The following is a 72,089-nucleotide window of genomic DNA, read 5'->3' as shown; positions in this document are numbered from 1 at the left end:
GGAGGACAACACCCCGCTGTCTGTGACGGTGACACCATGTGATGCTCCTCTGGAGTGGAAGCTCACTCTGCAGGAGCTGCCTGATGAGGCCAGCGGAGAGGGATCAGGTAAACACCAATTAGACTATATATACAAAAGTATGTCAATACCCCTTAAAATTAGTGGATTCGGCTATTTCAGCCACACCTGTCGTTGACTGGTGTATAAAATCGAGCACACAGACATGCAATCTCCATTGATGAACATTGGCAGTAGACTTTCAACATGGCACCGTCATAGGATGTCACCTTTCCAACAAGTCAGTTCTTCAAATTTCTGCCATGCTAGAGCTGCCCCGGTCAACTGTAAGTGCCGTTACTGTGAAGTGGAAACGTAAAGGAGCAAAAACGGCTCAGCCGCAAAGTGGTAGGCCGCACAAGCTCACAGAATGGGACCGCCGAGTGCTGAAGCGCGTAGTGCGTAAAAGTCGTCTGTCCTCAGGTGCAACACTCACTACCGAGTTCCAAACTGCCTCTGGAAGCAACGTCAGCATAATAACTGTTTGTCGGGAGCTTCAGGAAATGGGTTTCCATGGCTGAGCAGCCGCACACAAGACTAAGATCCCCTTGTGCAATGTCAAGCGTCAACAGGAGTGGTGTAAAGCTCACCCACCGCCATTGGACTCTGGAGCAGTGGAAACTCGTTCTCTGGACTGATTAATCATGCTTCACCATCTGGCAGTCCTGACGAACAAATCTGTGTTTGGCGGATATCAGGAGAACGCTACCTGCCCCAATGCATAGTGCCAACTAAAGTTTGGTGGAGGAGGAATAATGGTCTGGGGTTGTTTTTCATGGTTCGGGCTTGGCCCCGTAGTTCCAGTGAAGGGAAATCTTAATACTAATCTTAAGACGATTCTGTGCTTCCAACTTTGTGGCAACAGTTTGGGAAAGGGCCTTTCCTATTGCTGCATGACAATGCCCCCTTGTGCACAAAGCGAGGTCCATATACAGAAGTAGTTTGTCGAGAACGGTGTGGAAGAACTTGATTGGCCTGCACAGAGCCATGACCTCTATCCCATCGAACACCTCTAACCCATCAGTGCCCGACCTCACAAATGCTTTTGTGGCTGAATGGAAACAAGTCCCTGCAGCAATGTTCCAAGATCTAGTAGAATGCCTACCCAGAAGAGTGGAGGCTGTTTTAGCAGCACAGGGGGGGACCAACACCATATTAATGCCCATGATTTTGGAATGAGATGTTCAATGAGCAGGTGTCCACCTACCTTTGGTAATGTAGTGTATATGGGAATTCATATAAATATGATTTATGGAACTATTAGCTAATGTAAATGGGACTATTACAATGTAATTAAGCTGTAAAACGTGCAATATATGATTAAGGTACAACAAATACATAAACAATCATTTCAGAAATGTATCAGGATGAACAGTAACTAGCATTAACATTTGATTGATGTGGTTTTGAATAAAATTGGAAAGACACTCTACATTTTGTTGTGGTTGGGCAGCGTTGGTGGTCTGCTATTGTGCTGTGGTTGTGGTATGGTTATTAACTAACACAGTGTATGAACTGACCACACTTGATGTCTGGATTGACCACACCTGATGTCTGTAGCCTGTGAAAAGGGCACAGAGCCCTGAATAGGAGAGACTGCCCTTGGCTGGTTGGCTGGCTGGTTGGCTCATTAGCTGGTTGGCTGGCAGACAAATACAGTGTATAAGTAAAGAGTTTAGAATGTGATTAAGCCTTCTACATGAATCCCCCATAACATCTGTAGATAGCTAGGTACAATAATCCCCTTGTCCACTACTAACATATACTCCTTTTGCCCTTCAAATTGAATACCCCCCTCTCTCGCCTCCCCTCTCATTCACACACACTCGGACTCTCTCTCCATCTGGACAGTGTCTTTGAAACACAAAAAATCAATCAACTCCCTCAAGCCCAGTCCCATTAGAGCACAGACATGGACTGCAGCGGTGGTTTTAGAGTGTACATATGTGAGGGTGTGAAAGTACATGTATGCACGTGTATGGCTATGTGTATGCACGTGTATGACTATGTGTATGCACGTGTATGACTATGTGTATGCACGTGTATGACTATGTGTATGCACGTGTATGACTATGTGTATGCACGTGTATGACTATGTGTATGCACGTGTATGACTATGTGTATGCACGTGTATGACTATGTGTATGCACGTGTATGACTATGTGTATGCACGTGTATGACTATGTGTATGCACGTGTATGACTATGTGTATGCACGTGTATGACTATGTGTATGCACGTGTATGACTATGTGTATGCACGTGTATGACTATGTGTATGCACGTGTATGACTATGTGTATTCACGTGTATGACTATGTGTATGCACGTGTATGACTATGTGTATGCACGTGTATGACTATGTGTATGCACGTGTATGACTATGTGTATGCACGTGTATGACTATGTGTATGCACGTGTATGACTATGTGTATGCACGTGTATGACTATGTGTATGCACGTGTATGACTATGTGTATGCACGTGTATGACTATGTGTATGCACGTGTATGACTATGTGTATGCACGTGTATGACTATGTGTATGCACGTGTATGACTATGTGTATGCACGTGTATGACTATGTGTATGCACGTGTATGACTATGTGTATGCACGTGTATGACTATGTGTATGCACGTGTATGACTATGTGTATGCACGTGTATGACTATGTGTATTCACGTGTATGACTATGTGTATGCACGTGTATGACTATGCGTATGCACGTGTATGACTATGTGTATTCACGTGTATGACTATGTGTATGCACGTGTATGACTATGTGTATGCACGTGTATGACTATGCACGTGTATGACTTGTATGCACGTGTATGACTATGTGTATGCACGTGTATGACTATGTGTATGCACGTGTATGACTATGCGTATGCACGTGTATGACTATGTGTATTCACGTGTATGACTATGTGTATGCACGTGTATGACTATGTGTATGCACGTGTATGACTATGCGTATGCACGTGTATGACTGTGTATGCACGTGTATGACTATGTGTATGCACGTGTATGACTATGTGTATGCACGTGTATGACTATGTGTATGCACGTGTATGACTATGCGTATGCACGTGTATGACTATGCGTATGCACGTGTATGACTATGTGTATGCACGTGTATGACTATGTGTATGCACGTGTATGACTATGTGTATGCACGTGTATGACTATGCGTATGCACGTGTGTCTCTGCCAATTAATAAATGGGCTTTTTGCCTGATACTACCTACTTTTTTGATGTTCACTGTCCTAATATATTACAGAATAGAGACTAAATACTGTAACACAGTAATGAGCTACATATTTGCTACACATGGCATCTTACCGTAGACCAAGGAGCCATTCACATATAGGTAGAAGGCGATGTATGTGCACGAGCTTCCAGTGAACACTGTAAATACACAAATGCACAACTTCTCTATCTATTCATCTGTTTACTCCTCTGTTTGCTGAATGTCTCAGCCTCAGATTGGATCTTTTATCATTCCTTTAGAACACCGTTCAGCCCACTCTTTGGATGACAAACATAATATTATGGTTCTAAGCACAACTGAAATAAGGGCTGGGCCTCTTTGTAGCAGAACTTCCCAGGAAGGGCCAAGTGAATATTGGCCTGTGATCTTTTGGGATGTTTAGAGATGTTTAGAGTGAAAGCATGGCTGCTGACTCATAAAGGGCTAATTGTCTGGCTCGGAGATTGCCTCACCATGACCTCACCAGGATCAACACTTTAAATGGGTAATTATTTGCCACCTATGGAAATTATTTTACTTCAGGACCAAACATAAAAAACAAAAACATTAGGGGATGTTAACAAAAAAATATCTCAGGAGATGATGTGGTTGCTGTGATATTAAAATAAGTCATGTTAAGTGTTCCTGTGTCTCTGTGTGTTTTCCAGGTGAGCCGGAGCCCCTGGACCAGCAGAAGCAGCAGCAGGTGACAGTGGATGAGGGCACAGAGCTCTTCTCCTACAAGGGGAATGATGTGGAGTCTTACGTGGCCACCAGCTCTCCCTCCGGCCTCTATCAGCTGGAGATGCTCTCCACAGAGAAGGACAGCAACTTCAAGGTGTACGCCACCACCACCCCAGAGTCTGACCAGCCCTACCCCGAGTTGCCCTACGATCCCCGGGTGGACGTCACCGCCCTGGGCCGTACCACTGTCACTCTGGCCTGGAAGCCCACCCCGACGGGCGTTCTGATGGGCCAGCCCGTCCAGTACTGTGTTGTCATCAATAAGGAGCACAACTTCAAAAGTCTGTGTGCTGCCGAGGCTAAGATCAGCGCTGACGATGCCTTCATGGCCGTTCCAAAGCCAGGCCGGGACTTCAGCCCCTTTGACTTTGCCCACTTTGGCTTTGTCCGCTCAGACAATGACTTTAACAAGGACCGAGGTCTCACCAGCAACAAGATCTCCCGCTCCTACACAGCCAAACCCAAGGCCTCGGATATTCAGAAAGTCTGCATCGGGAACAAGAACATCTTCACCGTGTCGGACCTGAAGCCGGACACTCAGTACTACTTTGACGTATTCGCTGTGAACTCTGCCACCAACACCAGCACCGCCTACGTGGGCACGTTCGCCCGCACTAAGGAGGAGGCTCGGCAGAAGACGGTGGAGCTGAAGGATGGTAAGGTGTCTGATGTCTTCATCAAGAGGAAGGGCAGTAAGTTCCTACGCTTTGCCCCGGTCTCCTCTCATCAGAGGGTCACTCTGTTTGTGCACGCCTGTCTGGACTCTGTCCAGGTGCAGGTGAGGCGTGACGGCAAGTTGCTGCTCTCCCAGAATGTGGAAGGGGTACGACAGTTCCAGCTGCGGGGGAAGCCTAAGGCCAAGTACCTGATCCGTCTGCGAGGCAGCAGGAAAGGAGCGTCCACCCTGAAGGTGCTGGCCACCACAAAGCCCAGCAGCAAGCAGCCCTTCCCCTCGCTTCCCGAGGACACGCGCATCAAGGCTTTTGACAAGCTGCGTACCTGCTCCACTGCCACTGTGGCCTGGCTGGGAACGCAGGACCGCAACAAGTTCTGCGTCTACAAAAAAGAGGTGTCCGAGAGCTACGGCGAGGAGCAGCGGCGGCGTGAGCAGAACCAGTGTGCCGGGCCCGAGACGCGCAGGAAGTCAGAGAAGGTCCTCTGCAAGTACTTCCACAGCCCAAACCTGCAGAAGGCCGTTACCACGGAAACCATCACAGGGCTAGAGCCGGGCAAGACCTACCTGCTGGACGTTTATGTTGTGGGCCACAGCGGTCACTCAGTCAAATACCAGAGCAAACTGGTGAAAACAAGGAAATACTGCTAAAAGACTGCATAGAATAAATCTATTATAAATATATATATTAAAAAAGTTTTATTTAACTCTAAGTGATATTCTACTAAGGAGTGAATACAGACTGACTACTCACACAGCTGATGGGCCTGTGGCAGAGACTGAACTGTTTGTAGAGATATCAACCTGTATATTTATGTTTACATTTCATTGTTGGCACGTTTTTGGGCGATCCATAGCGAGGTGCTCTGTCGCCTTTGCTTGGGGACCTAGCATCTCGTTGCCAACAGGGAGACCTCCGAGCTTCAGAAAAGAGACTGTTTCATCTTGTGTGTTTCTTTGTTGCTGCATGACTCTTGTGTTTGTCAAAATGGTTTGTTCCTTCAGTTTTAATTCCCGTTGACCTGCAGAGATACAATAGCTACCGGCCTTGTATAGTTCTCTCATTGCTTTATTCACATTTAGGATAGATTCAAATTATTTTATATTTCTTTGCCTCTTTTGGTTTGATTGTTTGATTTATTGGTAATGATGACTATTACATTTATGAGGAAGTAATTCAAAATCTATGAGGAAATTGTGGTTGTGGAGACATTCCCTTGTGCATCTTAGCCAGGGTACACTCTAGAGCCCGTCTGTAAATGTGTTCTGTGCTGGAGGTCTGTGTTATCACTGTATCACCGTGTTTGTCACATGTACAGAGTTGTCCTGCCAATATTCATGTACATAAACACTAAATATAGAACAAGTAATCCCTGTGTCACCCTGGGTGTCATGTTCTTCTGTGGGCTAGTTAACGTCACATAGATAGATGCAGTTTGTCAGACAGCAGTGTATCAGCAGAAAGGAGGATATATAGTGTTTATAGATTTTACGTTAGTCCTGCGGTATGTCCTCGTAAGCATAACATGATCGTTGACATAAACGATTACTGACATGCAAGATCATTTTAGTTTGGACATAATGCGATCCACGAATGGGACTGACGGAGTGAATTATTTGGAGGAACGTATTTGAATGATGGTAAATGTTGTTTTATTGCCGGTGTCAAAAGTTCTCAAAGGTACAGGTGTAGGATCTTAATTTGATAAAACTGTTGCCGGAGAACTTTCCTGCAATGCAGGAACTAGAAGCACAAGCATTTCGCTACACTCGCATTAACATCTGCTAACCATGTGTATGTGACAAATAAAATTTGATTTGATTTGATTTGATTTGATTTGTGTATTTGAGGTTTAAAAAGGCTTCTGTAGTTTGTAATTTCCACTCAGAAATGTCAGACTTGATTTTCCCTAACAAAAAAATGTATCAGCCTCTACAAAAATGTCCATGAATTATAATCCACATAATGATTTTGTATTTATTTTATTTAACCTTTATTTAACCAGGTAGGCCAGTTGAGAACAAGTTCTCATTTACAACTGCGACCTGGCCAAGATAAAGCAAAGCAGTGCGACAAAAACAACAACACAGAGTTACACATGGAATAAACAAACGTACAGTCAATAACACAGTAGGAAATGTGTATACACTGTGTGCAAATGAAGTAAGGAGGTAAGGCAATAAATAGGCCATAGTTTACCTGTTGTTAAACTGTCTCAAATGAAGATCCTACATCTGTAGTGTCTACACAGGTACAAAGTACAACTTATGTCACATTAGTGTCTGCAATCATTTAGTTTTCATGTGTTTTCAGATGTAGGGTAACACAGTTTTAACCACACTTACAGTATACTTGCCACATGTACGAGACGAATAGGAGTTCAACATGCACTAACTGACACAGACCTGATCACACACATCCACACGTTTTAATTAAGAATGGTCACAAGTGAGTGGAGAAGTCGTCTCTGTTGTGGCCAAGTCAAACAGCTGTTCCTTGTGAGTCTCCATGTTTCCATCACAACCTGATCCTGAGCAGCAACGCTCCGATTCACTACCACAACTCCCTGTCAATCAAACGGCCTCATTCAGAGGAAGTGCGGGGGAGGCTCCACCTGGCTTACATTAACCTGCTGTTGCCCTGGAATAATGTGGAGGAGCTCCCAGAGAGCTGTGGGAATGTCATGGACAGGCCTGTAAACTCCTACTAATAAAGCCAGTAGGTAGGGACTGCTAGAGCTATGCTCTGGGGGTCAACAGAGTCATGAATAAGGTCTGAATGGGAGTAGATGGGTTTTTAAAGAAGCCAAGGCACTCCTTCATTCTTTCTGTACTAGTCACTCAGGAGGTATAAGCCTGAAACAAATATAAACACTCACACTTTGTTATTGATATACACACAGACACATGCACGCACAAACCACAAAGTAAGACACAGACAGATGCACGCACAAACCACAAAGACACACAGACACATGCACGCACAAACCACAAAGTAAGACACACAGAAAAGCCTCTGTTCTGGAGCTCACCCTCTGGTGGGCTGTGTGTGTTTGTTTTCTAACACGGTAATGATTGAGGAGCTTTGATCTGTGCTTTACGTATATATACAGCTGAATGAAGAGTGGAGACAGACATCCATGACCCTGCAGGAGTGGTGGAATGGCAAGACTTGTGCGCCAGAGACCCAGCTTGGATCACTGGTCAGGGTTAGCATGACTCGCCTGCCCTTCAAATTCACTACCCTGGTGTGGGAAGTTTGCTTGTCCAGTGTGAACCATCGCAAACTGCTCTGGAGCAACAGTCAGAGTAACGACCGATGGACTGATAGTTGAGCACAAATGCAGCAGGGACAGACACTATAAAATATCGTCAGAGACACAATTGCTATGGGATGTATTATGCTAGATGTACAGTGCATCCTGCTACTGACCTCAGAGCTCAGTGACACTTGCAAAGAGTTTGTGAAGAAGAAACGGTCGCTAGTGTGGCAGGCATGCATACAGGCCCAGAGAGACAGAACCCCATGCACCACACACATACATAGACACAATAACACACAGCCTCTGTTTATGACACTCTCATGAGATTTTAAACTAAAGAAGACCACAGAGAGCTTCTCAGAGATGATTATCCCTTTGGCAGAGAAAGCAGTGAAACCGTAGACACTCTGATGACTATCATACGCTTTGTGGAGCAGAATGAGGCTAAGGCACATTGGCTACTATGGGAAAAAAAGATGTGGACGGAGTGTGGATTTAGTCAGACATTTCAGCTCCACACAACCTCCATCTACAAACCCCAGCTGAAGGACTCAACCAACGCATGGCTGCTGTGATAATACACTAACACTGAATTCACTGTTTAACTGCCAGTCATTTACCATCTTGGAGTGTGTGTGTGTTTTAGTGTGTCTATGTATGTGTGCAATGTGTACTAAGTCTATGTTGGTTTTGTGTATACGTATGAATGCACATTATTTTTCCTTGTTGTGTATGATTGTGCATGTGTGTGTGTGATTGTAATACATGAACATGAAAGGCAACACGTGATTGTTTACGCTTATTACATGAATGCCCTGTCCCTAGTAGGACCCTCATAGGGGTGGTCCCTCAGTTTCTCATAAAATCACTCCTAAGTGCCTGTAATTTCTCACGCTTCATCAGTACTGTAATCCCTGTAGACTCCCTCAGAAGAACATGCTATAACAGGGTACGTTGGGGACCAGGGGTTGACAAACAAAAACATCATTAATCCAGTGACCTCGGAGCTGCAGGAAATGGTTTGCTGGCTGTTTGACGACGGACTTGAAATAGGGGGTTGGGGTGGTGGGGGGACTGGGGAGGGTTGTGAAACATGAAACAAAAGGTGGCCTGGCCCCTAAACCTACAGTATCAGGTTTGGGTTTTTCAACAAATGCACAGACATTTGGAAAATCCTGTATGGAACCATTTGTGTGTTTGCCAAACTGAGGTTTCCCTGTAGTGAAAATATTTACTTAGAAAAAAAGAAACTCTGAAAGTATTTATTTCAGTGCAATCCTTTGCCATGTCCTAAATGTGGGTTATGTGCTTTTTGGCACTCTGAGGCACCGTTGGCAGCACAGTGAGCGAATGGTTGGATCCAAAGTTCCATGGCTCAATAATCTTTGGCTTCTAAGTCCTGGTCCTGTTGTCGTGTTAGTGATCCTCTGTTTTTTTAATGAACCTTTATAATGGTCAGATACAGGGTCTGACACGGCCTTGTTTCTGATCTAACCTGAATATAACCTGAATCTAGCAGATGAATTCAACGTTGTTGCCACCTAGTGAATAAGGTACATCAACATAAGACCTAATGAAAAGCTCAAAAAAATATGTCTGATTGTGTGTGTGGTCACTGGTCAACAGTAGGAGACCAGGGTTGGTCTGGATCACCTAGAGGGTTGTCAAGCTGAGTGAAAGTGAATGGGTAGCGAGTCTATAGAGGGCATGGGGGAGAAAGAGGTCATGGCCTTTAATCGTCTCGGTCCTGACTCCAAAGACCATGGCGCTGACAGGGAGGTCAGGAGGGGACAGGAGGGGTAGGGGGGCTGGGTGCACACAACGACCGTCTCAGTCCTCTAGTCCCTCCCGTCATCCAATAGGTCCACCTAGACTTCCTACTGGCACTTCCATAGGCCTGTTCTTATATATTGTCAATGGGTCTTAGAGCACCACTGCAACATGACACAAGGCTACTGGTTAGACAACCTCTAATACAAAGGTGAACTGAGAAACAAATACACAAACAGACATGGAGAAACAGTTAAGAATTTGAAAGAATATGAAGATGAGTTACTTCAGGTCTGGTGTGATACAGAAATAAAGGACCATTTCCCGTCTATCTAGGCCTCCTACTAGAATATACTGTATAAAGTGTTATAATAAAACATGTAAAAGGTTTGGTCTCTTTAAAAAGAGAAATCTACATAAATAAGACGCAGTATTAAATGGAACATGATAAGGGAAACAAACAATCAACAGCTTTACTAGGATTTGGACGATGGAGTCCAGAGTGCTGAGTCTTAAACAACTGTTCCTACCCATGGAAACTCATTCCCTTTTCAAAGAAAGAGAGCATAGATTAATGCCAGTTCATTGACTCTTCAGAAAACAAGAACATTATGACTTTAAGGCTCTGTGGTAACCAAGCCAACCCATACTGGTCATGTGAACCAGTCAGAGTGGAACGCAGAGCCATAATGCCGTAGGAAGTCATTAAGATAAGCAAGAGTTACAAACACAGTAAACAACACTATCACAATGCGGACACAATGCTGATTAGAGAGAAAGGAGATTTGTTCAAGGTCTGCATCCAACAACATACACAGTCCTTCAGACAGACAATACACACAAACAGACACAGTGTACCTGAATACTTGATAACACTAATCTCTGTTGTGCAGGGTGAAAGTCAACCAATCGAGGTGGGTGATGTGTTTCTCCCTCATTAACGGTCAGAGATTGAGTTTGAAAAGACGCATAATGTATTTTTGTATACTCTCTCATCCAGCATTCACGTGTGAAGTTACTAAGACTGTGTGAAGTCCTCCTGCAAAGATGGTTTCTAAATACATAAAGGTATACTTTTTAGTTAATTCATCATACTCTGACCTAGATAGGAAGATCGCAAGGCTGCTGGCCCACACGGCATCCCAAGCCGCGTTCTCAGAGCATGTGCAGACCAGCTGGTTGGAGTGTTTATGGACATATTCAATCTCTCCCTATCCCAGTCTGTTGTCCCCCACTTGCTTCAATATGCCCACCAGTGTTCCTGTACCCAAGAAAGCGAAATAAATTACTATCGCACTGTAGCACTCACTTCTGTTATCATGAAGGGCTATGAGAGGCTAGTGAAGGATCATATCACCTCCACCTTACCCGACAAACTAGACCCACTACAATTTGCATACCGCCCCAACAGATAAACGGATGACCCAATCGCCATTGCACTGCACACTGCCCCATCCCATCTGGACAAGAGGTATAACTATGTAATAATGCTGTTCATCGACTACAGCTCAGCCTTCAACACCATAGTGTCCTCCAAGCACATCACTAAGCTCGGGGCCCTAGGTTTGTACACCGCCCTGTGCAACTGGGTTCTGGACTTCCTGACGGGCCGACCCATGCTGGTGAAGGTAGGCAACAACACCTCCACTATTCTGATCCTCAACACGGAGGCCCCACAAGGGTGTGTGCTCAGCCCCCTCCTGTACTCCCTGTTCACCCACGACTGCGTGGCCACACACGTCTCCAATTCAATCATCAAGTTTGCAGACGACACAACAGTGGTAGGCCAGATTACCAACAACGACGAGACGGCCTACAGGGAGGAGGTGAGGGCACTGGCAGAGAGGTGCCAGGAAAATAACCTCTCCCTCAACGTCAACAAAACAAAGGAGCTGATCGTGGACTTCAGGAGACAGCAGAAAGGGCATGCCCCCATCCACATCTACAGGGCCGCAGTGGAGAGAGTGAAAAGCTTCAAGTTCCTCTGTGTGCACATCACTGACAACAGTGCCTCTTCAATCTCAGGAGCCTGAAGAAATTTGTCTTGGGCCCCCAAGGAATGGCCTGTTCCCCCTGCTACCATCTAGTAACCAGAGACAGTACAGGTGAATCAAAGCTAGGACTGAGAGACTGGAAAACTGCTTCTATCTCCTGGCCACCAGATTGTTAAATAGTCACCACTAGCCAGCCTCTGCCTAGTACCCTGCCCTGAACTTTAAACACTGATACTAGCTGGCTACCACCTAGTACTAAACCCTACACCTTAGAGATTGCTGCCCTATGTACATAGTCATTGAATACTGTCACTTTAATAATGTTTACATCATGTTTTACCCAGTTCATATGCACATAATGTATCATAGTCAAGGCTCATCCTATTTAACTAATGCTGTACTCACCTTTACTAGTCATATACTGTCCATCATGTCTATACACACCATCATATACCTATATATATATTTACATTCCGGACTCCGACATTGCTCGTCCTGATGTTTCTAAATTCTTAATTATTTTCTTTAAATGTTGTGTATATGTGTGTATTGTTTTGTATTGTTAGGTATTACTGCACTGTTGGAGCTAGAAACACAAGCATTTCACTGTACCTGTGATAACATCTGTAAAATACGTGTACACGACCAATACAATTTGATTTGATTTGAGGTTAGGAGGTACATGAGATCTTCAACCAAAAAAGTGCAATCCCACTGGGTAAAAACTGGTTTAATCAAATTGTTTCTACATCATTTCAAAAAAATAAATAATGTGATGATGTTGAATCAATGTTGAAAACTGAATTTTGTATTTTTTTCACCCAACTTTTAACCTAAATCCAATGATATGGTGAATGTTGGGGGAATTTCACATTGAATTCACATTTTTGACAAATAAATCAAAACCAAATGTTGAACTGTTCCCAGTGGGATATGTTTATCTAAGGATAGCAAAGTCATCATATTATTGTGCACACACTTGCACATACAGAAGCAATGTAGGGAATATGGGGACAGCAATTGGATCAGAGTACCATAGTTCATAAAACTGTCATTATAACTGTCACAGAGGCATGACCCAAACCATACCCAGGTAAGCTAGTATGGTACAGTAGGTCAATCCAATTAGCCTAGCAGAAGTGTATGTGGTGCGTCAAAGGAGTGAAAAAGGGTGTCACTGCAGGTAGTCCAGGTAGCTATTTGGTTAACTATTTCGCAGTCTTATGATTTGAGGGTGGAAGCTGTTCAGGGTCCTGTTGGTTCCAGACTTGGTGCATTGGTACCGCTTGCAGTTGCAGATAGAGCAGTCTATGACATGAGTGACTGGAGTCTTTGACAATTTTGGGGCCTTCCTCTGAACCTGCCTTGTATAGAGGTCCTGGATGGCAGGGAGCTCGGCCCCAGTGATGTACTGGGCTGTACACACTACCCTCTGTAGCGCCTTACGGTTGGATGCCAGGTAGTTGCCATACCAAGCGGTGATGCAGCCAGTCAAGATGCTCTCAATGATGCAGCTGTAGAACGTTTTGAGGATCTGCTTCTTGAGGGGGAAGTGCCATTGTCATGCCTTCTTCACGACTGTGTTGATGTGTGTGGACCATGTTAATTCCTTAATGATGTTGACATCTAGGAACTTGAAGCTTTCAACCCGCTCCACTACAGCCCTGTCAATGTGGATGGGGGCGGGATTGGCCCTCCGTTTCCTGTAGTCCATGATCAGCCCCTTTGTCTTGCTGATGCTAAGGGAGAGGTTGTTGTCCTGGCACCACACTGCCAGGTCACTGACATTGTCCCAAAAGGTTGTCTCATCTGCATCTGTGATCAGGCTTACCACCGACGTGTCGTCAGCAAACGTAATAATGGTGTTGGCGTCGTGTGTGGACACGCAGTCATTCCTTTTGTCCAGGTGGGAGAAGGCAGTGTGGAGTGCAATAGAGAATGCGTCATTTGTGGATCTGTTGAGGCAGTATATGAATTAAAGAGGGTCCAGTGTGTCTGGGATGATGGTGTTGATGTGAGCCATGACCAGCTTTTCAAAGCATTTCATGGCTACATATGTGAGTGCTACGGGGCGATAGTCTTTTAGACAGGTTTACCTTGGCGTTCTTGGGCACAGGAATTATGGTGGTCTGCTTGAAACATGTAGGTATTACAGACTGGGTCAGGGAGAAGTTGAAAATGTCAGTGAAGACACTTGCCAACTGGTCAGCACATGCTCTGAATACACGTCCTGGTAATCCGTGAATCTTAACCTGTTTAAAGGTTTTACTCACATTGGCTATAGAGAGCGAGATCACGCAGTTGTCCGGAACAGCTGGTGCTCTAATGCATGGTTCAGTGTCACTGCCATCGGCTGCAGTGACTGTTTATGACAGTATGTTATTTAATTATCTGAATTAATCATAGATAAAAGCAATGTCATGGTGGAAATGTAGTAAAGCTTTCAACTAGTCCTGTCAAATAGGCATACAGTACATATATACAGTGTATATATATATATACAGTGTACTGTATGCCTATTTGACAGGACTAGTATATATCAATACACTATATCAATACACTACCTTTCAAAACTTTGGGGTCACTTAGAAATGTTCTTGTTTTTGAAAGAAAAGCACATTTGTTGTCCATTAAAATAACATCAAATTGATCAGAAATACAGTGTAGACATTGTTAAATGTTGTAAATTATTATTGTAGCTGGAAAGGGCATATTTTTTAAATGGAATATCTACATAGGCATATAGAGGCCCATTATCAGCAACCACCACTCCTGTGTTCCAATGGCACGTTGTGTTAGCTAATCCAAGTTTATCATTTTAAAAGGCTAATTGATCATTAGAAAACCCTTTCGCAATTATGTTAGCACAGCTGAAAACTGTTGTTCTGATTAAAGATCAATAAAACTGGCCTTCTTTAGACTAGTTGAGTATCTGGAGCATCAGCATTTGTGGGTTTGATTACCGACTCAAAATGGCCAGAAACAAAGAACTTTCTTCTGAAACTCGTCAGTCTATTCTTGTTCTGAGAAATTAAGGCTATTCCATGTGAGAAATTGCCAAGAAACTGAAGATCTCGTACCACGCTGTGTACTACGCTGTGCACAACTGAGCAATAGGACAAGTACATTAGAGAGTCTAGCTTGAGAAACCTCATAAGTCCTCAACTGGCAGCTTCATTAAATAGTACCCGCAAAACACCAGTCTCAACGTCAACAGTGAAGAGACCACTACCTGATGCTGGCCTTCTAGGCAGAGTTCCTCTGTCCAGTGTCTGTGTTCTTTTGCCCATCTTAATCTTTTCTTTTTATTGGCCTAGAAGGCTCTGCCTAGAAGGCCAGTAACCTGCAGTTGCATCTTCACTGTTGACCTTGACACTGGTGATTTTATTTAAAAAACAAGGACATTTCTAAGTGACACCAAACTTTTGAATGCTAGTGTATATATACATAGGCACATTGAAGATATAAATATAAAAATAAATAAATAAAAATAAAAATAATAAGAACCAATGTAAAGACCTGATCAACTTTAGATTTGCATATGTTTGTGGTTACTGCTCGTCATCCAAAGTTAGAGGACAGAGGGACTTCAAAGTGCGTGAGCATCCTTCACAAAATATGTAGCTTCTGGTAACAAATTTTGAACCAATCAGGACGCCTGCTAGTCATGCAGCAAGAGAGGACATTTAACCTGGACCGAATTACAGAGAACACCCCGCTGCAAACTCTCATGTTTGTGCGAAAACAGACAAAGTCATTACTTTCCCCGCTGGCATAGTTTCTAATGATCACATTAGTGATTCGCTCAGAGCAATGACAATGTTGGGAATGTATGTGCCAGATAGATTTTCTTTGAAATCATCTAATGTCCAGGATGGAATCGGGCTTTACACGGCGAGACAAGTGAAAAAGGTTTGGTTTTTTTGGACAGCACAATTTTGTATGTTTTGGGCATGAAGAAACGTACCAACGTTCAAAACTCATTCGGTGAATGGGAGAAAGGCAGTTTTCTGTTCGTATTTTGGGTTCTTTTTGCGAGTCGCTCCCAAAATCTCAAGCCATAGCCTACTTTAATGCTGCTCTGAGGTGCAGTGCCACGTAGATACTGTAACTAGCTCACTCCATAACAATGTTCACTTAGAACTCAACTCTCGTGTGTTACACAGTAACACGTGTTGATACATATTGAACACGTTCTAATGTACGTTTCCTATGCTGTCATTTAACTTGCATACTCAAAATGTGTCTAGTATTATAGGCTATTACACAATATTGTAACCAAGTTGACAATGTTACAAACAATGGTGGTTGAAAATGGTGCAAACAATGTTTTTTACTGAAAGTTATTAAACACTTCAAATGGCCAGGCTACCAAACGTTATTCATTACAATCTCACATTGGTCAAAACTTTGAACATGAATGCTTCATTCACGAGGAGCACATCTTGACCACACCCCCTCTTGTTGGGTGTTTGAACTAGGCTACTACAACTTGTAGGTCCAAAGTGAAACGCATAGGATGGATTCATGGACAATACTATGTATTATAATACTATAGTCCTATACTGTTTTACAATGTTTACTACTACATTATTTTTGGCATCTATTCCATCGCACAATTTATATCTGATTGCCTTCACATAGCCCCTGACAAAATGGAAAATGCCTCTTAGTAAAAAAGAAAGACAAGAAAATGAATATCTTGTATCCTCAAATTCTGACAACGTGTGTTTTCTACAAGGGGGAAAAGTTTGGCCCTTTTGCTGGAGAGAAGAAACTACCAAGTGAGCTGGATGAGAGCACAGACACCAGACTGATGTGGGAGGTGATACTAAAACAGACTACCTTCAGTCCTTTAACACTGCAGTCACAGCACAGACACCAGACTGATGTGGGAGGTGATACTAAAACAGACTACCTTCAGTCCTTTAACACTGCAGTCACAGCACAGACACCAGACTGATGTGGGAGGTGATACTAAAACAGACTACCTTCAGTCCTTTAACACTGCAGTCACAGCACAGACACCAGACTGATGTGGGAGGTGATACTAAAACAGACTACCTTCAGTCCTTTAACACTGCAGTCACAGCACAGACACCAGACTGATGTGGGAGGTGATACTAAAACAGACTACCTTCAGTCCTTTAACACTGCAGTCACAGCACAGACACCAGACTGATGTGGGAGGTGATACTAAAACAGACTACCTTCAGTCCTTTAACACTGCAGTCACAGCACAGACACTAGACTGATGTGGGAGGTGATACTAAAACAGACTACCTTCAGTCCTTTAACACTGCAGTCACAGCACAGACACCAGACTGATGTGGGAGGTGATACTAAAACAGACTACCTTCAGTCCTTTAACACTGCAGTCACAGCACAGACACTAGACTGATGTGGGAGGTGATACTAAAACAGACTACCTTCAGTCCTTTAACACTGCAGTCACAGCACAGACACCAGACTGATGTTCGAGGTGATACTAAAACAGACTACCTTACTTTTACATAATACAATAAATCATATTTATGTTCATTGTAGGCCTACTATTGAAATGAAAGGCTAAATAGATGAATTCTGTGGCAGTTCAGATACAGCACAGGCGATGCTTAATTGGAGCTTCTAGTTTGATGCACATACACTTGTTGACTGTAGAGTCTTGTTTTTGTAATGAGTCTTGGTTTGGCAAACTCCACCCGCATCGTGTGCCTTTGTTATAAATATGTTTTATCCCCATCATGAGGTTTTGAATTTATCTGAGATAAGGGACAGGTTTAATTACATTTCAGATCAGTGAGATTATGTTTATTTTCTGTGTAGTTAAAAGTACAAGTAATTGATTATATGTCAGCCATAAAGAATTCAGGTGTGGTCTGAAATTATACACTGAACAAAAATATAAATGCAGCATTTAAAGTGCTGGTTTCATGAGCTGAAATAAAAGATCCCATAAATGTTCCATATGCACAAAAAGCTTATTTCGCTCAAATTTTGTGCACAATTTTTTTACATCCTTGTTAGTGAGCATTTCTCCTTTGCTAAGAGAATCCATTCACCTTACAGGTTTGGCATATCAAGGAGCTGATTAAACAGCATGCTCATTACATAGGTGCACCTTGTGCGGGGGTCAATAAATGGCCACTCTAAAATGTGCAGTTTTGTCACACTCCACAATGCCACAGTCTCAACTTTTGAGGGAGCGTGCAATTGGCATGCTGACTGCAGGAATGTCCACCAGAGCTGTTGCCAGAGAATGTAATGTTCAATTCTCTACCATAATCTACCTCCAACGTCATTTTAGAGAATTTGGCAGTATGTCCAACCGGCCTCACAACCGCAGACCATGTGTAACTAGGCCAGTCCAGGACCTCCACATCCGGCTTTGTCACCTGCCTGATAGTCTCAGATGACAGCTGATGAAACTGTAGTTTTGCACAACCGAATCTACAAACTGTCAGTTGTCTTCACCAGGGTCATGACCTGACTGCAGTTCTGCATCGTAACCAGCTTCAGTGGGCAAATGCTCACCTTTGATGGCCACTGGCACTCTGGAGAAGTGTGCTCTTCACAGTTGAATCCCGGTTTCAACTGTACCGGGCAGATGGCGTCGTGTGGGCGAGTGTTTGCTAATGTCAATGTTGTGAACATCGTGTCCCATGGTGGTGGTGGGGTTATGGTATGGGCAGGCATAAGCTACGGAAAACGAACACAATTGCATTTTATCCATGGCAATTTGAATGCACAGAGATACCGTGATGAGATCCTGAGGCCTATTGTCGTGCCATTAATCCATCGTCATCACCTCATGTTTCAGCATGATAATGCTGGGCCCCATGTCGTAAGGATGTCGTAAGGATCTGTACACAATTCCACAATGGCCTGCATACTCACCAGACATGACACCCACCCATTGAGGATGTTTGGGATGCTCTGGATCGAAGTCTACGACAGTGTGTTCCAGTTCCCACCGATATCCAGCAACTTCGCACAGCCACTGAAGAGGAGTGGGACAACATTCCACAGGCCACTATCAACAGCCTGATCAACTCTATGTGAAGGAGATGTGTCGCACTGCATGAGGCAAATGGTGGTCACACCAGATACTGATTGTTTTTATGATCCACGCCCCTGCCCTTTTTTAAACAACAGATGCATATCTGTATTCCCAGTCATGTGAAATCCATAGACTAGTGCCTAATTAATTTTTTAAAATTGACTGATTTCCTTATATGAACTGTAACTCGTAACATCTTTGAAATTGTTGCATATTGCATTTTATATTCTTTCTCAGTGTTATATAATCATCTAGTAATCTATAACTTTCATGTTATATTGGATAGAACCACATTGTTTTATATCACAGGGTTTTTCATGGCAACTGTGATTTAGTTTGTAAAACAGCATCTCCAGATGAACACAAAGCTAGATCAAGAAGCTCGGTCTGTATGGAAGGGAGACGTTAATTCCAGCCAACAGTATTTCATGTTCTTGATAGGCATGTCTGTTTTCTGTTTCAGGTCCGAGGTAATAAAGGCGATGTGCTCTATGTTTTGGATGCCAGTAACCCTCGCCATGCCAACTGGCTGCGTTTTGTCCATCAGGCGCCATCACAAGAGGAGAAGAACCTGGCAGCAATCCAGGTACAGCCCCACGCTGAAGATAGTAACACCTTCAGACGTATCTACAGGGAGAGACACAGATAGAGCTGGATATCAGCACATATCTCTGAGTGAGAAGGGGAGAGAGAGAGAGGGAGAAGGAAAGAGAGAAATAAAGAGAGAGATGGACATCAGAGAGAAAGACTAGAAGAGAAGCGAGAGAAAGTTGGTGAGAGTGAGTTGAGATGGATAGTGAGAGTGAAATGAAGGGGAATGTGGATTTTTTTGTTTTGTCTGCCTGTGCAGACAGCTTGTAAGATTGCACCATGTGTTACTGATCAAGCCTGCCATATCAAAAGGAGATGTGATGGTGGTTCTGTCTGATGACTGTATGAGTTGAGGTGTCTTTCACAGCTGTAAGTAACTCTCTCAAAGTATCTGAACGTATTATGAAAATCTTCTCTAGTGCTTTGTGCATCCCTTACAGTGAAATGTAACAAAACATGTCAGTCTGTGATTAAGATCAGATTAATTATATCCATAAACCCACAAACACATACAACCCATACACAATCAGATCTATTGGCCAAAGTCGTGAACACACACACACACACACACACACACACACACACACACACACACACACACACACACACACACACACACACACACACACACACACACACACACACACACATGAGTCAGGGCTTGGCCTGGGATATCTCAGCTAGAGGAAAAAGAAGAAACGTGGAAGAAGGGAGAATTTAGAAGGGAAGTAGAACAGAACCTGTGATCTTCTGGCTGAGGTTCTGTCATTAATGCCACAGTGCTAAAGTGATCACTTGTTCAAAGGTCATTCATGTGTGTTAGAGCTCTGTGTTACATCAAAAGTTTAATTTATTGTGTTTCTCTTTTAAATTAATATATATGTGTATTTATAAATGCCTTATCCAAAAGAAAATGACGCTTTGATTTGATTAGACCGTGACCTTTAGGATGTGGAAGTTAATGATGACATGTTTAGGAGTTGGAGTGTTTGATCTTCGACCTTAATCAAGCCTCAGCAGACGAATGTCTAGGTTTATTGAGTTCAACCTTCAGCTACCCCTTTTTTCTGTGTGTGTGTGTGTATGTGTGTGTGTGTGGGGGGGGGTGATTGTGGTTCTGATCTCTCAGGATGGAGAGAATATCTTCTACCTGGCAGTGGACGACATTGAGACAGACACCGAGCTGCTGATAGGCTACCTGGACAGTGATATGGAGGAAGAGTCAGAGGAGGAGGAAGAGGAAATCATCAAATATGAAGATGAAAACAGCAAAGATGCCAAACATCTCATTGAAATGGGTAAATGCCTAACAAAGTTTTACCTAAACCTTCATAAACAGTGTTTTGTCAGTCCAACAGTTTATGCTTGAAGTATGTAATGCTTGCACACAGCTTATACTCACACACAGCTTATACTCACACACAGCTTACACTCACACACAGCTGATACTTGATATTCACACACAGCTGATACTCACACACAGCTGATACTCACACACAGCTGATACTCACACACAGCTGATATTTACACACAGCTGATACTCACACACAGCTGATACTCACACACAGCTGATACTCACACAAAGTTGATACTCACACACAAGCTGATACTTGATACGCACACACAGCAGATACTTGATACTCACACACAGCTGATACTCACACACAGCTAATACTCACACACAGCTGATACTCACACACAGCTGATACTCACACACAGCTGATACTCACACACAGCTGATACGGCTGCATGTGTGTGTAATTTGTAATAATGACTGTATGTGTGCAGAGCTGGTGATCAAGAAGGAGGACCACCCGTGCTTGCTGTGTGAGAGCAGCTTCCCTAGCGAGGAGATCCTAGCAGCCCACCTCCAGAGCCTGCACCAGAGACCCAGTACTGAGGAGAAGGAGTACAAGTGCAGGAACTGTGGAAAGAAGTTCCCCATCAAACAAGCCCTGCAGCGCCAGTGTGTAGCCTACATCATCTCTCTACTCTACTTACCTGACACTCTATTGAGTTACACAGAAGTATGCTACCAAGTGGATCATATAGTGGAACTGACAGATTTGCACACACTCAGTACATTTTCTTACAACTGAATCAGCCTCTTTATTCGTTTTCTGATGTAGGACACCTGGAAATGTAGTAGTATTGCTGTTCATATCTTTATAGCCTCCTCCTATCTGACTCTGTATACCTCCTTCATTTTGCCCTCAGTGTTCTGCACTGTGCGGAGACCCTGGGTCCTTCAGGAGACTCTTCCAGAGCCCACCACCAGTGTTCCCTCTGCTACATCACCTTCAGCTCAGAGTCCAGGTAGGCTTACATAACTAGATACGAACATACACATTAGCATAATATGTATACAGGGGCTGCCATCTGTTCCTGTGTATTTGAGTGACTGTGTCTGTATTTTCTGTGTGTGTAGTTATGACCAGCACAAGGAGGCGTGTAGAGGAGACGCCAGGTTCATCTGTAAGGCTGAGAGTTGTGGGAAGAGGTTCAAGAGCAAAGACTCTCTGAAGAAACACAAAGGGAACGTCCACACAGGTTGGTCTCCGTCTCACAGACATGTATACAGACATATAGTCCACACTGGTGATGAAGTAAACTTAGCAAAAAAATAAACGTCCCTTTTTCAGAACCCTGTCTTTCAAAGATAATTTGTAAAACTCCAAATAACTTCACAGATCTTCATTGTAAAGGGTTTAAACACGGTTTCCCATGCTTGTTCAATGAACCATAAACAATGAATGAACGTGCACCGGTGGAACGGTCGTTAAGACACTAACAGCTTACAGACGGTAGGCAATTAAGGTCACAGTTATGAAAACTTAGGACACTAAGGAGGCCCTTCTACTGACTCTGAAAAACACCAAAAGAAAGATGCCCAGGGTCCCTGCTCATCTGCGTGAACGTGCCTGCTCATCTGCGTGAACGTGCCTTATGCATGTTGCAAGGAGGCATGAGGACTGCAGATGTGGCCAGGGCAATAAATTGCAATGTCCGTACTGTGAGACGCCTAAGACAGTGCTACAGGGAGACAGGATGGACAGCTGATCATCCTCGCAGTGGCAGACCACGTGTAACAACACTTGCACAGGATCAGTACATCCAAACATCACACCTGCGGGACAGGTACAGGATGGCAACAACAACTGCCCGAGTTACACCAGGAACGCACAATCCCTCCATCAGTGCTCAGACTGTCCGCAATAGGTTGAGAGAGGCTGGACTGAGGGCTTGTAGGCCTGTTGTAAGGCAGGTCCTCACCAGACATCACCGGCAACAACGTCACCTATGGGCACAAATCCATCGTTGCTGGACCAGACAGGACTGGCAAAAAGGTTTGTCTCACTGGGGTGATGGTCGGATCCGCGTTTATCGTCAAAGGAATGAGCGTTACACTGAGGCCTGTACTCTGGAGTGGGATTGATTTGGAGGTGGAGGGTTCGTCATGGTCTGGGGCGGTGTGTCACAGCATCATCGGACTGAGCTTGTTGTCATTGCAGGCAATCTCAACACTGTGAGTTACAGGGAAGACATCCTCCTCCCTCATGTGGTACCCTTCCTGCAGGCTCATCCTGACATGACCCTCCAACATGACAATGCCACCAGCCATACTGCTCGTTCTGTGCATGATTTCCTGCAAGACAGGAATGTCAGTGTTCTGCCATGGCCAGCGAAGTGCCCGGATCTCAATCCCATTGAGCATGTCTGGGACCTGTTGGATCGGAGGGTGAGGACTAGGGCCATTCCCCCCAGAAATGTCAGGGAACTTGCAGGTGCCTTGGTGGAAGAGTGGGGTAACATCTCACAGCAAGAACTGGCAAATCTGGTGCAGTCCATGAAGAGGAGATGCACTGCAGTACTTAATGCAGCTGGTGGCCACACCAGATACTGACTGTTACTTTTGTTCAGGGACACATCTTTCCATTTATGTTAGTCACATGTCTGTGGAAATAGTTCAGTTTATGTCTCAGTTGTTGAATCTTTTTATGTTCATACAAATATTTACACATGTTAAGTTCTCTGAAAATAAACGCAGTTGACAGTGAGAGGACGTTTCTTTTTTGCTGAGTTTTGAAATAAGTATCTGTTTTGATCTTTTAGCAGTCTGGTCAGTATAGGAGTGTGTAGGTGAGAGGCATGTGGTGTCACATGACTCGTAAATAAATGGGTCGTTCAATCAATTCTGTGCTTTTTGAGAAGTGTAACTTGGTCTAAAGAAAAATTTGATTTCACAAAATGTTAACATTCTGTTATAAAGTGCACATTGCTATCCTAATAAAATGTTTTCCTAATTCGAGGTTAAATTAAATGAATTACAAAAGTAAGTGCCTATTAAATGCCAAATAAGGTAACAGGGTTGATCGTAACAGGGTGAACCTTAAATCAACCATGAGTCCCGTTGTGACTGGGGGAATGGAAGCTTGTTGTGTGCAACAGGCAGTGGCAATTGAATGCAAGCTTCACTAAATATATATAAACTCTTTATATTTAAAACAGTTCTAGCCTTCTTCTATCTATGTGTAACATGGTTGACGTATTATGCTCAACCTGCTCAGTTTTACTCCACAAAACACCAGCAAATGGCCGAACAGAGTAGAACCAGCTCACCTGCTTTTACATGATGATTTGACTTTTAGATTTTCAATGTTTCTTGCATGTTTTCATTTTTTAAATGAAAAGTTTTATCATATTTTAATAGAGTTCAGAGTTCAGTTCATGTAGCAGGGTTGACTTTAAAATGAGGGACAGATGTAAATGAATCACTCATCACATGAAATAAATAATCATCTTCAGAAATGAATTTGTCTCAGCAACAAAATAACTAGGGATTTACAATCATGGTGAAAACTTGGAGAAATGTTGGGGTTAAGTGGGTTAGACTCTTCCTAGAAGTCACAGAGGGTGCATGGAGGGACATAGAAATTCAAAATGATGTGGAAACAACGTTGATTTAACCAATATGTGGGCAATAGATGCAGACAGCCTTCATTAGTGACCCTGTCATGTTTATGTTACATCTTGGTTGCCCCCGACAGTCAGAAGAGAACATACATCTGGTAATTAAACTTTGACCTCAAGTGATTATCTGATAGAATGTGTGTATTTGCTTCCGATGGAATTGGCGTTGCCACAAGGTGAGTGATTATGCTGTTCACTAACATGTGGAATGCCCTAACCATTGTTGCTATTGCTAGCCACGACAGCATCACAATGTAGATTGAGGCATGAAGAGCAGGATTGGTAACTCTGCTTGTCCAATCATTGTGTTTCAGGAAGTTCCAGGCGGAAGCTCATGTGCACCATCTGCAACAGGAAATGTTCCTCCTTACTGAACCTCCAGGAACATCGCAAGGTCAGGCTCCTACCTACTACCTCACTGTCTCACCTTTTCACTGCCTCTGTTTTACATGTATTCCTAGATGCGTTTTGATCCTTCAGAGATCTGGATAGGTGTAAGGTGTATGTTGTAATGGCTCCCAGTCCACTTAGCCCTCTGGTGTCTAGAGTCAGGTGTGTGTGGTTGGTTTCACACTGGCCATGTCTGTTCCTTTAAGCTCTATTTCCTCCATATCCCTCCATCACTTTTTGTTCCATTTCTTTGTTCCTGTCCCCTAATCCCACGCTCTGTCTCCTGTCTCACTCTTCTTCTCTCTCAGAAGGAGGTTGGCTTTATGTTCAAGATGTTACATTTTCAGACCGTGTGACAGTAGGGAAAGTTTGGTTTTAATTTCACAAGCTCATCCCCACAGACTCTCATGAAACCTAAGAGGCGTGGTGAGTAGACTATAAGGCTTTAACCGTGGCGGCAGGATTCTACCTCTCAGAGATTGACCCTGAAAAATGACAGAACCACAGAACCATTATGTTACATTACTTTTAGAGATTAATGGAGGTAAGGTATTTCCATCATGAACTATTTCACAGTGAGGTATCTTTATATGCTTGAAGTGAATTATCTTGGAGAGTGTATTTGCAGTGAGTTATTTGATTGACTTGCAATTGGTTTGGCTTCCCATCCAAATGAGGATTTTATATTTGACCCGTGAACCCAGCTGGTGTTTGGGTGAGGTTTCATGTTCCCTGTCAACATTGATCCAATAGATTAATCAGAAGACATTAATCCACTCTGATGAACTGAACAGCATCATAAGATATTCATAATGAACACACTTCATCAGCAAAGGTTGTGTTACTGTTAATCACTCATGTTTAAATGATCTGTTCCAGAACTATCAGTCAATCAATCAGGTTTTTCTTATCTCCAAACTGCCACCCAATGTATTTGAAAAGAGAGAGTACATTGCCCTATTCTGACCTTTTCATGCTGCCAGTGCCAGTCCTATCCATTCTGTACGTGGCACATGTGAACTTGAAAAAGGTTTAATAAGCTTTCCTGTATTACTGATGCTCTAATCATCAGTCTTTGTCTGTGAGAGAAGTTCTTTCCTCATTGACAGTAGACACAAAAAATGTGTATTGATACAGGGAGATTTGGGTCAGTTGCCACCCGAATTCAATCAATGCTTCATTCTTCTCTTGTATGAAGTAGTTTATTTGGTCCTACTTACACAGCTCATATGTTCCAGGTTTCATTGGAACAGTCGTGTGCGGAGGTTAAAAAGACATGAAGCAAAGAAAGAGAAACATTGTTGGGCCAAAGTTCTATAGAACAGAAGACATGTCACAGCTGAGCTAGAGACAGACACTTCAGAACCCAGGATTATGATTCGCACTAGAGCACTCCAACTTAGCATAATGATACGTTTGCACAAAAGCTACTTAAACCAGTCATTATTAGAATTATCCTGGACTGCTCAATCTTTGAAGCTCTGAGCGGAGGAGCATTTCAGTCTCAGCATATTGTAGCATTAGGCAGAACAGCTATCAAATGTGCTATTATTCAAACCATGCTGAGAGCAGGAGAAGGATTCAAACTTTTCAGCTGTTTAATTATATTTCTGTGTGCTGACGTAATTGAGCAAGGAGTGAAAGAGTGTGTGTATGTGTGTCTGTGAATACTACTCTGCCTGCAAGTGTGGAAAAGGTTACACATCAAGGTCATACATTGTCATTTACAGAACACAGCGTGCAGTGAAATCCATGATCTCTGTCTCTTACATAACCCCCCTGTATCTGGTCTGTTGGCTAATTTATGTATCTCCAGGTACATGAGATATTCGACTGTGCTGCCTGCGACAAGAAATTAATCTCGACCAATCAGCTTAAGCGCCACATGATCACTCACTCAGGTAAGAGAGCACACCCACACACACAGCTACACTCAGACACCGTATACTCTCTCTCTCTCTCTCTCTCTCTCTCTCTCTCTCTCTCTCTCTGTTCCTGGTTAGAGAAACGTCCGTATACCTGTGAGATCTGCAGTCGTTCGTTCAAGCGTCTGGACCAGGTGATGGCCCATAAGATCATCCACAGTGAGGAAAAGCCCTACAAGTGTAAGCTGTGTGGGAAGGAGTTTGCCCACAGGAACGTCTACAAGAACCACAAGAAGGTGAACAGGGAGGGTCAGAAAGCTGTAGTCTCTTTTCAGAATGACAGAATGCTTCAACTACATAAAAGGTGGTGTGACAGATTTAAATGGGTGGTTTTTAATATGCAAGTTTTACTGATGGAGATAATGCTGAAACTTAACAAGCACATACATACACAAACTAACATACAAGCATACTCTCACTTCTTCAGAGCTAACATTGTTAGACGTCTCTTCAGTGTTCAGAGGAACATTGGGTTTCTGTGGCGTCTGTGGCCTGCCTCCCCCTGAAGACTTCTATATTTACTTAAGGGAATAGGGTGTCACTCAGACAGACATGTGGGGTACACATAAACAAATGTACTTTGAACCTTAGCCCCTCAAGCTACTTGTCTTCATCAAGTCAACATACCAAATCAACCATGGGGCCTAACTCTAACCCAAACCCCAATACTCACACATCTGATCCCACATCAACAAAGAGACAGGAGACAGCGCTCAGATTGAACCAAGAGAAGAGATGGAGATTTAGAGGGAGTGAGAGAATAGATGAGATGTACAGTGCATTCGGAAAGTATTCAGAGCCCTTGACTTTTTCCCCATTTTGTTATGTTACAGCTTTCTTCTAAAACAGATTCAATTATTTTTCCCCTCATCAATCTACACACAATACCCCATAATGACAAAGTGAAAACAGGTTTTTAGAAATTTGTGCAAAATGATTTACAATAAAAAACAGAAATACCTATTTAAGTATTCAGACCCTTTGCTATGAGACTCGAAATTGAGCTCAGGTGCATTCTGTTTCCATTGATCATCCTTGAGAGGTTTCTACAACTTGATTGGAGTCCACCTATGGTAAATTCAATTGATTGGACATGATTTGGAAAGGCACACACCTGTCTATATAAGGTCCCACAAAACCAAGCCAATAGGTCAAAGGAATTGTCCATAGAGCCAGATTGTGTCGAGGCACAGATCTGGGGAAGGGTACCAGAAAATGTCTGCTGCAAGAACCCGATGGTCACACTGACAGAACTCTGGAGTTCCTCTGAGGAGATGGGAGAACCTTCCAGAAAGACACCACTCTCTGCAGCACTCCACCAATCAGGCCTTTATGGTAGAGTGGCCAGACGGAAGCCATTCCTCAGTAAAAGGCACATGACAGCCAGCTTGGAGTTTGCCAAAAGGCACCTAAAGGACACTCAGACCATGAGAAACAAGATTCTTTCGATTGATGAAACCAATATTGAACTCATTGGCCTGAATGCCAAGCGTTAAGTCTGGAGGAAACCTGGCACCATCCCTATGGTGAAGCATGGTGGTGGCAGCATCATGCTGTGTGGATGTTTTTCAGTAGAAGGGACTGGGAGACTAGTCAGAATCGAGGGAAAGATGAACGGAGCAAACTACAGAGAGATCCTTGATGTTAACCTGCTCCAAAGTGCTCAGGACCTTAGACTGGGGGCGAAGATTCACCTTCCAACAGGACAAAAACCTAAGCACATAGCCAAGACAACACAGGAGTGGCTTCGGGACAAGTTTCTGAATGTCCTTGAGTGGCCCAGCCAGAGCCCAGACTTGAACCCGATCTAACATCTCTGAAGAGACCTGAAAATAACTCTCCCCATCCAACCTGACAGAGCTTGAGAGGATCTGCAGATAAGAATGGGAGAAACTTCCCAAATACAGGTGTGCCAAGCTTGTAGCGTCACACCCAAGAAGACTCGAGGCTGCAATCGCTGCCAAAGGTGCTTCAACAAAGTACTGAGTAAAGGGTCTGAATACTTATGTAAATTAGATATTTCCTTTTTTTATTTGTGTTACATTTGCAAAAACCTGTTTTTTGCTTTGCCATTATGTGGTGTTGTGTGTAGATTGATGAGGGAAAAAAACTATTTAATCAATTTTAGAATAAGGCTATAATGTACCAACATTTGGAAAAAGTCAAGGGGTCTGAATACTTTCCAAATGCAGTGTATTTAGGGGGTGTCAGGGCCACACATAAGCTCTGATAGCTGTTCTCACGAACTGACCGCATAATTAAATACTTATTTACTCTATATTAGTCAATTAAATAGAAAGGAAGGTGTAGGTTTTGATGGTCAGCTAACTGGTATGTTTATACCAAGATATGTAGAGAGGGGAAATCAGAGGTAGTTTTCAGTGATGCTGTGTACCTTAACCGTAAATGCTGTCCTGTTCTTTTGCCAGACTCACTCAGAGGAGAGGCCGTTCCAGTGTGAGGAGTGCAAGGCCCTGTTCCGCACCCCCTTCTCTTTACAGCGCCACCTGCTCATCCACAACAGTAAGTATGAGTTTGTTTGTGTATCTCTCAGAGTGTGAGACTGTAGCCACTAGTACCTACGTTCCGGGCCCCTACAACACATAGATGCTATAGCCCTTAGTTCAGACCTTGTTTTAGCATGAGATACTGAGGGCTTCCACAACCTCCTGGTCCTCTGTGTCGTGGTCCTCTTAGTCCTGAGTGTCATAGTCAGCCAGACAGCCAGACAGACACAGTGTTCCTCCTAGTCCTGAGTGTCATAGCCAGACAGACAAACAGACAGACACAGTGGTCCCCCTAGTCCTGAGTGTCATAGCCAGACACAGACAGACAGACAGACAGACAGACAGACAGACACAGTGGTCCTTCAAGTCCTGAGTGTCATAGCCAGACAGACAGACACAGTGGTCATCCTAGTCCTGAGAGTCATAGCCAGACAGACAGACACAGTGGTCCTTCTAGTCCTGAGTGTCATAGCCAGACAGACGGACACAGCGGTCCTCCTAGTCCTGATTGTCATAGTCAGACAGACAGACAGACAGACACAGTGGTCCTCCTAGTCCTGGGTATCATAGTCAGACAGACAGACAGACACAGTGGTCCTTCTAGTCCTGAGTGTCATAGCCAGACAGACAGACACAGTGGTCCTTCTAGTCCTGAGTGTCATAGTCAGACAGACAGACACAGTGGTCCTCCTAGTCCTGAGTGTTACAGACAGACAGACAGACAGACAGACAGACAGACAGACAGACAGACAGACAGACAGACAGACAGACAGACAGACAGACAGACAGACAGACAGACAGAGTGGTCCACCTAGTCCTGAGTGTCATAGCCAGACACAGACAGACAGACAGACAGACAGACATACAGACACATTGGTCCTTCAAGTCCTGAGTGTCATAGCCAGACAGACAGACACAGTGGTCATCCTAGTCCTGAGTGTCATAGCCAGACAGACAGACACAGTGGTCCTTCTAGTCCTGAGTGTCATAGCCAGACAGACGGACACAGCGGTCCTCCTAGTCCTGATTGTCATAGTCAGACAGACAGACAGACACAGTGGTCCTCCTAGTCCTGAGTGTCATAGTCAGACAGACAGACAGACACAGTGGTCCTTCTAGTCCTGAGTGTCATAGCCAGACAGACAGACACAGTGGTCCTTCTAGTCCTGAGTGTCATAGTCAGACAGACAGACACAGTGGTCCTCCTAGTCCTGAGTGTACAGACAGACAGACAGACAGACAGACAGACAGACAGACAGACAGACAGACAGACAGACAGACAGACAGAGACAGACAGACAGACAGACAGACAGACAGACAGACAGACAGACAGACAGACAGACAGACACAGTGGTCACAGACAGACAGACAGACACAGTGGTCCTTCTAGTGGTCCACCTAGTCCTGAGTGTCATAGTCAGACAGACAGACAGACAGACAGACAGACAGACAGACAGACAGACAGACAGACAGACAGACAGACAGACAGACAGACAGACAGACAGACAGACAGACAGACAGACAGACAGACAGACAGACAGACAGACAGACAGACAGACAGACAGACACAGTGGTCCTCCTAGTCCTGAGTGTCATAGCCAGACAGAGAGACACTGTGGTCCTTCTAGTCCTGAGTGTCATAGCCAGACAGATAGACAGACAGACACAGTGGTCCTCCTAGTCCTGAGTGTCATAGCCAGACAGACAGACACAGTGGTCCTTCTAGTCCTGAGTGTCATAGCCAGACAGACAGACAGACACAGTGGTCATTCTAGTCCTGAGTGTCATAGTCAGACAGACAGACACAGTGGTCCTCCTAGTCCTGAGTGTCATAGCCAGACAGATAGACAGACAGACACAGTGGTCCTCCTAGTCCTGAGTGTCATAGCCAGACAGATAGACAGACAGATACAGTGGTCCTCCTAGTCCTGAGTGTCATAGCCAGTCAGACAGACAGACACAGTGGTCCTCCTAGTCCTGAGTGTCATAGCCAGACAGACACAGTGGTCATTGAGGACTGAGGAGCCCTACAGACAGTTGGTCTTGGCAGGATGGAGTCCTGCATGGTCTCCCAGTCTAGACCGATGACACAGAGATTGTGAAGCTCAAGGCATTTCCTGCTTGTGTCTCTGGAGACAGATCACTATTCACACAAATCACTAGGATACTGGGCCATGAGGCTGAGACTGGTATTATGTATCAGGTGTGTGTGTGTGTGTGTGTGTGTGTGTGTGTGTGTGAGAGAGAGAAGAGAGCAAAGAGAATAAGAGAAACAGCATGTGGGAAGAAAGTATGGTAAAGTCTGAGGAGCCAGGCCCAGCCAATCAGAATGAGTTTTTTCAAAAGGCCTTTATTACAGACAGAAATACACCTCAATTTCATCAGCTGTCCGGGTGGCTGGTCTCAAACAATCCCGCAGGTGAAGAAGCCAGATGTGGAGGTCCTGGGCTGGCGTGGTTATGAGGCCGATAAGGCATACTGACAAATTATCTAAGACAACGTTAGAGCCGGTTTATGGTAGAGAATTGGACATTACATTATCTGGCAACATCCCTGGTGGACAGTCCTGCAGTCAGCCTGCCAATTGCACGCTATTGTGTTGTATGACAAAATTGCACATTTTAGAGTGGCCTTTTATTGTCCCCAGCACAATGTGCGCACCTGTGTAATGATCATGCTGTTTTATTAGCATATTGATATGCCACACCTGTCAGGTGGATGGATTATCTTGGAAAAGGAGAACTCTCATTTGAGAGAAATAAGCTTTTTGTGCATAAAGAACATCTCTGGGATATTTGACTTCAGCTCATAGGATAGGATCACACATAGGATCAACACTTTACATGTTGTTTAGATTTTTGTTCAGTGTATATACAGAGAGAAAGAGACTAAATCTCTGTGTGTTTATGTGATGTCTCTGTCCACTTGTGTGTTCCGCTGTGAGAAAATGAAGAACAGCTATCATATCATTTGAACTTGAAATAAATATTACACCTTTACGTGGGGTCAAATGTCACTCAGTGGTAAGCCCTCAGTGTGTGTTATGATCCTCGATGTGTGTGTGTGTTTGAGTATCTGTGTGTGTTTCTGAAGGCTTTATTGAATGAACAATAGCCCTTCATATCTTCTCATAATCAATCATGTTTCTGAATGACTTAAAACCTCAGCATTAATGAAGCCTGTCCCTGACATGAATATTCATGGTGGAAGGTTTTTATGGGACCACTAGAGCGTTAACGGACACAGGCGTCTACTTGTGTCCCACTTTATTGTGCTGACCATCATGTTCCTGCTTTGTAATGGGAGAATTAACACACGTTTGGAGCCAGTACTCACTCTGCCAAGCAAACACACACTATCCAACCCACTGATCCCCCTGTAAAGCACTTCTCAACAATAGTCTCTGTTGTATGGAGTCACTGAGTTAAGGCGTGAGGAATAACACCAGGCTGTAGTTTATATGGCTCTGGTTGGGAACAGCTGAGACTTCTGCTTTTGTTTAATGTCAGAGTGATGTCTGGTGTTTTTAATGTTTTTAAATGAATGAATCATTTAAGTGCTGGCTGCTTTTTTAAATGTAATTGCTGTTAAATAAGAGATCCATTCAAAGAGCAGGCAGCTGTGTATGTTCAGTGTCCGCCTCTTTCTGTCCTCTCCTGCAATCTGTGTTACTAGGGAAGGATTCAAAATGAGTGTCATTTTAGAAAAAGGTCAACAAATAAGTACTGTCCCGAACATTTGAAAATAACATTATAGGGAGCAACAACGTAACACACATTGTTCTTTAGCCAATACAATTATCCCGTAGAAATAGTTTTCAGTCCTACTGTGAGGGAAAGTTCTGCTTTTAGAAGCATAATAATGGATCCATCTCTTCTCCTCCTCCCTAGAAAATAAGAGGATGCAGAAAAGAGACTATTGGAAAGTGTCTTTCTTTACTGTCATCTTTTGTCACTTCTCCAGGTGAGAGGACATTTAAGTGTGACCAATGTGATGCCACCTTCAAGAGAAAAGACACGCTCAACGTGCACATCCAGGTGGTACACGACGGACACAAGAAGTACAAGTGTGACCTGTGTGAGAAGGCCTTCGTCACCCCCTCTGTTCTCAAGAGCCACAAGAAGGTGAGTTCAGCAATCACTGCCAGTCTGACACACTGTAGAGCCCAGTCCAGACATTGTCAATCTTTCCCAGAGAAAATCCTCTTTCAAATAATTATCCAGTATGTGTGTGTGCTTTTTCAAAAAATAATTATATGTATGATTGTCCTTTGAAAGTTAAAGGAAAGTATAGGAAATTGAGATTGCTGTTCTCTTGTTATCTCTCTTAGGAACTAGGCTACAGTATATAGTCATCCTCCACCATTGGTCCCCATGCAGCCCAGGAATCATCCGGTCTCTGTTTGTAAATGACATATAACATTTAGTCCATTAGCTCCACAGGGTTTCAAAGCACAGGACAGATCCCAGAGCAGATTACCAGCCTCAATATAACATTTAGTCCATTAGCTCCACAGGGTTTCAAAGCACAGAACAGATCCCAGAGCAGATTACCAGCCTCAATATAACATTTAGTCCATTAGTTCCACAGGGTTTCAAAGCTCAGAACAGATCCCAGAGCAGATTACCAGCCTCAATATAACATTTAGTCCATTAGTTCCACAGGGTTTCAAAGCACAGAACAGATCCCAGAGCAGATTACCAGCCTCAATATAACATTTTCCGCTTGGGTTATTGATCAGAGTGAGACCAAACTGTTTCTTGCCACAGAAAGACTAAAACATAACATGGCCTTAGTACAGTAGGACTGAAGACAGACAGGCACATGAGTTGTCTCTCTCCGGCCGGCCGATGTTCAGAAACTGTGGACTTCTGAGAGCTCTGCTCTGGCAGTGATTAAAGACAGGTGGCTGAGCCCAAGAGACCTGGCTGGGACTGAACACCAGGTGTCCCAAATGGCACCCTTTGTCCTATATAGTGCACTACTTTTGGCCAGGCCCTGGTCAAAAGTAGTGCACTATATAGGAAATAGGGTGCCGTTTCAGACGGGAAAGACACTGAGTACATGGTGCACTGTGTGTTGTACTACACTGTAGAGAGCACAGTCTTTATCCTCCATTTTCTATTCCGCTCATGACAGGAGAGTAAGGATCGTCTTGTTCCTGTCATCTGAGTTTCTTTTCCTCCAGGTGCTGTCTGAGTGTCCTCTCCACTGACAGGTTGATCTGAACATCAACAGTAATTATGTGTTTCTCTGGCAGCCCTAGTTTAGTCTTCCTCTCAGAACATCCTGCAATTGTCAACATTATTCTTAAAGTCAGAGTTGTGTATAGGGGAGACTGGGGACAATTGTCAAATGTTTTGTATTTTAGGCCAGTCATTTTTTGATATAAGAAACTTACATATGTCTCCTAATCATTCATACCATTTATAGGTCTATAACATGAAGCAGTCAGATAACATTATTGATTTCAATCTGAAATGTCCAGACGTTACATTTGCCCCTTGCTAAGGGCTGGGGCCAAATGTAACACCTAAAAAATTATGTACCGGCCGTTGTTGGTGGAAGAAGGTGAGGACCAATGCGCAGCGTGGAAAGTGTCCATATTGATCATTTATTATCACGACAACACTAAACAAAATAACAAAGGAGAATGAACGAAATGAAACAGGTTTTCATGGTGTAGACACAAAACAGAAAACAATCACCCACAACTCAAGGGTGAAAAACAGGCTACCTAAGTATGGTTCCCAATCACGGACAACGATTGACAGCTGCCTCTGATTGACAACCATACCAGGCCAAACACAGAAATACCAAATCATAGGAAAACTAACATAGACAACCTACGCAACACACACCCTGACCATACTAAAACAAAGACATAACAAAATAACTAAGGTCAGAACATGACAAATAAACCCAAAAAATCACTTCACTTCAAAAACATTCATGTTTATGAATTATCATAGACACATGTAATGATTTTGCAAAAAATATGATTATTTATATGTACGTAACCAGTATTTACAGTAACACCCCTGTTTGTGCATGGCCATTGTGTTCCTCTCAAAACATTTGAATAGTTTGATGGTGCTCAGTGATATCTGTTTACAACTTCTTTGGCACTCTACAGGACCCCAAGGCTAAAGTTAGTTTTTGTATAATGAATGTGTAATTCATACAATCCGAAAGTAAAAAAAAAAAAGCTTAATTTGGCTGCTTGGCTCAGGTTCATTTTAACACTGCGTTACAATTGCCCCCAACCCAGCAGCCATGACAACGCCTCATGTGCCTAGCAAGAGACAACAATAGTGACACATGTCAATCATGTCAATGTTTAGTCAACTTACAGTATAGTGATAAAAATGATGCTAGTTTGAATTCTTGAACATGAATGCTCAGGACAGTAAAATAAAAATCCAGCTGGTCTAAAACATAGTGAGAGCCGGGAGAGAACCTGAATGGAGATGTAATGATAGACTTTCATCACTCTAGTGTTTCTGTGGAGAAAGGTTTAACAATTGCCCCCCTTCTCCCCTACATGCAGCATGTGTTTTCTCTCTCTCTGCCATGCAGTGTGTGCCGTCAACACTGAACCATCAGATCCTCCTCTTCACCCTCAGGGCTGGGCGTCTCAGGCTCTGCACTTTCTTGGATTGCATCCTACCGGGCAGGTTGCTCCTACCAGGTGACATGGAGAGGACCTGTGTCTGCACCACAGTCTCCTCACTACTGGTGTCCCCCAGGTCTCTTGGTCCTTTCCTCTTCTCTCTCTACACCAAGTCCCTCGGCTCTGTCATATCCTCACATGGTCTCTCCTATCATTGCTATGTGGATGACACTCAACTACTTTTCTCTTTCCCCCTTCGGACACCCAAGAGACGACACGCATCCCTGTGTACCTGGCCAATATCTCAGCCCACCACCTCAAGCTCAACCTCGGCAAGACGGAGCTGCTCTTCCTCCTGGGGAAGGACCTGCCTGCTCAAAGACCTCTCCATCACAGTTGACAACTCCACAGTGTCGCACTTCCAGAGTGCAAAGATCCTTGGCGTGGCCCTGGACAACACCCTGTCGTTCTCTGCAAACATCAAAGCAGTGACTCGCTCCTGCAGGTACAACATCCGTAGAGTACGACCCTACCTCACACAGCAAGTGGCGCAGGTCCTAATCCAGGCACTTGTCATCTCCCTTCTGTCTGGGCTCCCCGATGGTGCCATCAAACCACTGCAATTTATCCAGAACGCTGTAACCTTCCCAAGTTCTCACATGTCACCCTGCTCCTCCCATGTCACCCTGCTCCTCCCATGTCACCCTGCTCCTCCCATGTCACCCTGCTCCTCCCATGTCACCCCGCTCCTCCCATGTCACCCTGCTCCTCCCATGTCACCCTGCTCCTCCCATGTCACCCTTCTCCTCCCATGTCACCCTGCTCCTCCCATGTCACCCTTCTCCTCCCATGTCACCCTGCTCCTGCCACGTCACCCTCCTCCCATGTCACCCCGCTCCCCCATGTCACCCCGCTCCTCCCATGTCACCCCGCTCCTCCCATGTCACCCTGCTCCTCCCATGTCACCCTGCTCCTCCCATGTCACCCTGCTCCTCCCATGTCACCCTGCTCCTCCCATGTCACCCTGCTCCTCCCATGTCACCCCGCTCCTCCCATGTCACCCTGTCACCCCGCTCCTCCCATGTCACCCTGCTCCTCCCATGTCACCCTGCTCCTCCCATGTCACCCTGCTCCTCCCATGTCACCCCGCTCCTCCCATGTCACCCTGCTCCTCCCATATCACCCTGCTCCTCCCATGTCACACCGCTCCTTCCTCACACTCCACTGGCTTCCAGTAGAAGCTCACATCCACTACAAGACCATGGTACTTACCTACAGAGCAGCAAGGGGAACTGCACCTCCCTACCATCAGGCTCTGCTCAAACCCTACACCCTAACCCGAGCACTCCGTTCTGCCACCTCTGGGCCTTTTGGCACCATGGGGAGGTAGCAGAGTCCCTGCCCATCTTCTGAAAGCACCTGAAACCCTACCTCTTCAAAGAGTATCTTAAATAATCCTCCTCCTTACCTCAACCCCCCTTCTATTATCTCTGACTTTGCTGATAGCTACTTCATTGAGAAAAAATTATCTTATTATGACTGTGATATGTGGTTGTCCCACCTAGCTATCGAAATATGAATGTACTAATTCTGGATAAGAGCGTCTGCTAAATGACTCAATTGTAAAATGGTAGAATGTACAATACCACTATATTGTTTTTGTTTTGTGTGTGAAGAAATGACAGCGGTTTTAGCCAAGTTATTCATGTCACATCCATATTACAAGGATGGTTTAATGATTACGTCTAACCCCAATACCTTGAAAAGTGTTGTTTTGGAACATAATGTTCCATAGGGAAAACTATATGAAGCTTTTTATGATGTAAGAATACCAGTGATATTTCTCCTTGTCCTTCAAACAACAAACCAAACAATTGTACATTGAGGCATCTGGAAGACATCTGTCTGTGTGAGAGAGAGGGAGAATGAAGGAAAGGGCTTATGTAACATAACGCCGGTGGCGTGGGATGCAGGGGGTGATGGGGGATGGAGAGAAGAGGAGGATAGAAAGGGGGTACTCCTGTCTATATTGTTGTACTGCTGTTTAAACTGTCACTCAGCATTTGAGCTTCTTATACTTGTGTTTATTCTGTGGAATTGACATCAGGCCAGCAGCAGAATTCTCAACATACCTACCTTTCAGCAGAGAGTAAGAAAGAGAGGGAGTGAAGGAGAATGAAGGATGAAAGAAAGAGGGTGAGACCATTTAGGCTTGCTGGGTGCAGCACACTCCTCTCTTTCTACACATTCTCCTTTGTGCATACATACAGTGGGGCAAAAAAGTATTTAGTCAGCCACCAATTGTGCAAGTTCTCCCACTTAAAAAGATGAGAGAGGCCCGTAATTTTCATCATAGGTGCACTTCAACTATGACAGACAAAATGAGAAAAAAAAATCCAGAAATTCACATTGTAGGATTTTTAATGAATTTATTTGCAAATTATGGTGGAAAAAAGTATTTGGTCAATAACAAAAGTTTATCTCAATACTTTGTTATATACCGTTTGTTGGCAATGACAGAGGTCAAACGTTTTCTGTAAGTCTTCACAAGGTTTTCACACACTGTTGCTGATATTTTGGCCCATTCCTCCATGCAGATCTCCTCTAGAGCAGTGATGTTTTGGGGCTGTTGCTGGGCAACACGGACTTTCAACTCCCTCCAAAGATTTTCTATGGGGTTCAGATCTGGAGACTGGCTAGGCCACTCCAGGACTTTGAAATGCTTCTTACGAAGCCACTCCTTCGTTGCCCGGGCAGTGTGTTTGGGATCATTGTCATGCTGAAAGCCCCAGCCACGTTTCATCTTCAATGCCCTTGCTGATGGAAGGAGGTTTTCACTCAAAATCTCACGATACATGGCCCCATTCATTCTTTCCTTTACACGGATCAGTTGTCCTGGTCCCTTTGCAGAAAAACAGCCCCACAGCATGTTGTTTCCACCCCCATGCTTCACAGTAGGTATGGTGTTCTTTGGATGCAACTAAACATTCTTTGTCCTCCAAACACGACAAGTTGAGTTTTTACCAAAAAGTTATATTTTGGTTTCATCTGACCATATGACATTCTCCCAATCTTCTTCTGGATCATCCAAATGCTATCTAGCAAACTTCAGACGGCCCTGGACATGTACTGGCTTGAGCAGGGGGACACGTCTGGCACCGCAGGATTTGAGTCCCTGGCGGCGTAGTGTGTTACTGATGGTAGGCTTTGTTACTTTGGTCCCAGCTCTCTGCAGGTCATTCACTAGGTCCCTCCGTGTGGTTCTTGTGATCATTTTGACCCCACGGGGTGAGATCTTGCATGGAGCCCCAGATCGAGGGAGATTATCAGTGGTCTTGTATGTCTTCCATTTCCTAATAATTGCTCCCACTGTTGATTTCTTCAAACCAAGCTGCTTATCTATTGCAGATTCAGTCTTCCCATCCTGGTGCAGGTCTACAATGTTGTTTCTGGTGTCCTTTGACAGCTCTATGGTCTTGGCCATAGTGGAGTTTGGAGTGTGACTGTTTGAGGTTGTGGACAGGTGTCTTTTATACTGATAACAAGTTCAAACAGGTGCCATTAATACAGGTAACGAGTGGAGGACAGAGGAGCCTCTTAAAGAATAAATTACAGGTCTGTGAGAGCCAGAAATCTTGCTTGTTTGTAGGTGACCAAATACTTATTTTCCACCATAATTTGCAAATAAAATCATTAAAAATCCTACAATGTGATTTTCTGTTTTTTTTTCTTCTCATTTTGTCTGTCATAGTTGAAGTGTACCTATGATGTACCTACCTCTCATCTTTTTAAGTGGGATAACTTGCACAATTGGTGGCTGACTAAATACTTTTTTGCCCCACTGTATAGTGCCCCCCAGTCGTGTTCAGAGAATAGACTGACCTGAGTGTGTTTGAGGAGCAAGGGGAGAAAGCGGGAGGAGGAGAGGAATGCAAGCAGAGCAGATCTATCTGGTCTCCACCCTACCCCTCACCCTCCTGGCTCTTTGTCTCTAATGAGATGCCTGCATCGTTTGTATTCTTTAATCCAGCTTCCAGGAGAAAGACTTAATTGAAACCACTAGTCAGCCTGTAGGGTTCCCATGTAGAGCCTGTAGAGTTCAGAGCCTGTATAGTTCTCATTGGAGAGCCTGTATTATTATTTGACCCTGCTGGTCATCTATGAACATTTGAACATCTTGGCCATGTTATAATCTCCACCCGACACAGCCAGAAGAGGACTGGCCACCCCTCATAGCCTGGTTCCTCTCTAGGTTTCTTAGGTTATGGCCTTTCTAGGGAGTTCTTCCTAGCCACTGTGCTTCTACACCTGCATTGCTTGCTGTTTGGGGGTTTAGGCTGGGTTTCAGTACAGCACTTTGTGACATCAGCTGATGTAAGAAGGGCTTTATAAATACATTTGATTGATTGATTAATTTATTGATTGTAGAGTTCAGAGCCTCTACAGTTCTCATTGGAGAGCCTGTATAGTTCTTATTGGAGAGCCTGTAGAGTTCAGAGCCTGTATAGTTCTTATTGGAGAGCTGTAGAGCTCAGAGCCTGTATAGTTCTCATTGGAGAGCCTCTATAGTTCTCATTGGAGAGCTGTAGAGCTCAGAGCCTGTATAGTTCTCATTGGAGAGCCTCTATAGTTCTCATTGGAGAGCCTCTATAGTTCTTATTGGAGAGCTGTAGAGCTCAGAGCCTGTATAGTTCTCATTGGAGAGCCTCTATAGTTCTCATTGGAGAGCTGTAGAGCTCAGAGCCTGTATAGTTCTCATTGGAGAGCCTCTATAGTTCTCATTGGAGAGCTGTAGAGCTCAGAGCCTGTATAGTTCTCATTGGAGAGCCTCTATAGTTCTCATTGGAGAGCTGTAGAGCTCAGAGCCTGTATAGTTCTCATTGGATAGCCTGTATAGTTCTCATTGGAGAGCCTGTAGAGTTCCCATTGGAGAGCCTGTTGAATTCAGAACCTATAGAGTTCCCATTGGAGAGCTGTAGAGTTCAGAGCCTATAGAGTTTCCATTGGAGAGCCTGTAGAGTTCAGAGCCTGTATAGTTCCCATTGGAGTGCCTGTTGAATTCAGAACATATAGAGTTCCCATTGGAAAGCCTGTAGAACTCAGAGCCTATTGACTTCCCATTGGAGAGCTGTAGAGTTCCCATTGGAGAGCCTGTTGAATTCAGAACCTATAGAGTTCCCATTGGAGAGCTGTAGAGTTCAGAGCCTATAGAGTTCCCATTGGAGAGCCTGTAGAGTTCAGAGCCTGTATAGTTCCCATTGGAGAGCTGTAGAGTTCCCATTGGAGAGCATGTTGAATTCAGAACATATAGAGTTCCCATTGGAGAACTGTAGAGTTCCCATTGGAGAGCTGTAGAGTTCCCATTGGAGAGCTGTAGAGTTTCCATTGGAGAGCTGTAGAGTTTCCATTGGAGAGCTGTAGAGTTCCCATTGGAGAGCTGTAGAGTTCCCATTGGAGAGCAGTAGAGTTCCCATTGGAGAGCTGTAGAGTTCCCATTGGAGAGCTGTAGAGTTCCCATTGGAGAGCTGTAGAGTTCCCATTGGAGAGCCTGTTGAATTCAGAACCTATAGAGTTCCCATTGGAGAGCTGTAGAGTTCAGAGCCTATAGAGTTCCCATTGGAGAGCTGTAGAGTTCAGAGCCTATAGAGTTCCCATTGGAGAGCTGTAGAGTTCAGAGCCTATAGAGTTCCCATTGGAGAGCTGTAGAGTTCCCATGAACACCAGTGTCTAGCAACAGTGTCTAGTTGCAGTGTGGTCTGGTCTTTCAGGGGGGTAGATGCTCCCAGTGCTGAACAGGGTCTCTGATTAAATGACTGACATCAAATATTTGTCAGAAGATCACCCTTGAATTCACCCTGCATGAGGTTGACTTTGAGTCTGTTTTGTTGTTGTTGACAATATACAGTATATTAAACAACTTTGATAATTTATCCAACACTTTATTAAAAATACTTTGTAAATGGTATATAACCATGGGGCATTTAACTGGACTTTAAGAGCTTCTCTCTTTAGTGTCCTCTTTAGTGCTCTGTAATGAGGCAAAGTTGTACCACTGCATGTTCCAATTGTCTTTCCTAAATACAAACAAGATGTTTTCTGATCTTTTCCAGATGCACACAGGGGAAAAGGAGAAGATCTGCCCATATTGTGGACAGAAGTTTGCCAGCAATGGAACTTTGAGGGTTCACATCCGCAGCCATACAGGTCAGTAGGCCTCCCATAACCGGTCATTTGGACAAATTCAACTATATTGTCCTAATTGTTTGGTTAAATTCATCAACTGTCATTGAACATCACAAACTGTAAAACGGTGTGAGATCGACCAATCCAATCTACCAGATCCACCCTACCAGCCCGCTAGCCTGCTCCCCAGAGCTCAGAATGGTAACAGTGTCTCAGAGTGGATGTTCATTAAACTGCCTTGAACTGGAGAGCTACACATTCCTGTGTGTTTCCTTACCAACAGACTAGTGCAGAGACCTGGCACAGTCACACTCCTTCCATCTACCCCTCCCTCCCTTTTTTTTATTTCTCTACTTCTACTTGTCTTTTTGGCTCTTGCCTCTCTCCCACTTAGACTCTCCCCTGTCTTTCCCCACCGATCTTTCCTGTTCTCCCCTGTCTTCCCCCACCGATCTTTCCTGTTCTCTCCCCTGTCTTTCCCCACCGATCTTTCCTGTTCTCTCCCCTGTCTTCCACCACCGATCTTTCCTGTTCTCCTCTTGTCTTCCCCCACCGATCTTTCCTGTTCTCCTCTTGTCTTCCCTGTATGTGAGATTGAATCCTCACTCCAGTCATGCCACATACATCCTCTCAGGCTATGTAGCTCCCAACAAACAATGGTGATTTCCATTCCCCAATCCCCTTAATCTCTAGATTGTGTTTGCAGATTTTTAGTACAAAAGATTTTCCATGGGCTTTTCTGCCATTGAGATCCAAAGTACACACATAATCACTAGTGCATCAATCACTATCACGACCATCACTACTATCACTGACCACCATCCAATTTAAATTAATTATGTCCCGTTTTCCAGTCATATATACCTAATCAGGGCTCTATGATTAAGGAATCAAATGCCTTTTGACTGTTTTTATAATGTGCTAATTTATCTATGACTAAATATCTATTAACCTAATGCCTATTCCTACTTATTTAGGTAAGGATTTAGTCTGAAACCATTTCATTGCTAGCTCAGTTCTACTCACCCTCTCTATAGGTTCCAAAGCCACTAAATAAAGAGTGAGTGTGTGTATCTGGTGTGTGTGTGTGTGTGTGGCAGTGTGGAACATGGATGAGGCTGTTTGTATTTATATAGAATAAACCAAAGAGCGGGGCTGTGGGGGAATGCAGTGTGAGGGGTGGGAGCGGAGGGGACACCTCAAAGAAAGAAAAGAGGAAGGAGAGAAGAGAGAGAAAAGACCACTCCAAGAAAGCATACAGCGGGATGACCCTTGACCCTGACTGGCTGTAAATCTGTCCTCTCATTCTATAGCCCAGAACTCACTTGACCAAGCTTTTGTTGTTTCTTGTGTAAAGAAAGTTGAGGAAAAGTGTGAGTTATTCCCATTAAAAAAAACTCAACAAGGCTACTTTTTTTCTCTTACATTGAGGAGTTATTTGTTGGGCATACATACGGTTCTTTCCAGAACAGCTTTGAAGTGTTAGTGTAGCATTATGCATGAACTATACAGGGAATGCATAGTGTGGGCTTACAAATGATGCTGTATGAACTGAACCAGTAGTGGGGGTATTTTAATTGGGGTAGAGTATCTCCCTTCTAGTGGCATTTGACCTCTCTGCAGGTAGGAAGACAGAGGTATGACTAGTGCATGTCTGTTAGGTTTTGTTAAGTACAGTTAAAAAGGAAGGACACTTATCATGTCCTGTAAAACAAACTGTGTAAAAACAAGACATTTGTGAAAGACTTGTGTTGTCTCTGTACACTACTAGGTGTCGTTTTGTTCATGTGGCTGCTAGTTCTGTAAATAAACCTTTAACGTGGCATCTCTCCCTGTCAATAATCTCCTTAAAGGAAGCCCCCAGCTGAGGTCAAAGGCCTGTATGTTGACAGCCTCTCTAGATTGTAAAAAGTTCAAGCCTGATATTCTTTGATTTACCAGTGTCCCTTCACAGGAACAGCACAGCTTCACTTATTTACCGGATAAACAATAAACACACTGGATGATTTGCAAAGTTTTGTCACAGCAGGTGTTTTCCCCCCCGGGAGCAGTTATCACTGGACACTGGTAATCACTGTATCACTGGACACTGGTAATCACTGTTTCACTGGACACTGGTAATCACTGTTTCACTGGACACTGGTAATCACTGTTTCACTGGACACTGGTAATCACTGTTTCACTGGACACTGGTAATCACTGTTTCACTGGACACTGGTAATCACTGTTTCACTGGACACTGATAATCACTGTTTCACTGGACACTGGTAATCACTGTTTCACTGGACACTGGTAATCACTGTTTCACTGGACACTGGTAATCACTGTTTCACTGGAGACTGGTAATCACTGTTTCACTGGACACTGGTAATCACTGTTTCACTGGAGACTGGTAATCACTGTTTCACTGGACACTGGTAATCACTGGACACTGGTAATCACTGTTTCACTGGACACTGGTAATCACTGTTTCACTGGACACTGGTAATCACTGTTTCACTGGACACTGGTAATCACTGTATCACTGGTACACACGGTAATCACTGTAATCACTGGGACACCGGTAATCACTGTTTCACTGGACACTGGTAATCACTGTTTCACTGGACACTGGTAATCACTGTTTCACTGGACACTGGTAATCACTGTTTCACTGGACACTGGTAATCACTGTTTCACTGGACACTGGTAATCACTGTTTCACTGGACACTGGTACTCACTGGACACTGGTAATCACCGTTTCACTGGACACTGGTAATCACTGTATCACTGGACACTGGTAATCACTGTATCACTGGACACCGGTAATCACTGTTTCACTGGACACTGGTAATCACTGGACACTGGTAATCACTGTTTCACTGGACACTGGTAATCACTGTTTCACTGGACATTGGTAATCACTGGACACTGGTAATCACCGTTTCACTGGACACTGGTAATCACTGTATCACTGGACACTGGTAATCACTGTTTCACTGGACACTGGTAATCACTGTATCACTGGACACTGGTAATCACTGTATCACTGGACACTGGTAATCACTGTTTCACTGGACACTGGTAATCACTGTATCACTGGACACTGGTAATCACTGTATCACTGGACACTGGTAATCACTGTTTCAATGGACACTGGTAATCACTGTTTCACTGGACACTGGTAATCACTGTTTCACTGGACACTCTGGTCATCACAGAATTGTAAAAACTCTTTTGGAGAGGTTATGTATTAACTCTAATAATTGAATTTATAGCACACTTTGAATTGAAAAACAATCAAAGTGCTCCATTGAATGCACTAATAGTATGGCCTGTTTATGAGGAAATTAATGGCCATCCCATTAATTTTGGATGTTGTTTGGCTAACACATAGTAACATGAAATTTAGCTGTTGATTGATTCACAAGCATTATTCCAGGCAGACAGAGCGGGTGGGACACTTCTCCCCAGAGTACTGCGGGTGATGTCATGGGCATCCAGGGGACATCCTCCACCAAACTCAATGTCTCAAAATCCCAATCAGAAATCCTTCCATTCTACATTGAAAAGTGGAAGGGGGTGGGGACATTACAGGTGATTCCAGAGAATATTAAGTATTAATTCACCAGATGATTAATCTTGGCATAAAACAGGTGTAAATGCAAATGAGCATAAATAGATAATTGGTTAGTGTGACTGAGTTTTCCACAGCGTGCAGTGATGTTATATGGTAGTCCTGGGGTTGACCAAGGTGCTTACGCCAAAGGAAATGTTTACAAAACCCAGTGGCATGAGTGTTACTGACATCATAGCTAATGTCATAGTTTAACGCTCGCAAATTGTCACTTGTGGAATTACCCAGTTCAACTATTTAGTGTCTCTAAACAGAGAAGTTCTTTGTGTGAGATTTTATATTTTGGATTACGTTTCTGGAATTGTAATATTTAGGGTTCCAAATGTATGCTTGGCTCCACCTACGTACATTAAAATGGTGAACTTTGCAGTTATTGGTTAAACATGGAGATTAATTGGTAGTTTAGTTGAAAAAATCTGTGTCTGTGCAAGATACAAGAGAAGTAAAATGTTTGAGTCATTCCACCCATGACCCATCCCTCTGCATGATGTGTGTAAAGATATGGTACTGTTTGTCATTATAAAGACAGTGAAGCAGATGTCTTGAGTTTCCATCTGAGAGTCCAGACCAGAGTGAGGAGTGGCTCTGTGTCTTCTGGACTGAAAACGATGGATAATTCTAAGGGAAATGTACTCTGCTGGAGACCAGTGTCTTGACAGTTGTTAAGTATGCACTAGTGTCTCTGGTCACAACATGCAGTTCAAATGTACATCTGGCAGACCTCTGCAAAACACTGGAGGACCACTTATTTATGGCTGTTTGTCTCTGTGTTTTTGTCAGCCTGTAGGGACATGATGTCATGTTGATATCTGAGGTCCCCTGGTTTTAATAGCACAGTTTGTCCCAGAGACAAGTTTCTCTCCTCATCTCCTCCTCTCCTCTATTAAGGCCTAAGGAGGTTAGTTTCCACTGAAAAAGGTGTATGGTGAGGGTAGTTTTAAGGTATGGATCATTGTGGTGTGTGGGTGTGTGGTAGCGCTGAGGGCAGGGCGTGAAGTTCTGTGATACAGGTACTCTCACATGGGCCAGTTTAAGAGAAATGTTTGAGGAAGTAGAGCAGTCTTTGTAGGCCCTGGCCATAATGGCAAGGCCAAGTGTAAAGTTGTTGAGTGTTTCTGGGGCTGATCAAAGGCAAATTGCTTATCGGATAAAACAGATCGATATCACATTACCTCAGTGGCCCCTGCCGGCATGCAGAGAGAGAGAGGGACCGGGGAGCGCCAGTGTCTTGCTGGACTGGAGGAAGCCAGGAATACATTTCTGATGGACAGCGATAATGTCTTTCAGACTAGGGCCTGGAGCTACAAAGCGTTCTCCGTAACACGAACGCTGTGTGGCAGACATGCGACGAGCAAGACCATCTGCTTACCAGACACACACACACACACACACACACACACACACACACACACACACACACACACACACTCTGTTAGGGGTGCCAAACGGATCGATTAGCAGACAAGGGGTGTAAGGAGCACAGTGGGGGGTGGGTGGCAGAGAGACACCCAGGGTCACAGAGAGATGGTGTCCCATTTCAGCGCATACTAAATCAGTTACCATCTCCACCACACAGAGCCCAGCCTCACCACATAATCCCCAACAATCTAGATAATAAGTGGATGGTTTCCAGTTACATTACTGTTCAACTGAAAGGACATAGCGCCTCTCATATGAACCATGTCACCCCAAGGAAATTATTCCTGAAATGATCGCTATTGGTTCTGGTCCATGTTTGTATCCTGTAAAGGATTGAGCTGATCTTTTTGGGGTATTCTGGTCGTCAGGCGTGTGTTAGAGAGAGCTGGTCTGGTTTGGTGTGAGGGGTGCCAAAGGGTTGGGGTTGTGTGTCAGTCAACTGTGGAAGGAGGATAACGTTACTGAACATTTACGTAAGTTTGATCCTAGTGACCACATTGTACCCTGCTGTTCACAATGATGAGGACTAATGCTCCGTTTGCAGAGTGTGGGTGTCTGTACAATATATCAGTTTATACTCAGCCTGCTCCTCTGCCCCTACCGAGAGGGATGCGCTGCAAGACGCAGAGCAAAGGCAGTCAAAGCACGCTACCACACTGTATCAACCATATTAGAACACACAAATGCCTTCTCTAGGGCCCCCCAAGGAAAGGACCAGCCTTACCCTGATACCCTATCATGCTACATAACAGACAGATTCTCTCTCCTCTGTGAGAGATGGCACATCTGGGACTCCGATTTTCCTGTTTGTCAACAAAGGCATCCTAGAGGCTGAAATTGAGCAGAACAGGGATTTTATCGGGGGATGTGATTTTGAGCTGTCCTCTGCTCATGTTTCTGAATGTGTGATCATTCCACACTGTACATGAGGCCTGTTGTTAACCCTTTACAAGCTATATGTTGGATGGATAAGACAGGACGGTCTGGTGCGCCCATTCTACCTCTGTGGCCACTCCTGGTTTATGGGCTTTTGGGTTTCCTGAGTGGCGCAGTGTTCTAAGGCACTCAGTGCCAGAGGCGTCAATACAGACACCCTGGTTTGAATTCAGGCTGTATCACAACCGGCTGTGATTGGGAGCCCCATAGGGCGGCACACAATTGGCCCAGCATCGTCCGGGTTTGGCCGATGTAGGCCGTCATTGTAAATAAGAATTTGTTCTTAACTGACTTGCCTAGTTAAATAAAGGTTAAGTAAAAACAAAAAGAACATTTATAAGGACAGCAAAGTGATAGCTAGCCTGGTTTTAATAAAAATGTACTGGGTTGGAAGAAATGGGCAGACACACAGACACAAATGAAAACAAACCAGTAAAATCCCACCCTTGAGTTAGAGGAGACTTAAACAGATTTGACACTCTGAAACATGACAAATATTTTTTTTCCTCCCCAGAAAATGAGTGAATCTGTAAAGGATGCAGCCTTGCGGGCTAGTCCACTCCCAATAAAGTCTGGTAATAGAAGACTCGACAGGAATAGTGTTTAACCCAAAACCACATCATCTCGTACAGCACAAGGTGGATGTGAATGACATTCACCTGGAAGCTCAGTTTAAAACCTGTCTAAGTTGTGTCTGTGGTGAAATAGACCCAAACAAGCTAAATGTTTGTTATGGGTGATATTTCTCTGCTGTGTACTCTTTCTCTCTCTGGGTGGTTGTGGTTCCTCTGATTGAATAAGCATCCCTGCAAGTTAACTCTCCATCTCTCTGGGACACTCAGGTCATTAACCTTATTACATACAAGAGCAAAACATCCCCCCCATCAATTCCTCCTCTATCTGTTTAAAGAAACTATCTTTTTCTCTTTGACAATTAGTCACTAAAGAGAGATTATGCTACAACAAAATGAATGAGAAATTAGATTTTTGTACCCTCAAGGACACACACACACAGAGTCATGTGTATCCCTCTTAAGGCAGTGTTTTATTAAGTTAACATTTAGCTGTTTCACGTCTCCCCCTGGATCGGCTCCATTAACACCAGCAGGAGCAGCTCTTGTTCAGTAGGGACTCATTCTGTCCAAAATAAACTGATTCCATTACCCCAGAAATTAGCCGAATTTCACTGTCTTTAGTTTCATACCTTGGTGTTTCCTCGTGTTACCTGGTCGTGACTGTTGAGGTGTAGTTAACAATAACTTACTGTGAGCCTCTGTGAAAGGAATATTCTGCCTCTGACTTCAATAGTTCAGAACCAGTAACATAGCTGTGGTGGAACCCCAAAATACTTCCTTACATGTATTGTACTGTATTTTCCCTTGGAACGGTTATTTTCTTTGCATTTATATGGGTTACCTCATCTTCCATATATAGGTTGGTAATCAGTGCTGGTTGTGCTATCTGGGCTGAGGATCAGCTCAGGGGTAAATAGATCCACGTGTCTGCCGGCTCTTTGACTGACAGCCTGTTACATCCTCTTTGCCATCTTACGGAGCGTTCTCAGATAGGAACTCAGGGAGTTAAGCTGGCCTGCCTTTGATCCATTGGGCCCAGGCTCAGCTCAGCCTCACTGGGCCAGGCCAGCCTGTGTATGGGTTGTAGGGATGTGACAAATAGATCATTTTTCTTTACATTTAAAAATATATTTTTACTATTAAAAAAATAAGAAAATGTCATAAAATAAGGGTGACCCGGGTATGTGGAGGTATGTGGACACCCCTTCAAATTAGTGGATTCGGCTATTTCAGCCACACCCATTGCTGACAGGTGTTTAAAATTGAGCACACCGCCATACAATCTCCATAGACAAACATTGGCAGTAGAATGGCCATACTGAAGAGCTCGGGTTACTTTCAATGTGGCACCATCATAAAATGCCACCTTTCCAGCAAGTAATTTTGTCAAATTTCTGTCCTGCTAGAGCTGCCCCTGTCAACTGTAAGTGCTGTTATTGTGAAGTGGAAACGTCTCGGAGCAACAACTGCTCAGCCGCAAAGTGGTAGGCCACACAAGCTCACAGAATGGGACCGCCGAGTGCTGAAGCGCGTAGGGCGTAAAAATTGTCTGTCCACGGTTGCAACACTCACTACCGAGTTCCAAACGGCCTCTGTAAGCAACGTCAGCACAATAACTGTTTGTCAGGAGCTTCATGAAATGGGTTTCCATTGCCGTGCAGCCGCACAAGCCTAAGATCACCATGCGCAATGCCAAGTGTCGGCTGGAGTGGTGTAAAGCTCGCCGCCATTGGACTCTGGAGCAGTGGAAACACGTTCTCTGGAGTGATGAATCACGCTTCACCATCTGGCAGTCCTGATGGACGAATCTGAGTTTGGTGGATTCCAGGAGAACACTACCTGCCCCAATGCATAGTGCCAACTGTAAAGTTTGGTGGAGGAGGAATAATGGTCTGGGGCTGTTTTTCATTGTTCGGGCTAGGCCATTTAGTTCCAGTGAAGGGAAATCTTAATGGTATACAGCATATAATGTCCACATACTTTTGGTCATGTAGTGTTACACGCTCCTAATGTGGAGGAAAACCTCCCTGTAAAAAACAGCCCAGTCTGACAATGTTTCACCGAGTTATCAACAAAAAGTTGTTTTGAGCGATGTAAGTTGTTTTTTTAAACTGACCCGGAAGTGTTTTTCAGTTGAAAAGTTGTGTTTAGTTGTTTAAGGTCCGAAACATACAGTATATCATTTTCTTAACCCATCTAGTGACTAAATGACAGCACAGGTTTCAAGTATCATGCTAGCTAGTCTTGGGTGTAGCCTGGGAGAAGTTACAGGAGAGACGGATGGGACGAAAGTAGCACAATGTAAACCGATGAGCTGTAATGAAATAAACATTTAAGCACAGGCCATTGTCTCCTCTAGTTCATATTGATTTTATAATGTTAGCTAAATATCAACAAGTGAGTGTTTTTTGAAAATTACCCATGCAACAATTTCAAAGATTTTACTGAGTTACAGTTCATATAAGGAAATCAGTCAATCTATGGATTTCATATGACTGGGCATTGGTGCACCTGTGTAATGATCATGCTGTTTAATCAGCTTCTTGATATGCCTTGAAGGGCATAGGCTCACCCACATGTCAGACTGGCCCACCCACTGGGGTGCCCAGCCAATCAGAATGAGTTTTTCCCCACAAAAGGGATTTATTACAGACATAAATACTCCTCAGCACCCCCCTACCCCCACTCAGACGATCCCGAAGGTGAAGAAGCTGGGCTGGCATGATTACACGTGGTGTGTGGTTGAGGCCGATTGGACGTACTGCCAAATTCTCTAAAACAACGTTGGAGAGAACTGAACGTTTAATTCTCTGGCAACAGCTCTGGTGGACATTCCTGCAGTCAGCATGCCAATTGCTCCCTCAACTTGAGACATGTGTGGCATTGTGTTCTGTGACAAAACTACACATTTTAGAGTGGCCTTTTATTGTACACTTACTGTGCACCTGTGTAATAATCATGCTGTTTAATCAGCTTCTTGATATGCCACACCTGTCAGGTGGATGGATTATCTTAGCTAAGGAGAAATGCTCAGTGGGGTCGTGCATTAAAATGCTTAAACATTATGTTATTTACAGTTGGATGCAATCAGTGTACGAGTCTTTAGGCATCTGGAATCTGCTTCGTTGGTGCCCAAATGGGCAGCTGAAATTTTGTCCTGAAGACAGCCGTTAATTCACATTGACTCGTGTTCCTTCCATTTGTTATGTGCATTACCGACTCACAACAAAAAAGAAACCTAGCCAACTTCTCCCTACATTCTCTTTTCCCTCCGTTGCGTGTCTCTCACTCAACCGCTCCCTCTACGCGTATGGGTGCTGCATACACAAGCTCTATAGGGCTACAGAAATGACTGTCTAAAAAAACTATCTAATTGATGGGAGGGTCAAAATCAAAAGTAACAGTCAAACCAAACTGTAGACAATCATTACACCTTTATCAGAAATTCAAACTGGACTGTTTGATTGAAGTATGGAATTATGTGTTCCAACCACAAGCTGCAGTTTTGGAATAATAGATGTCTCCTCTATTTTAGTATTTTTTTGCGAACTGCTAGTGTGCCATTTATAATAGGTTACAACCTAGACAGGTTCCAGACTGAAATATGCAACAAAAACATGGTTTTGATGAAGACAAATAGCATATTCATTAGTTTAGGGGTCTACTTTGTTTCATGTTTAACAAAAGCTCACAAATCAAACACAAGGCAAAAGAAAACACGTGCGGGTATCACCTGGTTGAAATGGGAAGAATTTCAACTTTCTAATGCTGTCAACTATAGAACATTTAATGAAATTGTATTTGTCACATGCTTCTTAAGCAACAGGTGTAGACTAACTTTGAAATGCTTCGTTACGGGAAAAATAATAACACAAGGAATTAATACACAATGAGAAACGATAACTTGGCTATGTACACAAGGTACCAGTACCGAGTCAATGTGCAGGGGTACATATAGGTACATATAGGTACATATAGGTACATATATAAACTCAGCAAAGAAGAAACGTCCTCTCACTGTCAACTGCGTTTATTTTCAGCAAACTTAACGTGTAAATATTTGTATGAACATAAAAAGATTCAAAGACTGAGACATAAACTGAACTATTTCCACAGACATGTGACTAACAGAAATGGAATGATGTGTCCCTGAACAAAGGGGGGGTCAAAATCAAAAGTAACAGTAACAGTATCTGGTGTGGCCGCCAGCTGTATTAAGTACTGCAGTGCATCTCCTCCTCATAGACTGCACCAGATTTGCCAGTTCTTGCTGTGAGATGTTACCCCACTCATCTACAAGGCAACTGCAAGTTCCCGGACAATTCTGGGGGGAATGGCCCTAGCCCCCACCCTCCGATCCAACAGGTCCCAGACGTGCTCAATGGGATTGAGATCCGGGCTCTTCGCTGGCCATGGCAGAACACTGACATTCCTGTCTTGCAGGAAATCATGCACAGAACGAGCAGTATGGCTGGTGGCATTGTCATGCTGGAGGGTCATGTCAGGATGAGCCTGCAGGAAGGGTACCACATGAGGGAGGAGGATGTCTTCCCTGTAATGCACAGCGTTGAGATTGACAACAAGCTCAGTCCGATGATGCTGTGACACACCGCCCCAGACCATGACGAACCCTACACCTCCAATTTCTAATTTCTTCGATGATAAATGCGAATCTGACCATCACCCCTGGTGAGACAAAACCGCGACTCGTCACTGAAGTGCCCTTTTTGCCAGTCCTGTCTGGTCCAGCGACGGTAGGTTTTGTGCCCATAGGCGACGTTGTTGCCGGTGATGTCTGGTGAGGACCTGCCTTACAACAGGCCTACAAGCCCTCAGTCCAGCCTCTCTCAGCCTATTACGGACAGTCTGAGCACTGATGGAGATATTGTGCGTTCCTGGTGTAACTCGGGCAGTTGTTGTTGCCATCCTGTACCTGTCCCGCAGGTGTGATGTTTGGTTGTACCGATCCTGTGCAGGTGTTGTTACACGTGGTCTGCCACTGTGAGGACGATCAGCTGTCCATCTCCCTGTAGCACTGTCTTAGGCGTCTCACAGTACGGACATTGCAATTTATTTCACTGGCCACATCTGCAGTCCTCATGCCTCCTTGCAGCATGCCTAAGGCACGCTCACACAGATGAGCAGGGACCCTGGGCATATTTCTTTTTTTGTTTTTCAGAGTCAGTAGAAAGGCCTCTTTAGTGTCCTACATTTTCATAACTGTGACCTAATTGCCTACCGTCTGTAAGCTGTTAGTGTGTTAACGACCGTTCCACAGGTGCATGTTCATTCATTGTTTATGGTTCATTGAACAATCATGGGAAACCGTGTTTAAACCCTTTACAATGAAGATCTGTGAAGTTATTTGGATTTTTACGAATTATCTTTGAAAGACAGGGTCCTGAAAAGTTTGGATATGGGTAAAGTGACTAGCCAACAGGATAGATAATAGGCAGTAGCAGCAGCGAATGTGATGAGTCAAAAGAGTGAATGCCAAAGGGGTCAATGCAGGTAGTCCAGGTAGCTATTTGGTTAACCTCTTAGCAGTCTTATGACTTGGGGGTAGAAGCTGTTCAGGGTCCTGTTGGTTCCAGACTTGGTGCATCGTTACTACTTACCGTGCAGTTGCAGAGAGAACAGTCTTTGACAATTTTTAAGGCCTTCCTCTGAAACCGCCTGGTATAGAGGTCCTGGATGGCAGAGAGCTCTGCCCCAGTGATGTACTGGGCCGTATGCGCTACCCTCTGTAGCGCCTTGTAGATGAATGCCAGGCAGTTTCCATACCAGGCGGTGATGCAGCCACTCAAAATGCTCTCAATGGTGTAGCTGTAGAATCTTTTGAGAATCTGAGGGTCCATGACAAATCTGTTCAGCCTCCTGAGGGGGAAGAGATGTTGTCGTGCCTTCTTCACGGCTGTGTTGGTGTGTGTGGACCATGTTAATTCCTTAGTGATGTGGACACTATGTCTCAACTCCCATTATGTAGTGAATAACACCCCGTTGAAACAGGAGTAAATGGTGAAAAGCGATATTGATGAGAAAGACGCACCTGTTTCAGTAGCTCGAGTCGCGTGTCAAATGGAGCTTGCAGTCCTCTATTTAGCAAATTACCGTGCAACTATAGTAGGCCACTGACATTGGCTGCTTATCAACTATAGCAGGCCACTGCCATTGGCTGCTTATCAACTATAGTAGGCCACTGACATTGGCTGCTTATCAACTATAGTAGGCCACTGCCATTGGCTGCTTATCAACTATAGTAGGCTACTGACATTGGCTGCTTATCAACTATAGTAGGCCACTGACATTGGCTGTTTATCAACTATAGTAGGCTACTGACATTGGCTGTTTATCAACTATAGTAGGCCACTGACATTGGCTGTTTATCAACTATAGTAGGCCACTGACATTGGCTGTTTATCAACTATAGTAGGCCACTGACATTGGCTGTTTATCAACTATAGTAGGCCACTGACATTGGCTGTTTATCAACTATAGTAGGCCACTGACATTGGCTGCTTATCAACTATAGTAGGCCACTGACATTGGCTGTTTATCAACTATAGTAGGCCACTGACATTGGCTGTTTATCAACTATAGTAGGCCACTGACATTGGCTGCTTATCAACTATAGTAGGCCACTGACATTGGCTGTTTATCAACTATAGTAGGCCACTGACATTGGCTGCTTATCAACTATAGTAGGCCACTGCCATTGGCTGCTTATCAACTATAGTAGGCCACTGACATTGGCTGCTTATCAACTGCAATCATTCCTGTAATCAGCGCTTTTTTCCCCAAATTTTAATGACGATGATTTGTGGAGTGCTTTATATCCGTGGCAAATCATTTGAAAGATGCATCCACTTTTACTAACGTTACACCATTGTTGCGTTAGGTTGGCCTATATGTTACAATTCTCCCCTTTATGATGATGATCGGGACCTGTTAGTGGTAGTTTTGTGATAACGGCACTGCAATTTCAATTTGGGATTTTTTTCTTAACGTTAACGATTCAATTTGGTTTAAATGTTATAACGGTCACACCCCTAATGGATTGTAGTGTGTCCTTACTCTTTGACTCTGGTCTTTCATGTGACAAACTTTTCTCAGATTAAACTCTAGGCAGATGTGTGTTACATTTATTAAGATAAAGTGGTATTTTACTAATCTGATTATGAGAAGGCTTGTGTGGGTTCTGTTTGCTTTGCTTCATCATTGGACAATGAAGGTCTTCTCAGAACACATCTACATTAAAATAACCTCGACCCCAAACCTGAGACCCATAGAATCCCATCGTCGATACAGTGCCTTGCGAAAGTATTCGGCCCCCTTGAACTTTGCGACCTTTTGCCACATTTCAGGCTTCAAACATAAAGATATAAAACTGTATTTTTTTGTGAAGAATCAACAACAAGTGGGACATAGTCATGAAGTGGAACGACATTTATTGGATATTTCAAACTTTTTTAACAAATCAAAAACTGAAAAATTGGGCGTGCAAAATTATTCAGCCCCCTTAAGTTAATACTTTGTAGCGCCACCTTTTGCTGTGATTACAGCTGTAAGTCGCTTGGGGTATGTCTCTATCAGTTTTGCACATCGAGAGACTGAATTTTTTTCCCATTCCTCCTTGCAAAACAGCTCGAGCTCAGTGAGGTTGGATGGAGAGCATTTGTGAACAGCAGTTTTCAGTTCTTTTCACAGATTCTCGATTGGATTCAGGTCTGGACTTTGACTTGGCCATTCTAACACTGGGATATGTTTATTTTTGAACCATTCCATTGTAGATTTTGCTTTATGTTTTGGATCATTGTCTTGTTGGAAGACAAATCTCCGTCCCAGTCTCAGGTCTTTTGCAGACTCCATCAGGTTTTCTTCCAGAATGGTCCTGTATTTGGCTCCATCCATCTTCCCATCAATTTTAACCATCTTCCCTGTCCCTGCTGAAGAAAAGCAGGCCCAAACCATGATGCTGCCACCACCATGTTTGACAGTGGGGATCGTGTGTTCAGGGTGATGAGCTGTGTTGCTTTTACACCAAACCTAACGTTTTGCATTGTTGCCAAAAAGTTCAATTTTGGTTTCATCTGACCAGAGCACCTTCTTCCACATGTTTGGTGTGTCTCCCAGGTGGCTTGTGGCAAACTTTAAACAACACTTTTTATGGATATCTTTAAGAAATGGCTTTCTTCTTGCCACTCTTCCATAAAGGCCAGATTTGTGCAATACACGACTGATTGTTGTCCAATGGACAGAGTCTCCCACCTCAGCTGTAGATCTCTGCAGTTCATCCAGAGTGATCATGGGCCTCTTGGCTGCATCTCTGATCAGTCTTCTCCTTGTATGAGCTGAAAGTTTAGAGGGACGGCCAGGTCTTGGTAGATTTGCAGTGGTCTGATACTCCTTCCATTTAATATTATCGCTTGCACAGTGCTCCTTGGGATGTTTAAAGCTTGGGAAATCTTTTTGTATCCAAATCCGGCTTTAAACTTCTTCACAACAGTATCTCGGACCTGCCTGGTGTGTTCCTTGTTCTTCATGCTGCTGAGACTATCACAGTGCAGGTGCATTTATACGGAGACTTGATTACATACAGGTGGATTGTATTTATCATCATTAGTCATTTAGGTCAACATTGGATCCTCACTGAGGATCAAACATGACATCCTCACTGAACTTCTGGAGAGAGTTTGCTGCACTGAAAGTAAAGGGGCTGAATAATTTTGCACGCCCAATTTTTCAGTTTTTGATTTGTTAAAAAAGTTTGAAATATCCAATAAATGTCGTTCCACTTCATGATTGTGTCCCACTTGTTGTTGATTCTTCACAAAAAATACAGTTTTATATCTTTATGTTTGAAGCCTGAAATGTGGCAAAAGGTCGTAAAGTTCAAGGGGGCCGAATACTTTCGCAAGGCACTGTAGTTCCTGTGAGGACCTACATCCTGGAGAAGAAGAGTTTCCCTGCATGGAAGAGCATCAGAAACACATCAGAGGCAGCATGGCTGGAGGGAGAAGAGGGCCCTTCAGAAGAACCAGATTTATGCTCCAGCTAGCAGGAGGCTCAGTGGCAGAGTGGAGCTCCTCCGCTCTCTCTGTGGTGCTGCATAGAGCTGGAGGCCCGGCTCTCTCTGTGGTGCTGCATAGAGCTGGAGGCCTGGCTCTGTATGTGGTGCTGCATAGAGCTGGAGGCCCAGCTCTGTATGTGGTGCTGCATAGAGCTGGAGGCCCGGCTCTGTATGTGGTGCTGCATAGAGCTGGAGGCCCGGCTCTGTATGTGGTGCTGCATAGAGCTGGAGGCCCGGCTCTGTATGTGGTGCTGCATAGAGCTGGAGGCCCAGCTCTGTATGTGGTGCTGCATAGAGCTGGAGGCCCAGCTCTGTATGTGGTGCTGCATAGAGCTGGAGGCCCGGCTCTGTATGTGGTGCTGCATAGAGCTGGAGGCCCGGCTCTGTATGTGGCCGGCTGCAGCACAACATCTTAGTTTTTCTCCCTCCCTTTCTTTATACCTCCAATTCTTCTTTTAAAGCTCAGATCTGCTCTATTTGGGGTGTGAATATTTATGTAGATGAGATATTTCTGTATTTAATTTTCAATACATTTACAAAAATGTCTAAAAACATGTTTTCACTTTGTCGTTATGGGTTGTTGTAGATGGGTGAGAAAAGAATATTGAATTAATTTTGAATTCAGTCTGTAACACAACAAAATGTGGAATAACTCAATGGGTATGAATACTTTCTTAAGGCACTGTATGTACTGTACGTCTAATGTTTGATCATCATATAGTATTTTGTGTTTCAAGGAGTTTGTTGCCTACTGCCTAGTGTGTAGACAAATATATGTCTTAACTACTTATCTTAACTAATTAAAAGCATCTGTACACTGTCTTTGTAGTATGCTCTGGGCCGTTTTTTATGTTTCCTTCTCTCTGATGTGTGTTGATCCTTCTGTTTTCTCCCTAGGTGAGCGCCCATACCAGTGCCCGTACTGTGACAAAGCATTCAGCAAGAATGATGGTCTGAAGATGCACATCCGCACACACACTCGGGTAAGTCTCCACACCCACTCTTCCCACACTCCTCCCTCTTTTTGTTCCAGGAACAGTTTGAGGTGTTGGTGTTACCCTGCCCGCATGGAAATGATTGCATTTCCCTCCACCTCCCCACAACGCTGTGTGTGTGTGTGTGTGTGTGTGTGTGTGTGTGTGTGTGTGTGTGTGTGTGTGTGTGTGTGTGTGTGTGTGTGTGTGTGTGGTCGCATATGTATGTGAGTAAAAGAAAACTGTCATGAAAGCCAGGCAATAGCAGTAACATTTTGGAGCTGTTTTCTTTGACGGGGGTTTTTAACCTCTAAACCAGCTGGCCATTAGGAAATAACTTCTGACCGCAACATGAGTTATGATCTATTCAATAAGTCACATGAAATATCCTGAAGCATTCTTTTCTCTTTTTATAGATGTAGGAAAATCTGCACACGCTACTGTTTTTGCGAGTGTATGTGTGTGTGTTGAGTATTTCCTAGGTGTCTGTAAAGTCTTATCTCTCCATCTCCAGTACTATGCTTTGGTTGATCTGCTCAGTGCTCAGCCAAGCTGTAGAACGTAACACACCCAGGAATAGAGGTTCACACACCTCTGTCAGGCCGCCAAGCAGGGTCTAGTTGGTCTAGTTCTGCAGTCATGAACGCTGAAGGTCTTATTTCCAATGCGGTGATGCCAGGACCCTCACTTCACCCACAGTGAATTTCTTTAAGACTGGGGAGGATAATGAAGACTACTTAGAGCTATAGATGGTAGACTAGAATACATCCACATCTCATATCAATCTCATGCAGTCTTATTGAAAGACAGTCATTGGGTTCCTGAATGTATACGAGCGGAGAACATGACAGGTATCGTTGGTGTTGATATGATGAGCATGTACAGTGCATTTGCAAAGTATTCAGACCCCTTGACTTTTTCCACATTTTGTTACGTTACGGCCTAATTCTAAAATGGATTCAATTGTTTTTTTCCCTCATCAATCTACACACAATACCTCATAATGACAAAGCAAATAAAACAACTTAATACACATTTACATAAGAATTCAGATCCTTTACTAAGTACTTTGTTGAAGCACCTTTGGCAGCGATTACAGCCTATAGTCTTCTTGCTTTTGACACTACAAGCTTGGCACACCTGTATTTGGGGATTTTCTCCCATTCTTCTCTGCAGAACCTCTCAAGCTCTGTCAGGTTGGATGAGGAGCGTCGCTGCACAGCTATTTTCATGTCTCTCTAGAGATGTTTGATCGTGTTCAAGTCCGGGCTCTGGCTGGGCCACGCAAGGACATTCAGAGACTTGTCCCGAAGCCACTCCTGTGTTGTCTTGGCTGTGTGCTTAGGGTCGTTGTCCTGTTGGAAGGTGAACCTTCGCCTCAGACTGGGGTTCTGAACGCTCTGGAGCAGGTTTTCATCAAGGATCTCTGTACTTTGCTCCGTTCATCTTCCCCTCGATCCTGACTAGTCTCCCAGTCCCCATTGCTGAAAAACATCTCCACAGTATGATGCTGCCACCACCATGCTTCACCGTAGGGATGGTGCCAGGTTTCCTTCAGACGTGACACTTGGCATTCAGGCCAAAGGGTTCAATCTTGATTTCATCAGACCAGAGAATCTTGTTTCTCATTGCCTGAGAGTCCTTTAGGTGCCTTTTGTCAAACTCCAAGCAGGCTGTCATGTGCCTTTTTACTGAGTGGCTTCCGTCTGGCCACTCAACCATAAAGGCCTGATTTGGTGGAGTGCTGTTGAGATGGATGTCCTTCTGAAACGTTCTCCCATCTCCACAGAGGAACTCTAGAGCTCTGTCAGAGTGACCATCGGGTTCTTGGTCCCCTCCCTGAGCAAAGCCCTTCTCCCCTGATTGCTCAGTTTGGCATCTTGGTGATTCCAAACTTCTTCCATTTAAGAATGATGGGGGCCACTGTGTTCTTGGGGACCTTCCCCAGATCTGTGCCTCAACACAATCCTGTCTTGGAGCTCTACGGACAATTCCTCCGACCTCATGGCTTGGTTTTTGCTCTGACATGCACTGTCAACTGTGGGGCCTTATATAGACAGGTGTGTGCCTTTCCAAATCATGTCCAGTCAATTGAATTTACCACAGTTGGACTCCAATCAAGTTGTAGAAACATCTCAAGGATGCTCAATGGAAACAGGATGCACCTGAGCTCAATATCAAGTCTCATTGCAAAGGGTCTGAATACTTATGTAAATACTTTTCTTTTGTATTTAAAAATGTTTTGTTTTCGCTTTGTCATTTTTGGGTATTGTGTAGATAGATTATATATATCTTTTTTCAATTTTAGAATAAGAATGTAACTTAACAAAATGTGGAAAAAGGGAAGGTATACTTTCCAAATGCACCGTACGTGTAACCTGACTCGGAGCTCAGTGTTGTAAGAGGAAGGGCATGGTCACACTGGTCTCTCATTAGGTCATTTCGTGCCTGTGTCTCTGCACTACTACCCACTGATGTTCTCCACCACTTCACAGCTTTCCATGAGCTATGTGTGTTGAAGTGTGTGTTTGTGTTTGTGGTTATAGCCATATGGGGCTGTATATTCATATATACAGTATTTATTTATGACTTTTAACATGATCATTACTTCATATGGTTATGGCCCATTTCATTGCACCCTTTGAACCTGTGCTGCAGGTACAGTGTAAAGCTTCTGGCCTGAAACGGTACAGTGGAAACAGGCAGCTGGCGGGACCGGGAAACTCCTATCAGCTCCAATTCTCTAGAGAGGACTTGATGAAATGTTAATGTTTGAATTGAGACATGGCTTTGTGAGTTCCCGGCTCTGTCTTTGCTCAGTGCACGGTGACTGCAGTAGTGAAATATGGGCCGAGCTGTGATACACAGCAGAGAGCTGGACGATGACATCAATACTCAGCAGAACAATGTCATTTGGCTGAAGGAGCTCCAGCTCAGTGTTAATGTATAGTTTAGAGATGGATCTGTTTAGAATTGTGTGTTTATCCCACATACCAAACCATCTGCAACAATGAGAATACATGTGATTCCTATAAAGCTGCTGACATGTCGCCTGGTCAGAGATTTTTATTAATCTCTTTAAGGTTCTGTGATGTGACAAGAGTGATCTGACTGTAAACACACTGATTAACATTCCACTTGTTCTCTCTGTGGGGGGGCCTGTTCGGTTTTGTTTGACTTTGGCCTAGAGTTCTGATAGTTCCAACATAATCTTCCAAGTACCTCTGTTTTCAGTTTGAAAACCTCTAAAAGGGTTTTACTGTAATACTTTTCCATTGGTCAGTTTCAGCTGGCTCCTATTGATCCAGTATAGCAGTCTCTGATTGGTTAATCACAGCATTAAGTGATCGGACCAGTTGAAATGGGTATTAGAAATATGGCAGGTGCTCCACTTTGCCCTCTGGTAGGCTAGGTGAATTATCATCATATTGCTAATACCTCTCTAATCCTTTCAGAGCTATACGAAGTGCCTAGGGGTGTAGGGGCAAGGGTTTCATGTTGTATTGGGTAACAGAAGATGAGGACATGCAATGTTGGTTTAGAGATGACCATTGACCATACGTTTGATATGAAATATGATCCTCCTGCCTCTCTGTGTAAATAAACAGAGCTTTATCCCTCCATTCATAACCCTACTGACTCCTGAGGGGCCAGATTCAGAGGCCAGCCAGTCAGAGGGTCAGGTCAAAGGTCACTAGGGTGGACAGCTGCTGAAGAGCAAAGGTCACCAGGTACAGATGTTAGATGTTACTGGGGCCACAGTGATGCATTCTGGGTCCTCCACATCACCCCTCTACATCCATGTGTTTCCTAAACTCTGAACTTTAACCCTTTTTGGGGGGTTTTGTATGTCATTCAGGGGGGAAGATTTCCCCAAAGTGGGAAAGTGATACTTTATTAGAAAAGCAATACCTGTTAAACTAGCAGATTTTACAATACACAGACTGTCAATTATGTTCTGGCCTCCACACCCAAGTTTCTCACACACCCCCAAAGGTGTCTCTATGTTAGGTGTCTCTATGTTAGGTGTCTCTAGTCTCTATGTTAGGTGTCTCTATGTTAGGTGTCTCTAGTCTCTATGTTAGGTGTCTCTAACTTAGGTGTCTCTATGTTTCTTTCTCACTCACACACACAAACATACTCATGCAGACATGTGCATTGAACCTGATCTGTACCTCCTTTTGTATCCTGTGTCTCTGGGCACTAAATGTGTCCCTCCCACATGATAGCCCTATTCCCAGGACCCTAACGTCCTGCATTCACCCCGTACCCTTGACGACTGATCCATAAATGGGTAGAGATTTCACTATCAGTGAGTCTTGTCAAAGACTGACACCCAAACAAGAAGTCTTGCTATTTCTGTGCTTATTATTTAACTCTAACTAAGCTTTCAAGTGTCAAAAATATTTCCCTGAAGTCAGACACACAACTAGATTGAGAAACACACACACACACACACACACACACACACACACACACACACACACACACAATAACACACCCACAGAGAGATAACTGCTTTTGAGTGACACCCAGACAGGCCTCTGAAAGGCACAGAGGAAAAGTTATTTGGTAAACTGATGAGGTGTGGGACAGGAGTGATATTCTACAGCCCCTGTGAGCCAGTGCACTGATATATGTTCAAAGGGCTTTTCTGTGCCATGTTTTGCTTAAGCTTTAGAGGATCCATGTGTTCCTTAGGGATCCATGTGTTCCTTAGGGATCCATGTGTTCCTTAGGATTCCATGTGTTCCTTAGGATTCCATGTGTTCCTTAGGGATCCATGTGTTCCTTAGGGATCCATGTGTTCCTTAGGATTCCATGTGTTCCTTAGGAATCCATGTGTTCCTTAGGATTCCATGTGTTCCTTAGGATTCCATGTGTTCCTTAGGATTCCATGTGTTCCTTAGGGATCCATGTGTTCCTTAGGATTCCATGTGTTCCTTAGGATTCCATGTGTTCCTTAGGATTCCATGTGTTCCTTAGGATTCCATGTGTTCCTTAGGGATCCATGTGTTCCTTAGGGATCCATGTGTTCCTTAGGATTCCATGTGTTCCTTAGGATTCCATGTGTTCCTTAGGGATCCATGTGTTCCTTAGGATTCCATGTGTTCCTTAGGATTCCATGTGTTCCTTAGGATTCCATGTGTTCCTTAGGGATCCATGTGTTCCTTAGGGATCCATGTGTTCCTTAGGATTCCATGTGTTCCTTAGGATTCCATGTGTTCCTTAGGATTCCATGTGTTCCTTAGGATTCCATGTGTTCCTTAGGGATCCAAAAACAAAATAAAAAAAGATGTGTTCCTACGCTGTTCATTTCTTCCCTACTGCAGGTCCTGTACAACTTCTCATTTCTTATCTTCATAAACTCACTGGGGGCGGCGGGGTGTGAAGTGAGAGGATATGAGAGTGTGTGTGTGTTGGTACTTTTTTGGGATGCTAAATGTTATCCAGGTTTCTTCCATGTGTGAGAGAGTTAATTTGTGTTTCAGTATTTGTGTACAGTATACAGCAGGGGTAGGCAGCTAGATTCAGATTTTCAAATACAATCATTTCATTGAGACACGATCACATATTTTTTTTTTGGGGGGGGTGGATACTTGGTAATAGATTTCCAAAATTAAACTCCTTTTTGGCTGAATCCTTGGTGATTTTACAGTTTATAAAAATCAACATTTGCGGGATGGTTTTGGCCCGTAGGCCGCCTGTTGCCGACCCATGGTATACAGATTAGCTGTGTGTTGAGAGGTGATCTGTCTGTAAAGTGTGTATTTGTCTGTGTGTCCCTGCAGGAGAAGCCATATAAATGCAGTGAGTGTAACAAGGCCTTCAGTCAGAAGAGAGGTCTGGACGAACACATGAGGACCCACACCGGAGAGAAACCCTTCCAGTGTGATGTGAGTCTCAAACCACCTTATTCTGGACTCTAACCCTAACCATAACTCCAAGTGGTGTGTGTGTGTGTGTGTGTGTGTGTGTGTGTGTGTGTGTGTGTGTGTGTGTGTGTGTGTCCGTGTGTCACAGAAACACTCACACACTCGGTCACAGAAACACTCACACACTCGGTCACAGAAACACTCACACACTCGGTCACAGAAACACTCACACACTCGGTCACAGAAACACTCACACACACGGTCACAGAAACACTCACACACTCGGTCACAGAAACACTCACACACTCGGTCACAGAAACACTCACACACTCGGTCACAGAAACACTCACACACTCGGTCACAGAAACACTCACACACTCGGTCACAGAAACACTCACACACACGGTCACAGAAACACTCACACACTCGGTCACAGAAACACTCACACACTCGGTCACAGAAACACTCACACACTCGGTCACAGAAACACTCACACACTCGGTCACAGAAACACTCACACACTCGGTCACAGAAACACTCACACACACGGTCACAGAAACACTCACACACTCGGTCACAGAAACACTCACACACTCGGTCACAGAAACACTCACACACTCGGTCACAGAAACACTCACACACTCGGTCACAGAAACACTCACACACTCGGTCACAGAAACACTCACACACTCGGTCACAGAAACACTCACACACTTGGTCACAGGAAGCTGAAGATTCTCTGCAGCTGGACTTTAGGGTACTTCTCCATGGTTTGTATTTTGAATGGAGGATACAGTATTTGAGTGTGAAGAAGACATGCTGGGAAGCCTAAGTCCATGTGGGGAACTGCTGTGCTCATGCCAATGCAGGATTAATATGATTGATAGTTTGAGATGGAGTCATTTGTAGGGTGTAAAATGTATCATTTGTGATGGATCTTTAATTTATTTCCTCCTTGCTTTACTGGGAAAATATGAGTTCTGCCTTGAAGCCTTCTCTCATGTGATTGGTTCAATTAGCTGGCTGCACTCATAATGGGGATTTCATAGCTTAATATTCCTCTCCAGCATAGTCCTTTAGTTTAGGACTGAATGAATTCAATATGATCTGTCAGAGACCTACTAAAACAGAGATTTGTATGTACCGTATTAAAGGTGTGATAATTGCCATCTCTAACAGAGCTAACTAACACACTTCTCTCTCCTCTGTAGGTGTGTGATCTGTCGTTCAGTCTGAAGAAGATGCTGAGCAGGCACAAGCTGACCCACAACCCCAACAGGCCCATGGCAGAGTGCTCGCTGTGCCATAAGAAGTTCACCAGGAATGACTACCTCAAAGTGCACATGGAGAACGTTCACGGAGAGACCGAGGGCTAAGGAACCCATCTATTTGAGACAGTTTACTAAAAATAAAGATACAGTATACTATATTTATAGTGTTATATATACAGGATGACTTGCTATGCATTTCATATGTAGCAATAAGCAGTGTTTGTTGCTATTAAATACTGTATATGCAAATGCAGAATATGGAAAAGATACATTTAAATATTGAAACAAATCCTGTACGTATGAATTATGGAGTATGAACATTAGATATTCAATTCACAGGGATTTTTGGATGAGGCACAAGACCCACACAGTTCTGATCTGCTTCCAAACTGCCATTTTCTCCCTGCTTGCCGTTTACATTCAATTTCATTTTGATATGAAAGTTTGGGATTGACATTTCCAGACTATGCAGCACAATACAATAACTAGCCTAGTTCAAAAAGTCTCTACCCCACAGTCTGCTTCTAGGTTCCCACCTCATGCCAACCATACAGTGCCTTTACCACCTCTGCTCAGGTGTCTTACTCTGCCACAACTATTGTGACCAGGTACAAACTTTCCAAAGAGTTTCCAAGCCAAAGATGTTTACCAAACACAGCCAGCCTACTCCCTTCCTCCAGCCCACGCATTGCCTGGAAATGAAACACATTACCATTGTTACAGTTTGTCAAAATAATAATGTTTTTTATGGTTATTTCATATTCTGAGGGATCAAGTAGTTTCTTTGTGTTTACACTCCTGTTTTTGTAATCCTGTATGTTAAATGGGAAATGTATTTAATGGATGGTGCAGTTATGTTTGTTTCTCTGTAGATTTTATATGACCAGACCATAGCCTTCCTGTATTCCACAGACTGTTACACATTCCCTCTCTTTTACTGTTCATCTCAAACTGTGAATATTTCACATCACACTTCCATGTTTTTACTTCATAAAAGCCTCATTACCTACAAAACAGGCATTTATTCTGTCCATTCTAAGTGCGTGTTGGTTAACTGTTGACGTTGGGGAATTTCGGAAACGCTTTGAGAGTTGGTTAAAATGGTTGACTTTGTTGTTGTTAATTTAACCCTTATTCTTGGGTTGGCTGGGAGTCTGCTGGGAGCCTGAGGTAATTTAATTGCTTTTTTCAGAGGCCACAGTCATCACTCTGATCACCACCTGATCTAAAGCCACCCACTAAAGAGTCTCTCTGATGTTTGCTCTACTCTCTGCTCCCTCTATAGAGGGACTCACTCGGACTCATTTCTCAAACTCATCCACTGCTGATGCTCCTGAAGGGCTCAAAGGCATTGGTTTGTAGGATTTACTGAGCCTGTGAGAATCTCCTGAATGGCAGTTGGATGCTTGAGCTGGAAGTCTCTCTAAACTTGTCATCAAATAGGCTGCGGTGCTGTTGAAGTGGCTATAAATCCTGTCATGTTTGACAGTCAGTCTCCTCAAAATCACACTCTGGTTTATAAAAACAATAGTCGGTATGTCTATTTTCTGTGTTTGGGTGCTTGTTTATGTGGATATGGTGTAAAATCAATCAATAAATCAATCCAGAAAACTAGTAATACCTATCCCCCCAGAGACTGATTAGGCCTATGCTGCTCTTGCTTTGCTAAACTCATGGGAGATCGTGGATATGGAATGAGACATGTACAGTCGCATCTCCACCACTCACACACCCAGTGTCCCTGAGGACTGGCAGCTGGCTGTTCTGCAGGGTTCTCAGATCAGATGTGGCCATGTTAACCTCTACTCCCTCTGGAACTGATTTCACCACATGGCCGTCCAGGCAGGGCTCCCCACTGGTTCAGCTGTGCCTGGTGCCTGTGCCTGGTGCCTGTGCCCGCTGCCTGCTCTTAGTGGTCAGGCCTCAGGGCCGCGCTGACGCTCTCAAACACAGTGGCATTTAAAAAAAATTAAAAAGTCCAGACAAAGTATGGCTGCTTTTTTTCAGCTGTGGAATACTCCTTTCTTCCTACACCTCAACGCAGAGGGTTAGTGGCTCTAAAAGATGTTGTCTATTCCCTTCTTGGGACAGCCCCCACCACCACCACATACAGAGCATGCACACCGGGGCTCCCAGCAACTCAATGTGTTTCTAATGGCATGTTTTTACTGTAAGCCTGAGTTTCCTGCTGTTCCTCCCCATCTGAATATGGCCAGACTGGGCCCAGATCAGCGTCCACCCACTGCTCCCCGCACCAGTCAGCCACGCCCACCGCCCTGCTGCACCGCCATGGAGTGTCATTACCACGCCAGCCGGGGTTTACGGCAAAACCACAGTCACGCTGGGAATGATACGGACAAAGTTGTCTCAAAACTGTGTTTGGCCGCTGTTGCCGTGGTAACAGATAGTCTGGAACACTTCCGTGACCAGGGGAATGCACAGTTGTTGGGTGCCCCGCGTGAAGGGTGCCATTTTAGGCCATAGGCCATTTTATATGTATAGGGAGGGTGTGCGGGTCTATTCTGGGTGTCCGTTCCAACATTCCTGGACATTCCTTTAAAGCTGAGGGCCTGCGTCCATGGAAACCAAGGGAGTGGTACTCATGGGTAGCAACAAACCCTGATGACCAAAACCACTTAGAGGCCAAGAATTTGACAGTGAGTAACACAACACCAGCAGGAAAAAGAGTGATAGAAAAAAATGTAGAAAAGATAATTAAAAGTTATAGGTGGAGAGATGGAGAGAATAAACAAGTTAAAGTTAAAGAACAGATTGGAAGTGAAACTTCTCTGGTTTTACCTCAGAGCCTCTGCTGGTTTAAGAAAGCATTGCAGCAATACAAATTCATCACACTAGTATGAATCTGTCCTTGTTGTAAGTGTATGTGCGTGCGTATTTGCTTGTAATCCAAATCCTCTGACATAATTCAGCCCAGTATCACAAGCATGTTGCATTTCAGTGATGGCCTTGAAAAGCCTTCAGTTTAAAAGGAGGATGCAGGGAACTGAGATACATCAACAATTATTTTCCTGCAATTAACCTGTGAGAAAGGAATAGGGGTTTCTCACATTGTTTGAGAAGATGCAGATATTGTGTCCTTATTGTTTACCCTGTATCTGTCAGGATGTGATTTGAACAAGTTGTCTCAGACTCCAGGCTGAAGCTGGGGCTCGTGAGAAACACAATGAATGTGACAATGTACAGAGAACAAATCTGAACAGGCATTGTCCCAAAACAGAATGTTAAAGTTCAAGAATTTCAGCTTATATAAAACTGTTTTCCGTTCTGTCACATACTATGTTCCTTCTGAGCAGTAACTGTATTTGAGGCCTGGGGTATACACAGGCTCTAACCAATATCTGGCAAATGTGTTGAGGTTTCTCTTGATTCAACACACTCTTCCCCTCTTTTTCTCGCAGTGGAGAGAGGGAAATGGTGAAAGAGGAGAACTGGACAGGGGCAGGAGGAGAAAAAAGCTAAATACCACAGAAAACCTGGATGTAGATAATGAATGTTGGGAGAGTAAAAGGCATCAGTCAGTAGGTCCGCCTCTATAGCCCCAGTGGTCTTCAGTCCTGTCATCAGGTGCATTGTGTCAGTCTTCACCGTGCAGTGTCATTAGTGACCACAGCCCCGTCTGCACCTTACAGGCTGTTGATTGGGAGACACTTGGGAAATGTAGTCAAGCACACTACTGACTTGCCTAGTTAAATAAAGGATAAATAAAAAAAATTACAAACAATTATACCTAAAGAAAAGGAAAATCTCCACTAACTCAACTCTATTCATTTTACACTAACAAAGACATATGTGTCCTTCAAGATGAGATCTTTGTGGAGAAAACTACATACAGTATATAGATATAATGACAAGGGTTCCGACATCACATAACACCTAAAACGATTTAAGTTTCTCCATCCGAAATGTCCTTAACAACAAATCCACTACTTGAACAGAAGATCCTATCAAATTCTGACCGGTTGCCAAGGTTCGTTGTAGCTCAGGAAACTAGAAACAAATGTCAAGAGCCGCGGCATAATCTAATTCAACGCGTTCTTTAATTCATTTTGACTGCTGCTGCTGTGTAGTGGATGGCTCTCCTCTTTAAACCAGAGCCATCTTTCAGGAATCCCCTTCTTATTCCCTTTCCACGAGGTTCACTCATAGCTGTTCTGGGATTTATTGCTAGGTGATTGGTGATGACAGAGATGTCTTAAATGGTCTAGTCAAAACATTTGTGTGAACGGGAGAGAGAGATCCACCATATTTCTTCTCTTTTGCTTTGGTCAGACAGTTACTCGTCCCTTTACCTTCCTCTTCCCTCTCCTTCATTCTTCCCTCTCTCTATCTTTCTGTTTCTCTGCCCTCCCAAAACCGCCTTTTAGGGTTTGGCTACATTGAAATGCCCAACACAAATCTCCTAAGAACGCACACAGAGACATACGCTGTGGCCCTTGGGCTCACTCACCCATACAGACATGCACAATAGCACTGGTAAATGTAGTCCTTGACTGACTCACGCCATTTGTGCCTTGATACATTATCAACACAGGAGCGCACAAATAAATACATGTCATGTTGTGTAGTAAACTACACATACAGGGTTGTTGTTGTTTGAGACTGGCAGAAATGAAAATGTAGAGAGTTGTATGTTAACACTGACAATGCTGTAGTTGTCCCGTTGCAGGAGGAAGTTCTCTATTTCAATTTATTTTTGTGTTTGAAAGTTAGCTGGTTTCACAGAATCCCACGTGTGAGAGAAATTGAGAAACTTAACATCATACTGAAGGTTTGTTTCAGAGCAGAGAGAAGCGACCCTGGGATACACAACTTTCATGTGCTGATTTACCCTGTGCTGAAAACACACACACACACACAGAGCTGGCCTCCAGTGTCTCTGTCCTTTATGCGTGGCTATGTGAGGTGAGATAGGGTCTCTGTCTGAGCTCTTTACATTAGGCAAGCTGAACCTGCTACTCCCAAACCTCACACAGGCAGACACATACGTGCACTGAATGGTAATTCCCCCAGCATACAGGGACATCGTGCAAGGGGAGTGACTCTGCTGTCAGAATGAACACCTGCCTGGGCCAAAACACATTTATCTTTCACAGGAAGTTATTGGTCAAACAAATGTAATGGATCCAGTGTTCCTGTCTTGTTGTTTGAGCCATTTAACTGTGACCGTATCTGTCTAACATATTCAAACACAGTTCTCACACGATTCACAAACATAAACATATATGCACACACACTTGTGCAGACACACACAAACACACGGTAACAGCTACTGTGGAGTGGAGACAGATGAGCAAGGCTGAGGTCCTGCTTCATAAAAGATGCCTCACTCCCACACACATTGTGGCTTCAGTGCTTTGCAAACACAGCCTGCCTCTGTTGCACTGAGAGCTGCTTGTCTAAACACACACACACACACACACACACACACACACACACACACACACACACACACACACACACACACACACACACACACACACACACACACACACACACACACACACACACATACTCTCATGTGTACTCTATGTGATCAGTGCTGTTTATTCTGGAGACATCAAGGGGGACATGACACTATGACGCCAGTATCGTCACATCAGATGTGAGTTGGCTGCCCCATACTCAATTGGGGCCAAATCCATGTTGGCCCCTGGACATAATTCAAAGACTATGTGCTAAAGATGCCAAACCAACTGAGAGACTTTCAACAGTAAATGGCATAACAGTACTACAAAAGACAGCACTATAACAGTACAACAAAAGACAGCACTATAACAGTACAACAAAAGACACCACTATAACAGTACTATGAAAGACAGCACTATAACAGTACTACAAAAGACAGTACTATAACAGTACAACAAAAGACAGTACTATAACAGTACAACAAAAGACATCACTATAACAGTACAACAAAAGACATCACTATAACAGTACTACAAAAGACATCACTATAACAGTACTACAAAAGACATCACTATAACACTACTACGAAAGACAGCACTATAACAGTACTACGAAAGACATCACTATAACAGTACTACGAAAGACAGCACTATAACAGTACAACAAAAGACATCACTATAACAGTACTACGAAAGACAGCACTATAACAGTACAACAAAAGACATCACTATAACAGTACTACAAAAGACATCACTATAACAGTACTACGAAAGACAGCACTATAACAGTACAGTAGAAAGGTAATTCTCTCACAGTACATTGACAGGGTCTAAAAACAGCAGCACCATACATGAATGAGATCAGATAGTGCTCTCCCTTACTGCTTCTGTTACTTCCATAGTGAGCAAGATTCATGAGACAGAGACAGAGAGAGAG

General features: G+C 43.9%; 2 protein-coding genes across 6 annotated transcripts in view; both read left to right on the top strand.

Annotated features, from left to right (window-relative positions):
* LOC112251108 (protein NDNF) overlaps positions 1-6,102 on the top strand; it is a 15,007-nt gene extending 8,905 nt beyond the window's left edge. The window contains exons 3-4 of the mRNA XM_024421819.2: positions 1-107; positions 3,973-6,102. The exon at positions 1-107 is cut by the window's left edge and continues 18 nt beyond it. Coding sequence (XP_024277587.1) covers positions 1-107; positions 3,973-5,372 — 1,507 coding nt within the window. The 3' untranslated portion in view covers positions 5,373-6,102. The remainder of the gene's footprint in view (positions 108-3,972) is intronic.
* Positions 6,103-15,405: 9,303 nt separating this feature from the next.
* On the top strand, positions 15,406-67,340 carry LOC112251109 (PR domain zinc finger protein 5-like). 5 transcript variants are annotated; one of them, XM_042322233.1, is made up of 16 exons: positions 15,408-15,660; positions 16,490-16,573; positions 19,272-19,394; positions 20,529-20,697; positions 21,188-21,365; positions 21,617-21,715; positions 21,828-21,949; positions 24,685-24,764; positions 26,577-26,661; positions 26,764-26,921; positions 29,115-29,208; positions 33,156-33,316; positions 41,916-42,009; positions 58,503-58,588; positions 64,372-64,476; positions 65,667-67,340. In XM_042322233.1, the coding sequence occupies exons 1-16, from the start codon at positions 15,562-15,564 to the stop codon at positions 65,829-65,831; spliced, it is 1,902 nt and encodes a 633-aa protein (XP_042178167.1). In that variant the 5' UTR covers positions 15,408-15,561; the 3' UTR covers positions 65,832-67,340. The 5 variants fall into 5 exon arrangements, 4 of the variants coding, with proteins under 4 accessions (XP_042178167.1, XP_042178165.1, XP_042178166.1 ...); XR_006083464.1 differs by lacking the exon at positions 65,667-67,340 and adding an exon at positions 36,075-36,310 and having other exon boundaries at positions 15,406-15,660; positions 26,577-26,921; positions 64,372-64,422; XM_042322231.1 differs by having other exon boundaries at positions 26,577-26,921.
* The last annotated feature ends 4,749 nt before the right edge of the window (positions 67,341-72,089 follow it).

This window comes from Oncorhynchus tshawytscha, linkage group LG05 (genome assembly GCF_018296145.1).
Source record: "Oncorhynchus tshawytscha isolate Ot180627B linkage group LG05, Otsh_v2.0, whole genome shotgun sequence".
Classification (NCBI taxonomy): domain Eukaryota; kingdom Metazoa; phylum Chordata; class Actinopteri; order Salmoniformes; family Salmonidae; genus Oncorhynchus; species Oncorhynchus tshawytscha.
Note: the sequence above shows the minus strand (reverse complement) of the source record. Positions and strands in the feature narration are given on the sequence as shown.

Bases quoted from the DNA above. Each gene is read 5' to 3' on its own strand.
- LOC112251109 (XM_042322231.1), top strand. From the start codon at position 15,562: ATGACAATGTTGGGAATGTATGTGCCAGATAGATTTTCTTTGAAATCA. The intron at 26,922-29,114 runs GTGAACAGGGAG...TTCTTTTGCCAG, and splicing joins TCTACAAGAACCACAAGAAG to ACTCACTCAGAGGAGAGGCC. The intron at 64,477-65,666 runs GTGAGTCTCAAA...TCTCCTCTGTAG, and splicing joins AGAAACCCTTCCAGTGTGAT to GTGTGTGATCTGTCGTTCAG.